The sequence below is a fragment of the Marmota flaviventris genome, chromosome 2 (genome assembly GCF_047511675.1).
Source record: "Marmota flaviventris isolate mMarFla1 chromosome 2, mMarFla1.hap1, whole genome shotgun sequence".
Classification (NCBI taxonomy): Eukaryota; Metazoa; Chordata; class Mammalia; order Rodentia; family Sciuridae; genus Marmota; species Marmota flaviventris.
The window spans coordinates 164,734,040-164,805,491 of record NC_092499.1 but is presented as its reverse complement, the minus strand read 5'-3'; the positions used below and the strand labels follow the sequence as shown (position 1 = coordinate 164,805,491).

The following is a 71,452-nucleotide window of genomic DNA, read 5'->3' as shown; positions in this document are numbered from 1 at the left end:
GGCATGTAGAAAATAAACATTTCTTAATAACCCCACAATTATTATCATAAATTCAAGTTGTATTTTATTGTTTTTTCCCAAACTGTCTGGCCCTAATAATGATTTGGTTTGTTTTGTGTCTCTGTTCCATACACTTCTTATTTGTTGTCAGTTTTCAGTCGTAACAGTTTAACAAAAATGAACTTAACTGAATCAGGTTTTGCCCCTTCTGATCTGCTTTAAGATTAGAATTCAGGCTGGGCAGGTGACGCACACCTGTAATCGCTGAGGCAGGAGGATCACAAGTTCAAGACCAGCCTGGGCAACTTAGCAAGACACTTTCCCCCCAGCTTTTTTTTTTTTTTTTTTTTAATTTTAAGGGATGGGGGTATAGTTTGGTGGTAGAGCACCCCTAGGGTTCAATCCCCAGTACCACAAAAAGAAGAAAAAAATATAATTCAGATTGGAATGTTTCTAGGACTTGTGTTTATGGTTGTCAGTCTAGTATAGGACTGCAGTGTGTGCTCACTGTGGTATCTGTTGGATGCTGGGAAACTTTCTGGATTGTTTCCTGGTTCTTAACGATGTTTTAAGTTGTTGGCCTAGAGAATTCCAAAGGCAGCAGTATATATGAAAGTTAGATTCATAAAACAAAGATTGTTTGCTTTACAGAAAGAATATAGTAATTGTTCAGATTGAAGCTACCCTTGTACGTCAAGTATGTGACATGATTATAAGAAGTTATAAATGTGTAATTCATAAAGCATCTGTGAAGTAAGTTTGGTTGTTTTTCAAACCCTTTTAGTACCATTTTTATCCACTAGGTGGAAACAACTACAGAATGGACTACATTAAAGACCTTGTATTACAGTTTTTATACTGATTTATGCAGGACTAGAATGAAAGTATTTTACCATGAATTGGTTTCTGTCTAGGAAAGAAATTAATATTTATACATATTTGTAAAATAGAAAGATATTTTAAGCAGGATTATTATTTTATTCCTTTGTGTACTATTAGTAGCCTCTCTTGCCTAATAAATGTTTGAACTCAGGAGAGGGCAAGGAAGAATTTTCTTGCTGTTGTTAATTAGGTTTAGTTTTAGGAAACTAAAACTAATCATAAATGAACCTGTACTTCCAAAAATTGTATTTTAATTTTCCTCCTAGATACTTTATAAATAATCTTAGTGGTTAAAAAAAAAAAAAAAAACATTAAATTAAAAATAGAATAAGGTACACTGGGCCCTGGTAAGTTTTATTAACAAATAATAAAATAATGCTTTGCTGTCTCTGGTGGTTTTAAAATCTATCCACAAATTTTTTTATATGCTTCTCTTTAAAAAATGGAGCTTTGTTCCAATCCCTTTGAGTATGGGGATCTAGTGACTTCCTCCCAACAAATAGAATATGGAAGTAAGAGTGTATCACTTCTAAGACTCAGTAATAAAAGGCATTGCTTCCTCCTTACTCTCTCTTGGATCATTCACTCTGAGAAAAGCCAGCTGCCATATTATAGGTCAGTCAAGCAGCTCTCTGGAGAGATCCAGAGGGTAAGAAGCAGAGGCCTCCTGTCAAAAGCCGTGTGAGGGAGCTGTCGTCAAAACATCCTCCAGTTTGAGGGAAACTTCAGAGGATTGTGATCAGAATTGATGTTTTGAATACAACCTCGTGAAAAGACCCTGATCCAGAACCACCCAAGCGAATCTGTCCCCAAATTTCTTACCCAAGAAACTGAGATAAGTGGTGTGTGTGTGTGTGTGTGTGTGTGTGTGTGTGTGTGTGTGTATGTTAAGCCATTATTTTTTAGAGTAATTTGTAACATAGTGGTGGATAACTAATACACTCTCTTTGATTGGGTGTGAGGGTATGCTGAATTGTAACTTTAAATATAAAATACCCTACTTATTTAAAATTAAGTAAAATTAATATAAACTACCTTATTACATTTGTTCTCAGAGAAGACAGGCTTAAGATAGTCTTGCCTAGAGGTTTGATTCCATGGTATCTTGAAATAGAACTATCCTAACCAATGTATGTGTAGTAAGCCTCAAATTTCATTTACTAGGACCAGTAGGATCAATTTTCTTGAAGTATAATTGAAGCAATTTTCAAAATAAAAACAGAATTTGGAAATATTCTGACCTTAAGAATACAATAAGCTACATAGCTGTACCTGGATTGCTCAGTCTGTTTTCCTTTTTCCTTAGCTGTTGAGTTGCTGACAGCTTATTATCAGGACGATCTGTTGACACTGCACACTTATTAGGCTCTCAAACAAAACCGTGCTACAGAACTAGTATGGACTTCATTACTGAAACCAGGCAAAGGTTAACTGCCTGTACTTTCAAAGTGATGATCAGTCTCTAGGCTGTTTCTACTTGCACATATGTTCAGTATGCCCACTGCTAGTCTGGGAGAGCCAGCCTGGCAGAATAACTATCAGGAGCAATTACCAGGTCTGATTATGAGGAGGAAAATTCCACAGGAGGATTTGTCAACCTTTGGCATAAAACACTGTAAAAGTAGAAGAAAGGGTAGTTGCCTGGGAGTTGGGTGGCCTGGGTTCAGTCCTGGCCCTGCTTCTTAATAAAATTCAGATCTCTTTGACTCATCTCTCAGACCTTAGTATTTTCATCTGTAAAATTACAGTTTGGGTACTCAATCCAACAAAAGGCTACCAACCTTCTTCCAAGTTCCTGTGTGATTTTTTCAAACAAAACTTGTAGCTTCCTTTCCTTGGTTGAGAATCATGATTTCAGGTAGCTCTCATCACTGAGGTGGGAAAATGCTTGTGAGCATTGGACAGGATGATCTGAGAGAAGCTGTCAGCCTGACCCCAAGACAAAATGGGCAGCATTATCCTCCCATCTTTTTTTGTTTTATATTTTTTTAGTTGCCAATGGATTTTTTACTTTGTTTATTTTTATGTGGTGCTGAGGAGCGAACCCAGGGCCTCACACATGCCAGGCAAGCACTCTTTCACTGAGCCACAACCCCAGTCTCTATCCTCCCATCTTTTCAATTTCTCAAACTCCCAGTCAAATTGAGGACTTCTTTTCCCTTTGAAGTTAACTTTGATTTCATCCAAAAACAAGGTTTGAGAAAGATGTATGATTTACCTTGGATTCTCTAATCTTAAAAGTGGCCAGCATGCATTTTTATTTTAATTTTATGAGCCACAAAGGAGGGCTCCAGATTCTTACATATTCAGCATGGATGGTACATTTTCTAAAGAAAATAACATTTTCTCACAGTCATCAAGCTTTAAGTGGGGCCAAATGGAAGTTAGATCATTGAGGCCATGACCTTGAAAAGAATATTGAGACTCCAGCCTCTTCTTTTTTTTCCTCTTTATGTTTTCTGGCCCCCATGAGTTAAATATCTTTCTCTGCCACTCACTCCCTGCCATGTGGTCCTGCCTTGTCACAGGCCCAAAGGCAATGAAGCCATGTGACTATAGACTGAAACACTTGAAACTGAGCTAAAGTGAACCTTTCCTCCTTATAAGTTGATTCTCTCAGGTACTTTGTCACAGCAACAAAGCAAACACACCACCATATTAGCAACATGTTAGAATCATTAAAATGATTCTATCCACTGTCTCCAACATATGTTTTGTCTTGTCCCTGAATCTTTGTCCCTGCGTAACTGCCTGTCCTCAAAATTCTTTGCCTTGCATTGTAAGCTCAGGCATCTTTCAAATCCAGCTCAGATTCATTTCACTTGTTCCAGGTCATCTTGGACTTTTGTTTGTTCTATCTCATTTAGCACTTTATACAGTTATTTCCTACCCATAAGTTCTGCTTCTTTAGCTAAAGCTCTTTGAGCATTCACTCTCCTATAACCAGGACTCCAGTAGCTACCAAAAAAGTCCAGGTGGAGTCACAGTGATCCCTGCGAGTGCAGCAAACAGTACCCTGGCAGAAGAGGCTACAGTAGCACATTCAACTGCAAATTCTCAGAATCAGTCACTCCACTGGAATTCAAGAGTCTTTTATCTCAGGAATCTGGGTACTGACTTGGACAATTAGGCAGAAATATAATTGCTGGGCCTGGGAGACATGGCAGGGCCTGGTCCTAGAGAACCACAATGTGAGGTCAAAGCAGGGCTAACTGGACATGATACTATGGCACAGGCAAATTCCCAGCTCCAGACAAGGTATCTAGCTATCATTAGATACTACAGTGGCCTGAGTTCTGAAATCATGCTTCACCATCAAATCCCATTTCTATCACTAAGTGGCCTATCTTTAATAAGTTTTTCAACTGCTGTGAAATGGGTCTTTCTTTTTTTATTATTTTTTAAATACATGACAGCGGAAGGCATTACAATTCTTATTACACATATAGAGCACAGTTTTTAATATCTCTGTATATTATGTTCACACCAATCCATATCTTCATACATGTACTTTGGATAATGATGTCCATCACATTCCACCATGCTTGCTAATCCCCTGCCCCCTCTCTTCCCCTCCCACCCCTCTGCCTATCTAGAGTTCATCTATTTCTCCTATACTCCCCCTCCCTACCCCACTATGAATCAGCCTCCTTATATCAAAGAAAACATTTGCCATTTGTTTTGGGATTGGCTAACTTCATTTAGCATTATCTTCTCCAACTGCATCCATTTACCTGCAAATGCCATTATTTTATTCTCTTTTATTGCTGAGTAATATTCCATTGTGTATATATGCCACATTTTTTAATCCATTCATCTACTGAAGGGCATCTAGGTTGGTTCCATAGTTTAGCTGTTGTGAATTGTGCTGCTATAAACATTGATGTGGCTGTGACCCTGTAGTATGCTGTTTTTAAGTCCTTTGAGTATAGATTGAGGAGAGAGATAGCTAAGTGAAATGGTGGTTCCATTCCAAGTTTTCCAAGGAATCTCCATACTGCTTTCCATGTTGGCTGCACCAATTTGCAGTCCCACCAGCAATGTATGAGTGTGCCTTTTTCCCCACATCCTTGCCAACACTTATTGTTGATTGTCTTCATAATAGCTGCCATCTGACTGGAGTGAGACGGTATCTTAGAGTGGTTTTGATTTGTATTTCTCTAACTGCTAGAGATGATGAACATTTTTTCATATATTTGTTGATTGATTGAATATCCTCTTCTGAGCAGTGCCTATTCATGTCCTTGGCCCATTTATTGACTGGGTTATTTGGTTTTTTGGTGCTTAACTTTTTGAGTTCTTTATATACCCTAGAGATTAGTGCTCTATCTGATGTATGAGGGGTGAAAATTTACTTCCAAGATGTAGGCTCTCTTATTCACCCCACAGATTGTTTCTTTTGCTGAGAAGAAACTTTTTAATTTGAGTCCATCCAAATGGGAGTCTTTCTTAGAAGTAATGTACAACACTTGACAGAAAATAAGCATCAGTCATTATTTCTCAGATCTAGAAAGCCAAGCTCATTAGACACTTTATATATCTGATGCAATACCTTAACAGGATGTTCATACATGTTAAAAATAAGATGGGGGCTGGAGCTTTGGAGAGAGAAAGTTTCCAGAGGTAATATGGTTGGAAAAGCTGAATTAAAATTAAGTGGGTCTCTCTCCTGTAAAACTTCTAAGAACCTACAAATCTCCCAAAAGAACCTATTTTTTTATGGCATCTTCCAGACTTAAATGACCCAGTAACCCTTTTATCAAGGAACATCTTGTAAGACCTTGAACCTGTTTTGGGAAGTATTAGCCTAGCACAATGCTACGAATTGTAGAGACTTATTAAATAGTTTGAATAATTCTGTAAAAACTTGACATGACAGCTGCAAAATTGTTCATGAACTTTCTCAAGGCAGTCAACACAGTATTTAAATCTTGGCCATGGGCCTTGGACAAGTTATTTGACCCTAGTTTCATCTTCTGTAGGAGAGGTGATGGTACAAATATTCTCCCAAAAAGGTAGTTGTAAAGATCAAATGAGTTAATAATGTTACTTGGTTAGAACAGTACCTGGCACATAATAAGCATGATAATGTTGGCTATTACTTTAAATAGAATGAATTTTAGAGTAGCTTTCAAGAATAAATTATTGACTGCTGTTATGCTAGCTTACCATTTGTCCTTACCTTTTGCTCACACTGGATGACTGATTAATAAAAAAAATATATTTTGCTTCTATGGCAAACTCCGAATAGAACTCAAATGTGAGATGTAATGCTCTGTAAGGTGAAGGTTGAACATTTCTTATTTTAGAGGCACTTTATCTTCACTTAGAAATTATTTTCTGATTAATGAAATACAAGTTAGGATGACTCACTTCACACAGGCACACCAAAAAAAAAAAATAGGAAATGATTATTTTTGTATCAAAACAGGTACAAAATGCCAGATGAAATTCATTTGGGGCAGGGCAAGATTTCAAATAAGATAGCCTGAAAAATAATTCTGTTCTTGGCACACTTGGGAAGATTTTGAACCATTGTTTTTGTTATAGACCTTATTTCTCACCTGAGAGGCTAGACTGAAATTTTTTAAGTTATAAGACAATAGAGCAGTCTGGCTTGCAGTTGAAGAAACTAAATCCCATAGAGAGGGACTGATTTGCCTGCCACAACAAGCTTATAGTAGACACAACTAGAATATAGGTGTTCCACAGGCTTGGACAGCAACTTATGGCAGGCTTGGCATCACTGATGCAACTCCAGCAGAGCTATAGGCCCAACTGGTGCATTTGCCCTGCCCAGGAGATAGAATGGAGAAAGGTGTGGCAAGTGAACATTATAGGTCCCCAGGGGAGCTGTCCATTCCAAAGGGCTTTAGGATGAAGTCCTTCACAGATTCACCCCTCATGTTGCATTGTTTCAGAGCTCATTTCTATGTCGCAGGTTGCAATAGACCTCAACCTGGCTTGCATGTTGAGAACTGGAAAAAAATTAATTTGCTTGGTTCTTGTTCCCAGAGATTCTGGTTAACTTTGGAATCAGGGGTTTTAAAAGCTGTACATACTGCTCCAGAGCAAGAGTTTTCTGAGGAAAGTAAGTCACAAATAAACCCCATCTTACCGTATCTTCTGTAACAGTTGGGAATCTTGAAGGATGTCTGTTGTTGTGTTGGTTGTAAAAACACATGTGTCTGGGGCTGGAGTTGTAGCTCATTGGTGGAGCACTTGCCTCACATGTGTGAGGCACTGGGTTGATCCTCAGCACCACATAAAAATAAATAAATAAAAGTATTGTGTCCATCGACAATTAAAATATATATATATATATATATATATATATATATATATATATATATATATATATATTTTAAGTGTCATGAACTTCCTGATGAGGTTGTATTAGGAAGAGTGTTTCAGGCTAGGTCAGGAGTAATGAAGGTGGGTATGTACAAGTTATCATTGTTCAGTACCTGCTGTAGTTTGAATCTTGAATGTCTTCCAAAGGCCCAAGAGGGCCTGGTTCCCAGCCTGTGATATTACTGGGAGATAGAGCCTAATGCAAGGAAGTTAGATCATAGAGGGATGCCCTTGAAAGGGCATGACAGACTTAAAGGCAATAGGGCCAAGCAGCCATCAACAAAAGTAAATTTTTCCTTTTTATAAGTTGATTATCTTAGGTATTTTGTTACAGTAACAGAAAGCTAAGAATACTTATTGAGCACCTACCAGGCCCTGAACACCTAAATATGTGAAGGACCTAATTACTGCCTTCAAAGAGCCCAGAGCCCTGCTGTCTAGAGATCATGGTAAAGTTGATGTGCATTTTTTTTAATAACCAACCGTACTTTGATTGAGGCACCTATGTGGAAGGCACTATGCAAAACAGTGCATGACAAATCTCAGATAAATAAAATAAGATCCTGTCTCCATTCATTGTACAGGGCAGCACAAGCATCCAACTGTAGTTAAGGTAGAGTATGAGAAATGCCAGAAGAGAGGCCTGATAAAGCACCTTGAAAATTCAGAGAGAGAGTATGTGCAGTGTGTGGGGTGGAAGGGTGGTATCAGGGAAAGCTTTGTCCTTTTTTTGTATGTTCTGTGCAATCCACTCAGCATTGCTATACCTCAGGCACTGTGCCAGGTACTAGGGCATAATGAACCCAACCATTAAGGGTCCTCCAGTCAAGTGGAATAGAACAACAATAAACAGTACAATATTTATTTAATTTTAAGTACCTTTGATTATGAGTTGTATCCTCATATTGTAGATGTCAAAATTTGGAAAAGATGTATTTTAGGATTAATGAAATAAAGTAGTAATAATCCAGAGTGGTAATAGAAAATCACTGTCCTAAAAGCTTGCATGCACCAAGTTTTGCATATTTAATAAAAAGGCAATGATATGCAGTGAAAGTAGCTTGCACTAAGTAGGCTTTTAGAAAATATGATGAATAAATAAGAAAATGGATGAATCCTAACCCTCCGTCTTCTACCATTAGACCATCTGGAGAAGACAGTTCCTTATCTAAAAACTTAGATCCTTACAAATGGTAACTTCAAAACTTTAGTGTTGTCTAGGAAGCCATCAGAGACTATATCTCTGTAAAGGACTCATTATGTATTTCTAACAAGTCCAAAAGAAGTAGGATTTTAAAAGAGATATATGTGGGGTGGGGGTGAGGGGAGGGGAGAGAGAGGATACAAAGTGTTTTTTTTTTTTTTAATATTTTTTAGTTGTCAATAGATCTTTATTTTTATTTATTTATATGTGGTGCTGAGAATTGAACCCAGTGCTTCACACATGCCAGGCAAGCGCTCTTCCACTGAGCTACAACCCCAGCCCCATATACAAAGGTTTTTGTGTTGAAAGTTTGGTCCCAGATGATGACACTGGGGGATGGTGGAACTTTTAGGAAGTATAGCCTAGTGGGAGGAAGTTATTGGAGATGTGCCCTTCAATGGGATACTGAGACCCTATCCCACTCCTGTCTCACTCTGCTTTCTGGCCACCATGAAGTGAGCAGCTTTGTTCCAAACACAAATGATGTCTGCCTTGCTTCAGGCCTCAAACATTGGAGCCAACCAACCATGGACCGAAACTTTGAAACTGTGAGCCAAAATAAATCTTTTCACCTCATAAGTTGTTTATTTCAGGTATTTTGACACAAAACTACTGTCAACAACTGCTGAACATTCAGAACTTGTGAATAAATGAAGAGCAAATGAATGAATGAATGACCATACCCTTACTATACTGATTGTAATTGTTTATTAGATCTTTATTGTTATATCATTGCTCTTTTTTTAAAATTTCCTTTTATTATTAAGAATGAGTTCACATGTTTTTCTGTGGAAACTTTGACATTAGATTAAGAACCAAGTTCAAATACACATACTAGTTGTATTATTTTGAGTCTTACATAGTACTTCACTAAGACTTAATTACCTTTTTCTAAAATGAACATGAAAATAGTATCTTCCTTAAAGAACTACTGTGCAGATGATGATATAACAACACAGTACTAATCACAGTGCCTATAAATAGTAGCACAAATAAATGTTGTTTTACATTGATTATTTAGATGTTCAAATACTTTGTGCCATTTTTCTATGTTGTTGTTTATTTTTAAATATTATAGACTGTAACACATCACACACTACAGATATTTCCCCTCATTTCTCTTATTTTATATATAGTGGCTTTCTTAAATTACCATAATTTTATTTCATTCTAGTTTTATCTGTACAGCTTTTTCTTTGTTATGAATCTCATTGCTTTTATGCTTAAAAATTATTTCCCCATTCTGGGATGTCAAACATTATTTTTAGGTTGCTTTTATTTTTCTTGGCTGTCTCTTCTTCCTCTTCCTCCTCCCCCCCTCCTCCTTCTCCTCCTCCTCCAATATTGAACCCAGGGGCACTCTACCACTAAGCTGCATTCCCACCCTTTTATTTTTTATTTTGAGACAGGGTCTTTTTAAGTTGCTGAGACTGGCCTCTAACTTGAGATCCTTCTGCCTCAGCCTCCTGAGTCACTGGATTTACAGATATTGCTACTGCACTTGACTTTTAGGCTATTTTTAATAACTATACAAAATGGTTTAATCTATCTAATCAAGGTAATTAGCATTATTTACTTTTGTTTGTGGTGCCACAGTTACAAATAAACTGGCAGCAGTTACAAATAAACTGAAATATCAGTGGCTTAGTGCAACAAAAGTTTTTGTTTATTTTTTCCTCATTCAGGTGTCTGTACATTGGGGAGGTGGCCACTATCTAGATAGTAAGGGATCCATACTCCCTCTATCTGGTACCTGAGCCATCTCATCCTGTGGTTTCTAAGGTTGACAGAAAAAAAAAAAAGGAGGATGGAGAAAGCATAGCTTTTGAATTGTCTTGGCTTTCTAGAATTGACAGATATCACTTTTACTCACAGTGCATTGGCTAGACCTAGTCATACGGGACCATCATAGCCCTCGGGGAGACTGGGAAATTTAGAGGAGCATGTGGAACATTTTGATAGCACCAATTGTCTATACTAAAGGGAGTGAAGAAATAACCTGTATTTTTTCTGTCTCAGCATCCCTTGTCTTCTAATGTAATTTAAAAGTTATAGTAAAGTTTAAAGAATAAAATGACGATCACATTCCCCCACGCCCTAACTAAACAAGTGTTAAGATTTTGTCATATTTGTCTCCATTTGTTTATTTGTATAATGGCTATCATGAAGCTATAATCCATGTAATATAAAGTTTCCCCTTTTAAAGGCAATGAGTCGATGGATTTTGGTATAGACACAGGTTGTGCAGATATAGAATGTTAGATCATTTTTATGATCTCCAAGAGAAACACCATACTTGTTAACAGTCATTCACTGCTCCCCACTGATACCCAAGACCTGAAAACAACAAATCTACTTTCTGTCTCTGTACATTTGCCTTTTCTGAATATTTCACATAAATGGAATCATACTATATAAGGCCATTTGTGACTGGCTTTATTCACATAGCATTATGTCTATAATTTTCATCGATGTTGTTGTGTATATCAGGACTTTTTCTCTTTTATTGATGAGTAATATTCCATTGTATGGATATATACCATATTTTGTGTCTTCATTCATCTGTTGATGGACATTTGGATGTTTCTACTTTTTGGCTCTCATGGATAAAGCTGCTATGACCATTTGTGTACAGATATTTGTATAAACATGTTTTCAATTTTTGTGGTTATACACTAAGCTGTAGAATTTCTGGGTCATATGGTAACTCTAGGCTCAACACACTCAAGCCTCAGCACAATCTTCTTTATAGTTTTAGCCTTTTTCCTGAAAATTGGCTTGGTCTGCCCACCATAGCCACTCTGTTTCCTGTCATACCGCCGCTTTCCCTGTGCATACAGAGAATCCTTGCCATTCTTGTACTGTGTCACTTTATGGGGTTGGTGTTTGCCACATTTCTTACAGAACGTCCGGCGGGTCTTAGGAACATTCACCATGTTTGCGACAGTGTTATCGGCAAGGAAAAAAAGGAGTGAGGGCTCCTTGACAGATTCCATCACAATGATAGGAGGGCATGCAAGAGCAATCATATGGCAAGATATGAAGCCAGAAAGATTCAGGGGCCAGACTTGCTGTTTTTGTAACAATCCACTCTTAGGAACCGACTAGGGTCAAGGGAGCTACATTAATCTCTTCCAAGAGTGATACCCTCACCATCTAATTCCCTTCCACGAGGCCCCACCTCTTAAAAATTCCACCATCAATTAATACTGCCACATTGGGAACCAAGTTTCCAACACATTTACCCTGCAGAACAAACCACATGCAAACTATAGCAAATGTACATATAATTTAGAAAAAAAATAACCTCTCTATATTTTGGCATTTTCCTTTTCAAACTCAAAAGATATGTTTCCATTTATTCAACTCTTACAGATGATGGTTTAAATTACTTCATTTTATGTGATATTGTTGTGTAATAAGAAATACATATTTGGTTTTCATTCCCAGTTCCTGGCACAGGGCTTCTAAGACCTTTGTAATCTCCTAAGTGATAGAGGTGCTAGAAGTACTTTTTGTTCTACTATTTGGTCTGGTTCCTGATATGGGTCTTCTAAACCCCTTGGAATTTCCTGGGTGATAGGAGTGTATTTTTTCCAATGAGGTGGCTCTTAAAGGGCTGCTTGGATAGCTTTAGGATGGGTGCTGGTTGCCAGAAAGACCCAGTCATGAGTAGAATCTGGAAACTTTTAAGTGTCACCCCCATCTTCCAGGAAGAGCAGAGGGGCTAGCAATTATGTTAATAATCACACCTCTGTGGTAAAGCTTCCATATAAATCCCTAAAAGATGGAGTTTAGAGATCTTTTGGATTGTGAACACATCCACATCCTGGAAGGGTGGTGACAAACAAGAAAACTTCAAGGGTACAGAAGCTCTTGCATTAAGAACCCTACCAGATCTTGCCCTATACCCCTTCTCTGACTAATCCTTTAATAATATCCTTTTTTTAGAGAGAGATAATTTTTTAATATTTATTTTTTAGTTTTCAGCGGACATAACATCTTTGCTTGTATGTGGTGCTGAGGGTCGAACCTAGGCCGCACGCATGCCAGGCGAGCGCGCTACCGCTTCAGCCACATCCCCAGCCCTAATAATAATATCCTTTTAAAATGAATGTTTCTCTGAGTTTTGTGAGCCTTTATAGTGGGTGGAGGGAAGTTTGTGCAAACCCCTGATTTCTGTCCACATTGGACAGAAGTGGATAACCTGAGGATCTCTACCTCTGATGGCTTCAGAAGTGGGGAGCAGTCTTTGGGACTGAGATATTCAACTTGTGAGATCTAAAGTTAACTAATTCCAAGCACTAGTGTCAGAACTGGACACCCAATTAGTGTCCAGAGAGTTGGAGAATTTGTTAATGTGGGAAAACCTTCCACACATTTGATATCAAGAGTGTTCTGTGAGAATAGAGGAAAGCAGTTTGTTTTCTTTGTTTCATTTCATATTTCTCTTTTATAATCCAGTCCCTTTCTTTGGCATTAATTAGGACAATTTGTCATCTTAATGTTAGGAGAGAACAATGAGCCCTTATCTATTAGTTCACTGTTTTATTCATTCATTTACCCATTTAAAAAGTGTTTGAGACCAGGGCTGAATGTAGCTTGGTGGTAAAGTGCTTGCTTTGCATGCTTGAAGCCCTGGGTTCAATCCCCGATTCCAGACCTGCCCCCTCAAAAAAAAAAAAAAAGTTTGAAGCCAATTATGTACAGGTACAGTGTTAGGTGCTGAAGATACAATGTTGAACAAATCAATCACCTAGTGTATAATCAAGAGTTCACATTTCATTCTGAGCTGTTAATGATTTACATGACAAAATTAATGATGACTTTCATGTTTTTGTATGTTAGTCAGGTTTTCTCTATGGTAGTTTGAAATGTGGGTTATAAGCTGTTACTCCCAACTTGGTCTGTGTCCTCTGTATGTTTAACATGATCTTTCCTTAAACTCTTCGTTTGAGTTCCCCCAAAACCACACCCTGAGATAAGGATTTGAGTGCAAGTTAGTTTATTTGGATAGGGAATTTATTTGGAATGCAAAACAGTGGGAAAGTGGGAGGGAAGAAAGCCATTAACTGTGTGTTAGTGAGCAGCTTTCTGCAGTGGACAACTGGGGCTCAATCTGCTGGGAACCTCCTGAGAAGCTTTACTGAATACATTCTGTCAATTAGCCCACCGAGGAGCAAGGAAATTGGGGAATCCCTGTCTCTCCCTGGTTGAGGGTTGCTCCCGGGAGTGTATACTCCATGGCACTTATGGTCTGCTTTTCTTGTGGCCAACAGTGATCCTGCAGCCAGAGGGCCTCCTCACCTGAAGGAAGGCAGGTACTGGAAGTAGGAAGCCAAAGATTGCAAGGGGACTCCCTCATGGAAGAAGTCAGTTATTTCAGAACTATGCTGAGGGCACAAGGGTAGAACATTGATAATAACTGCCACAGACACCATCCATCTGGAAAGAGAGCTGTATCTGAAAAGCACATTTACATAGAGTCGCAAGAAGGAAGAAAATGGGAGGAAAGTCTGTGTAGCTTACAGGACAATTTCAATAAATAGTATTAGTCAATAGTATTGATTGATCACAATATTTCACATTTCACTCTGCTCATTAATAAACTACATGACAAAATTAATGATATCTTTTATGTTTTGTATGTTAAGTTTTCTCTATCATGCTTTGAAATATTATTTAAAAAGATTTTCCAAAAGAAGGCTATAAATTCTAATTTTTGTCACTATAATACTTTTAATGGAAAAGTTAAAAGAAAGATATGACAATGACAGCTATTTTTGACAATAATAAGCTAATAGTTTGGGGGGAGGATAAAATGAAAGAAAGAGTACTAGTTTGGGGGTTGGTTCCAAGTTTGAATCCTAAATCTGCTAACTGGCAATGTGACCTTAGGTAAATTGCTGATCTGCAATCTGAACCAAGATGTCCTTAACTGGAAAATATAATACTCTTCAGTAGATTTCCCCAGAAGCAGAGCTTGAGAAGAAAAGCTGTTGGGGCTTAGGAATTGAGAAATTTTAAAACTTCAGGTATAGTGTATCTCTGGAAATGCATAATCAGCACATGACTATTGCTCTTAGAGGAATCACTATTTTTAGTTTTATGATTTTTTTCTTGTTAATATCAAACTATTGTTAGAACGGCACATTTATTTTTGCTGTGGATTGGTACCTTTTCTTATAAAAAGGCTGTGTCTTAGAGGAGGTGAATACTTTTTCTATTTTAATCATATAAAAACATAACACTATAGCATTCTGACTTTCCCCTTTTGAAGTGAAGGGAAGACAGAAGTGGGAAAAACTCTAACCCCTCATTGAGTAAAATTCATTGTGACATCCAAGGCTCTCCCTTTGTCCCTTCCTGTCTTCTTTCCTTCCTTCCATTTGCCTCTTCTTCCTTACCTCACTTTTTTGATAACCATTACCTCTAAATTAAAAAAAAAAAATTGAATTCCCTTTCTGGTGCCTCAGATTTTTCTGTGTGACTATAATATTTAGTTGGCAAAGACTATTTTTATGAACCCATTACAAACTAACACACAGGGTTTTAGCTGGTACACAAACATCAATTATTTAGGTTTAAGCAGATTTTTACTTCCAATCTACCACGAGTAGATAGTCCCTTCTTAGTTCTGAAGGTGCATATATGCGTGTTGTTTGTTTTATGGTGATGGAATTGTAAACTCATCCAATATTCTTATTTACCTAAGAAGAAAACTGGCAAGCTGGATATCTAAAATATGAAGGCCACAGCATTGTTCCTGGTATATCTAGGGTTGGAGCAATTCACTGCTTCTCAGCCCAGAAATCTGGGCAATAAACTAGAATTCTTTCAGCGTTGATTTGGACTGAAGCTCAAATAATTTTCAAATAATAATGAGTCCTGGAATCTCCTTTCAAATGAGCTATCAGTATTCAAATTCTTGCCTCAGCCTCTGCTTCTGGGAAATCCCAGAAGGTTCCCGGGAGGAAATCTCCAAGAACATCACAGAAGTGCTCCACAGGAGTGAACTTCCTTGCTCAGCAGGCCCCTTCACAGGATGACTTCTGTGCCAGTTTAGTAAAATCCTTCTTGTCGCTTAAACCTCCCACCACCCCTTCCCTTCAACCATGAAGGAGCCAGAGACATGTAGGGTGGGAAAGCGGGAGGAAGTAGAGCAGAACTGACCATTTCCCACACTCCCAACCACTCAGAGTTCCAGGCTGAAGCCAGCAAACTGCAGCCTTCTTACAGCAGTTAGTTCTTTTGATACATGGCTTACATTTGCCAACCCATTTACTACATTGGTATTTGCATTTTTTCCAAAGGCCAAAAACTGTTCATCAACTGGTTATCACAATACTATAATTCTGCTTTTAAATATCCTCTGCTAATGGTTAGACTATCTGAAGAAATATATCAGATCATTACACTACATGTCTATAAAACAGGAGGAAGAATCCCACCTCATTGTGTCTAGGAGGATAAAGCGAGGTAACCCTAGGGGGGGGAAAAAAGCCTGGCACATGTGATGCCATAATAATAGGGTATTCTTTCTTCTACACCACATATTGCAAACTTCCTGAGACAAGGATTGCACAGAGCTCATTTTTGTTTTCCAAATTCTTGGCGTAGCACTTAGAGTGAGTACTCTGTGGACTGTCAGTGAACTGTGAATAGGGTCCCAAAAAACGGTCCTAAAACACTGTAGCAGATGTTGATGGTGCCCTGCCCCAGTCCCTCAGCCCTTCCCATTGTTATTGGGAGGCAAAGCACTAACTGTGAGCACCTGCATCAGTTTGAGCAAGGAAACTCTCTGATGGTTCCACCTGTCTATATGGCAGGTTGGAAGAGATAATTAATCCCCACCCCCCAAAAGTACTTGTCAACCAAACACTTCTAGGAATTGTAAATAAATGCCTGTTTTATCCCTTGGGTGAGATAATTATGAGTCTCATTTTCTACCCAGACTACTCAGAGATCTCCAGTAAGGTAGAGCTCCAGTGACCTGCGGTGGTAACCTTCTTGATAATCACTCTGTTCTTCCTATGTGTATTTCTTGAGATCCTTCCTAAATAGACTGCTTACAATCAAATCTCCCAGGTCAGCTTCTAGGGGAACCTAAACTAAGGAAATCACATCACTTAGATTTGACATGTATGTGAAGCTATCTGAAGTGAGGCCCTTTCCTTCTCTCAGTATCCATCCCTCTTCCTTTTATCTATGTATAATCTGTCAATTACTTGGTCTAACTCACATGCCAAGTCACAGAAGCCTATGTGGGACTGAGGCAATAATCTACTTTGGTTGGTTGGTTTGTGGAACCAGGCCTGCAGTGGCCCCACAACTCTTGTAAGGAAACAAGTCTCCCTGTTCTCTGGACATGAAGGTAGCCTCAGCTTGCTCAGGAGTCATTGACTTAGTTTGATTTGCCTACTGTGGTGAAGACAGCAGCTGGATGTTGTTACTTTTCTCTGGAAACTCTACATTTGCTGTGGGTCAGTGTGCTGTCTCTGCTAAACCATGTGGGAAACAATACAAGGTGGTATTTTGCAATAACCAGGAAATATGACAGGAGATTCTTCTCCTGTGTCAGTCATCTTGAAACTTCCCCCATGGTGGTAGGAACAACTACCGTTGGTGGCACCAGAGAAGAGGCACAGAAATGGACCTTTTAATGAACTTAAATATCTTAATCCCTCCCTGCTTTCAAAGCCTGAACATTCCTCCAGGTTATTCCAGGTTCTCTCACCATCTTGTATTGTTCCTCACATCATTTTTTAAAAATTAACTTTTTGTTTCTAAGTTGGATTTTCAAGTAGTTAAGCAGAGTCTCTTCCTACCAAAGCACCCAGTATTTTGGCTGGAGGACTAATGGAAAAGTACAGAAGCTACACAGATTATCAGTTCAGCTCTTTTCTGAATTCTAACTGATTTGCCCTGAGTTTTTAAAGCATATTCAAAGCTACCACTTATGGAAGTTATTCTAGGTGCAAGGCCCTGTTTTGCTCACTTTGTATACATTAATTCATTTAACACTCATACTAGCTTTCTAAGGTATTATTCTTCCCATTTTGCAGATCAGAAAGTGGAGACATGGGAGGGCAAATAGCTAGAGAGGTGTGGAGCTGGAGTTCAATCCTGGCCCTGGACATAAGTCATGGGCCTCTTGTATTCTCTCTACTTACGCATGAACCACTCCCTAGCCCTGGGCCCCTGTTTTGCCTATTAGAAGAGCCAGAGAATCTAGACTTTCTAGTTTCTTTCCCAGGAGGCTGGTGTCATCTTCCTATGTGGGGGCTCCAGGAGGGTTTCTCCAGGGAGAACAGGGTTCCACTGAGGAGTGGGGAGGAGGTATGGTGCTATATAGACCACCAAGTGGCTTTGTTCATCACCCAACAACTAAGGTAACTTTGGTAGAAAGCCCCTTGGTGAGGGGTCAGGTCAGCCACACTCCTTTCTTTCCATGCACAACATGCCATGAGAAGTGCTGCTGCTTGTTAGGGCTGCAATTTGAAATCATCGTCCTTATTATCTTCTGGGTTACCTGTATTCCAGTCTTCCCTGAACTCCCCCTTCTCCTCACCTCAGTATGTCTGTAGGAGCCAAGAAATCCATCTTGAAAGGAGAGGATAACTTTGTGAGGAAACCACTTTTATTACAATCACCATGAAGATGGTGCTCTTTATTCCTAACTCAGGACTAGATCACCAAGATGTCAAGTTTGTAGCAAGGTCTTAGGCTGTGACCAGTCCCCAGCATTCCCCCACGTGGTCCCCTCAACTAAACAGGAAGTCTGAAGTTGTTTCTCTAGGATGGGTCTCAGGCCTTGTCCACTTTCCATCACAGGTCTGTGTGGGAAATCAGCAGGCTCTTGATTTGTATGATGAAATTCTTTATTTAGTGAGGATAGCTTGGCGTGAAACCATGAGCAGGTTTTCCTATGATCCAGATCCTACCTATGCCAGTTTTTAATCAAGAAGATCAGCATGACAACAATTAAACCAATCACAAATAAATCCCAGTATGGTCCAAGCACGTTGTCCAATTTCATCCATTTCCATCTCAAAGTAAACTGCTGGCAAGAAACATTTAGTCAAAACAAACCACAGCTCCCACTTCACTCAGAACCATCATGTCCTCCCAAACCTACCACCATCACCCTGCCCCCTGCATCTGTTCCCCTGCTTCCTTAAGTCTTGGAAGATATGATCTTTGCTGGCTATGACTCTCACATGGGACTTAACTAACACCTTTGAATAATCTCTAAGATTTATAAAATTTCATTTCTACTTTTTGCAATTATAGTTCTTTGTGGTACCACTTGCCACCTGCCATCTGCTTACCAGTCTCAGATTTTGATGGCAAGAGCTATGTTTTGAACAAGTATATATAGCACATGTTACTTTGCTTAAGGCTTTGAACATAGTATATGCTGGAAAGAATATCTGCCAAGTGAATACATTGGTTGTACTATGCAGTGTCAACACATATTCAATATAACAGCAGAATTGCTTGGCAGGGTAAGTATAAGACTTTGAATTCTACTTATCAAAGAAATTCTAGTCCAAAAAAATACTCTTTCCATGAGCCTTAGCACTTTGTCCCTAAGAGTTGCTCACTGGAGTTTGCATTTAGAAATTCAGGACCTATTTGAGACAAACTTACATTAAAAAACAGGATATCTCGGAGCAAATGCATAGTTTCCAGTTTCATGAGGGCAAAGAACACAGGTATGTGAGCATCTGGACTTGTCTGAGCAGCCATGTCATATAATCTCCTGGCCAAGTGAATGTCCTAGAAACAGAAGAACAGCCCATCCTCATTAGGTACAGATTCTTAAACAATGAATAGACAGAAACCATTCTTAGAAATATAATTTATATTTGGTAGGCAGATTGCACCCACAAAGATATCCATGATCTCATCCCTAAAGCCTGTGAATAAATCATGTTATTCAATATGACTAAGTGGAATTTGCAAATGCAATTAAGGTTACAGACCCTAAAATAGAGTATCCTGGATTACTTAGGTGGACCCTATGTCATTGTATAAATCTTTTTAATTTATTTATTTATTTTATTTTTGGTATCAGGGATTGAACCCAGGGGTAATTAACCACTGAGCCACATCCCTAGTCCTTTTTTTATATATATATTTTATTTTGAGACAGGGTCTCGCCAAGTTGCTTAAGGCCTCACTAAATTGCTAAGGCTGTCCTTGAACTTGTGATCCTCCTGTTCCAGCCTCCTGAGCCACTGGGATTACAGGAGTGTAATCCTGTAATACTGGTTCATTGCATAAACCTTTAAACAGAGTTATAGAAGTACTGATAGTAGAAGAAATTCAGAGATGTGGCACAAGAAATAAGGTCTCAACTTGCCATTTCTAGAAAAGGCCACATTGAGCAGAATGAGAAGGAATTCAAGCAGCCAGCAAGGACGTTGGGACTTCTGTCATACAACTTCAAGGAGACTAGATCAGCCAACTACCTGAATGAACTTGAAGGCAAATTCTTCCCCACAGCCTCCAGGAAAAAACATAGCCTTTGATTTTAGTCACATGAGACCATAAGTAGAGGACCCAATCAAGCTGCCTGGACTTTTGACCTATAAAATCCATGAGATAATAAATGTGTGTTGTGTTAAACCATTAAATTAGTGATAATTTGTTACAGCAGCTGTAGAAAACTTGCACAATCTCCAAATGCTTTCTTGGATACCCCTACGTGTGATTCCAATGAGAGGGACAGAGAACACTAGATACTAAGAGTACATTTCCCTAAAACAAATACAAATATAGATAATAAGTAATAATCATTAATTATATGTAATTATTGTCATAGTACTTATTATACCTGAAATTATAGAATTTATTTATTTATTTGTCTATTTCCAGGTCCTTGAAAGACCTGTTCATCCCTAATTCCCAGTGCTTAATAAAGTATCTACTACATAGCAGGGCTTCAATAATACTTACTGAATAAATGAGTAAATACTTTTGGCCTTCAAGTTGGCATTTGATTCCTCACATGATATACTACTGTATTTTCAGGGACTTTTTTTTCATTAAATTATGGCATAGCGGATACATATTTTTTTAAATTTTCTAACTACTGTGGTTTATTTTGTTTGCTTTGTTTGCTCAAACAGTAATGAAAAGGTAAGAAGCGTTTCTTTTAAAGGTTGAAGTATCCTGGCTGTGTCCCAGAATTGTGTTGTGCTTGGGTGCCCATGGATTATTTTCAAAAGAAAGGGAAGAAGAGGAAAGCTTCTTCAGAAATTGCCATTCAAATGTCTTTTTTTATCTTTCCTGCTCCATCACCTAGGCTTCAATAGTCATGTACCTATGGACCTTTGCTAAACCTGTTTCTTGAGCAGTGTCTCCTCTTTGCTGTGTTCTGCTTATCACTTCTTAAAATTTTCCAAAGCTTTGAGGTCTGGTAAATAGATTTGTTAGAGAAAGAGGAATGTTCTTGTTTAAAATACTTAAAATTCAGGAGATTGTTTAGAGCAAATCTTCCTGGCAACAGAGAAAATAGATGTCGTAAAAACTCTTAATATGTGTGTGTCTAATTCCAGCATCTTTGGTGAGTGTTCATATGACAGAAGCCTGCAGATTAAAACAGCTGTGGCAGTCCCACATGTGAAAGGCATATTGACTCAAATCAAGGTTCAGGGAAAGGCAGCTTTTGTCAAAATATCATGCATTCATTTTTAAATTAATGATTATTAAATTATTTCTTGAGGCACAAACATCACCATTCACTCACTCACTTCATAATATAAAAAAGCAAGAAGTGGGCTGAGGTTGTAGCTCAGTGGCAGAGTACTTGCCTGGCATGTGTGAGGCACTGGGTTCAATCCTCAGCACCACATAAATATAAATAAATAAAATAAAGGTATTGTGTCCATCTGCAACTTAAAAAAATAAAAATTTTAAAAAGCAAGAAGTATCCTTAAGGTGGGATGAACTTACTCCTTACTGAGGACCCCAATGTTTGCAGCATGTTAGAGTAGGATGTGAACATCTTTCTTTAAAATTCCCAAAGAAAGAAATTCCTGTTTGTTTCAGGATAATCTAGAACTTTGACAAAATAATTTTTTATTGCTAAACTGCAGGAAAGACTTCTCATTCTTTCACCCTGTTTATTAAAAATCCAAGTTATTGAAACAAAAAAAAATCTTCTCTTAATTTGTGTTTTGAAGGTGGCCAGCATCTAGTAAATGGGAAGTCCACAGCATATCAGATCCACTTAGATTTAACCTGTCTGTGATATATTTGAATCTATTTTGCTTTACATTTAGCTATTTAAGAGGTTATGTAAACCAATCTTCAGACTCTTCTTAAATAACCTGTTTCTAACTAAAATGTCAAGTGTGCATCAGTATGCTTAATGTTCAAATGTTCAAAATAACTTCTTAAAATTCAAAGATAGAGAATTCTCCAGCAATAAAGAAGCTGGTTTATGAAAATTGTTCATTTTCACTATGGAGGGGTTCTCTAGGCCCAACTTTTTGTATGTTATCAAAAATTGATGATTATGAATATACCATAACAGTTTCCTGTATATATATATATAGGTATATATATATACATACACACACACACACACACATATATATGTGTGTGTGTATATATATATATATATATATATATATATATATATATATATATACACATACATACATATTCATATATACATCTTTTAATTTCAGGATTATTTTTTTACTCTGCATAAATTTTGGGGGCAGGTACTAGAGATTGAACTCAGTGGCACTCAACCACTGAGCCACATCCCCAGCCCTATTTTGTCTTTTATTTAGAGACAGGGTCTCACTGAGTTGCTTAGTGCCTTGCTCTTGCTGAGACTGGCTTTGAACTTGTGATCCTCCTGCCTCAGCTTCCCAAGTTGCTGGGATTACAAGGGTATGCCACCATGCCCTGCTAATACTTTGTCTTCTGCTTTTGTAGCCCAACAATATTGTAAACACTATACCATGTTTTAAAATTTTTTATAAAATAATTTTCAGTAATTGCATACAATACTATAATAATGACTAATATTTAATACTGAGTGCTGGTCTTCACTGTCATTTAATCATCATGGTGATTTTATAGGGTAGGTGGCAATTTTCTTTTCCTTTTCTTTCTTTATTCTTTTGGGTACTAGAGATTGAACTGGGTACAATGATAGAGCTAGGGACACTTCTAACACTGAGCTACATCCAAACTCTTATTTATTTATTTTTTAGATATTTATTTTTTAGTTGTAGGTGGACAAGATATCTTTATTTCATTTTTATGTGGTGCTAAGGTTTGAATCCAGTGCCTCACGTGTGCTAGGCGAGCACTCTACTATTGAGCCACAACCCCAGCCCCCGCCCCCAACTCTTATTTTGAGTCATGGTCTTGCTAAATTGCTAAGGCTGATCTTTTTTTTTTTTTTAATTTTTTATTGTTGGCTGTTCAAAACATTACATAGTTCTTGATATATCATATTTCACAATTTGATTCAAGTGGGTTATGAGCTCCCATTTTTACCCCATATACAGATTGCAGAATCACATCAGTTACACATCCATTGATTTACATATTGCCATACTAGTGTCTGTTGTATTCTGCTGCCTTTCCTATCCTCTACTATCCCCCCTCCCCTCCCCTCCCCTCCCCTCTTCTCTCTCTGCCCCCTCTACTGACATTCGTTTGTCCCCCTTGTATTATTTTTCCCCTTCCCCTCACTTCCTCTTGTATGTACTTTTGTATAACTCTGAGGGTCTCCTTCCATTTCCATGCATTTTCCCTTCTCTCTCCCTTTCCCTCCCACCTCTCATCCCTGTTTAATATTAATCTTCTTCTCATGCTCTTCAACCCTACTCTGTTCTTAGTTACTCTCCTTATATCAAAGAAGACATTTGGCATTTGTTTTTTAGGGATTGGCTAGCTTCACTTAGCATAATCTGCTCTAATGCCATCCATTTCCCTGTAAATTCTATGATTTTGTCATTTTTTAATGCAGAGTAATACTCCATTGTGTATAAATGCCACATTTTTTTTATCCATTCATCCATTGAAGGGCATCTAGGTTGGTTCCACAGTCTAGCTATTGTGAATTGTGCTGCTATGAACATCGATGTAGCAGTGTCCCTGTAGCATGCTCTATTTAGGTCTTTAGGGAATAGACCGAGAAGGGGAATAGCTGGGTCAAATGGTGGCTCCATTCCCAGCTTTCCAAGAAATCTCCATACTGCTTTCCAAATTGGCTGCACCAATTTGCAGTCCCACCAGCAATGTACAAGTGTACCGCTAAGGCTGATCTTGATCTTGCAATTCTCCTGCCTCAACCTCATGAGTAGCTGGGATTATAGGTATGCACACCTACAACCAGTTGAACAGGTAACATTTTGAAGATGAAGATATTGAGGCACAGAGAGGTCAAGAGATTAAGGAATTTGCCCAAATTCCTCTGACTTTTAAGTAGTGGGTCTAGGATTGAAATACCAATAGTCAGTTTCTTGCCTGCTCACTTAAGCACCAGGTATAGAAGACATAACACTGTACAATAATTTATGTAACATGTCATCTACTTCAGAGCATTTTGGGTTTTTTGTAAGTTTTTTCCTATAATAAATAAAGCTACACACCAAACTTTTTGCATATTTCTGGTTATTTTATTAGCTAATAGACATTTACTTCATGAATGGTTAAGACTTTTTTTTTTTTTTTTTGATGGTACTGGGGATTAAACCCAGGGGTACTCTACCACTGAGCTATGTCTCCAGCCCTTTTTAATTCTGAGAAGAATTACTTACTATTCTCTACCTAGTGCTTAAATGAGTAGGCGAGAAACAGACTATTAAGATTTGAATCCTAGATCCACCACTTAGAAGTCAAAGGAATTTGGCTAAATGATTTAACCTTTCTTGCCAAAGTTGGTCTCAAACTTGGGATCCCCCTGCTTCAGCCTCCCCAGTCCCTGGGATTACAGTCATGTACCACTGTGCCAAGAGGTTGTGACCATTTCACTTTTTTTTTTTTTTAACCAGGGATTGAACCCAGGAGTTCTCAACCACTGAGTCACATTGCCAGCCCTTTTTAAAATTTTTGTTTGTTTTGAGACAGAGTCTCACTAAGTTGTTAGAGCCTCACCAAGTTGCAGAGGCCAGCTTTGAACTGAGATCCTCCTGCCTCAGCCTCCTGAACTGCTAGAATTACAGGCATGCACCGCTGTGCCCAGCTGTCCTACCATATTTCTGGAAGGAACATTTAACTACCTAACTTTCTAGGTGATAATTTTATTCTGGTATCTAAGAATTCAGCTGTAATGCTCCATAGGTGGTCAGAGCAGACAAATGAGAAATTAAAATGTTTTATGCCATAATTACTTTTATTTTTGACAGACCTATTTATAATTTATTCAGTAGATGTGGTTTTGTTTTCTCTGCAGGACTCCTTAAATATGTTATCTAGTAAATCTCAGTGTATATGTATATGTATGTGTGTGTGTGTGTGTGTGTATATATATATATATATATATATATATATATATATATATATATATATTTGAAATTCATCTCCAAATGAAAATTTCCCTTCAACTTTTGTCTTACTTTAAGATAGCTTTCCTAGTCATTTTTTTTTTTTTTTTTTTTGCACTGGGGATTAAACTCAGGGGTGCTTAACCACTGAGCCACATCCCCAGTCCCTTTTAATATTTTATTTAGAGTCAGGGTCTTGCTGAATTGCTCAGGGCCCCGCTATGTTGCTGAAGCTGACTTGGAACTCAGGATCCTCCTGTGTCAGTCTCCCCAGCTTCTGGGATTTCAGGCATCAGTCACCATGCCTGCCCTAGTCATTGTCTTTAAGCGTATATGCTTTCCTCCCTTTAGAAAAGTTCATCGTGTGTTTCTCATACATACTCCATGTTACAAAACATTTTAGAACGGGACTTGAGAGTACTAATTCCCTCCTCCCATGAAATGAATTGCCCTCTCCTTAACATGTTTATGATACTTTACTTCTAATTCTTTTCAGGTGAACCCACACTCATATACACAAACACACACACCATTTTGGTCTTTACCTATAGCTATGGCCATATCCTTATTCTGCTCCTGTCCCCAGAACCAAGCACAGTGCTTCCTAACACAAAACAAGCACTTCATAAATATTCTAGTGAATAAATGAATGAATTAAAAGCAGAACACAATTCCATTGCAGTTTAGAAGTAGGTATCTTTTAAATTGGGGGGATCACTGGAGGCTTCATAGAGATAATGACATCGAACTATTCTTTGAAAAGTGTGCTGATCTTTAATGGTCCCCCAGTCCCACATAAAGTGTACTATGATCAAGAGTCAGAAGAGTTCAGTTTAAAGTCTTTGGGGGAAAAGAATAAGTAGCTTACAATTTAGGGGGAAAGGTGACATATCAACCCATTATTATCAAGGTAGTTTAGGTCAAGGAAGGTTATGAATTTAGGGTAAGAAGTCTAGACTTCATTAGGCAAAAGAAAGCCAATAAGATTCTTTTGTATGTTTGCATTTTTTTTGGGGGGGGGCTGTTTTACAATACCAGAGTTATATTTTATCAAGAAAATCATGGTAGTGCTCTGTTAGATGAATTATGTGTTAATTAAGGTGATGCTAACATCTATAACAGACCCTGAATTTCAATGGCCTAATACCACAGAAATTTGTTAATTTGTTTCTTTCGTTCAGTATTCCAATATGGGATGTTCCTAGGTGCTGCTGAATTTTCATCACACGGTAACTGGGGACTCAATCTCTGTCCATCATGTTGTTCTGCAACTCCCAGGAGCCTTTGTACCTTCTGCTTCATTCAGTCAATGGAAGAGGAAAGAGTCTAGGAAGAAGCTCCACATTGTTCTTAGTTCCCTTAGTCCGCTAATGGCATCCTTCTTTTTTACTTCCATACCACTTCTAAGAACTAGTCATGTGGATGCAACGAGTGCTGGGAGAGGTAGCCTCTGACTAGGCAGTCAATCCCTAACAACTATGCTAAGTAAGGATCGGTGATTCTAAACAAGTCTTTGGTGGGCAGAGCCATCTCTATTTAAAAGAAAAACATTAGAATGGGAGACCTCAAATACCTTTGCAACAAACCCACCTGAGCAGAATTCAGACCCTAACCAGAGTAAAGATAGAAGGAATGGTCAGGAGGGATAGACAACAGGTTTCATTCATGATTCAATTTCTGAAGTAACTCCAAATCAAATATAATTTGATTAGTCCTTGTCCTCATTTAGGTCAAGCAGCTCACTGAGCTGATGGTTCTCTCTGAAGCTATTAGGATAACTCACCTGCATTACCTAGTCCCACCTTCTTTTCCTAAAGAATGATGAGAACAACAGTGATCCATATTTTTAAAAATTTTTTTGTAGTTGTAGATGGACAGCATGCCTTTATTTTATTTGTTTATTTTTATGTGGTGCTAAGGATTGAACCTAGTGCCTCACATGTGCTAGGCAAGCACTCTACCACTAAGCTATAGCCCCAGCGACCCATATTTTTACACTGATTTACTGAGTGTTGATTTATTTCTCATTTCTTCCTCAGAGATCTTAAATACTGAGTTTACAAGAACATGATTCCACCAACCTTCTTTGATTCTCAGAGAAACTCTGGTAATATTATATTCATCTTTCTCACTGATTTACAAGAGGATTAACTAATAAGGATTTTTAGGCATTTTGCTTAATTTCACAATCACAAATAATAAGGACTATTCTCCTAACCACTTTGCTTTCATTGGTAAAGTTTGAGGCTTTTAATTTTCGCAATATTTATTTTAAGAATTATAATTTTCTTGTTAATTTGACTGTGAGATGGCAAGATTAATAAACTTTGTCCCTGGGTACTCGGTGATTATTTTTCTAATTGCTAAACAAAAGAAAACAATGAAGATAAAGAGCAATGGTTCCTCATTAGCTAACTCTAAAGTTCCTTATTCAAATATGAGGCTAAGTTTTTTTCCCTTTAATGTAGACACTTTCTATAGGAATAAACAGATCTCAACTCAGTGATCCTGATCAAAATGAACTACCCACAATTTAACAGGAACTCTGGCAGAAAAGAATAGAGAAGGGACCAGAAGGAAACTTCAAAGATTTTTTCCTGAATGTATGAAATGGCTGTCTCAATAGCTGCTATTTGACATTGGGAAGAAAGTGCTTAGCAGAGAGGTCCTTGGTGACTCCAAGGAGGAAAACCAAAGTCTCCACTGTGGTCAGCCAGCTGGGCCCCAGCAAATGGCATGTCCTCTCCTGTACCATTGGTCCTGTGTCCTGATAGGATGCCCCATCTCAGCTCCAGGAACTCAGGGCAGAAATGGCTTCACTGTGGTGGGGTAGTGGCTTTCAGGGAAACAAAGTCCTTTTTGAAGCATAAGGGGTGGGAGAGCTAACTTGAACTTAACACATGGAGTGGAGTCATTCATATCCTTTCTATAAACAATGCTTCTCTCAGGTTATTATAATTTGAATGGGAAATGATGAATAAAAGCTTTAATCTTATTGAAGACTTACTTAGCAATTGCTTAAATTCCCTCCTGATCTAAATAACAGTCATTCCACACACTGTTTAACTACAAAGCCCTTTCACAAAGGCTTATTTGTTTTATTCTCAAAGCCAGGGGCAGGCCAGGTATTATTAGTTCTGTTTTACAGACGTGGATGGCAGAAGGTGGGGGGTGGAGGGTGGCTAAATAACATCTAAAGAATCATCTAATTTGGGTATTGGGTCCAGTCCATTCTCTCCAAAAATTTCCACAGGTAGCTCAAATCTGCTAGGTAAAGGGGAAATAGGCTGGATTTGGATTTGACATTTTTCTATTGCTTTGGATCCTGAAACCAATGAAAAATGATCAGGCAAAAGGTAGGCTGCAGGGGAGAACAGACAGCAGGAATCTGTTCTGCTGGATAATCAGTACCTGCATCAGAAGCTTTGGCTGCAGTGTGCACTGTCTTAGTAGTTCTCAGATAGGAAATTCCCTACTATTCAATTATTAGCACAATTGGAAGAAAGAAGAGCATTTAAAAAGCCAATAATCTCCACATTGTATGATTCTAGAAAAGCATCCAGGAGTATAAATCCTGAAGAGAAATGTATACTTGAACGCTAAGAATGATTCAGTATAGGGCCCAAAAAACTTGGGATTATACAGGCCTATTTGGTTGAAATTCTGGCTCCACCACTGATGAACTCTGCTAGGTTGGCCAAATGATCTAACCACTGTACTGTGGTTTCCTGATTCATATAGTGAGGACAGTTATAGGGCTTACCTCATCAAGTGGCTGTGTGATTTAAAAGGCAGTGTACATAACACATCTAACCCAGTACCTGACTATTATTATCATTATTGACATTTAACACACCTTTCTCACCCTGTCAACCTCAGTGCCATCTTCTGAGTAATTATACTTGCTGACTAAAGGATTTGTCCAATAACACCATGTAATGTTAGCTCCCTTTCCTTATGAATATACTTCAAGTCAAATGTAGTCTTTCCTTAGAAGATGGAAAGCCATTCTCTTGGGACTTTTTATACTGCCCAGTGCTGTATCATGGAACTGTGGGTGCTTCAAAAGACATTTCTGGATTAATGCCACCTCAGTCTTCAGCTCTTATCTCATTCTGCTTTGTCTTTGTTACTGAAAGTTTGAGTGTTGGTGGAAATTTCAGTGGAAAATGGCCTGAAAGTGGAAAGAAATAGAGGCAGGGGTCCCACTAGAAAAAGTATGTGCTGGAAAAAGTAGAAACCTATGAATCAAATTGGCCTAGACTATACTTCTCCTATTCATTCATTATGTCCTTAGCATAAATGGAGAAAATAATATAATTTTCACAGAGTTCATAGTAGAGTAAGTAATATGTGTTGGCACATGGGAGAAACTCAGCAAATGCTAAGTCTTTGCCTTTCTTCCTCTAAACTGAAGACATGAATGAAATTCAAAACATTTTTAAATATTTCCTTCCCACACAGCTGTCTTTACTAGGCTCAAATCAATGCAATTACCTTTGCAATACCTAAGCCATGTTCATACATATAGGCCAGATTGAACATGGCTTGTGCACTCTGATATTTGTCAGCTGCAATGCTGTAATGTGTGGCTGCTGTTTCATAATCTTTCTTAGTCCCGTAGCCATAGTAATGGTAATCTCCAATTTTTATTCTAGCGAATGCGTTGCCTAGTGGAAACATAAGAAAGATAACAATCATAACTCAAATGGTTCATGTGTAATTCCCAGTAAGTTAACCTAATGATCCTTGAAAATAACACACACACACACCCATACACTCACACACACACACACACACACACACACATACACACATTCAGAACCCCAGAATCAGTATTAGATATAGTTTATAAAATAAAAAATATATCACTTGATGCTAGTTGTCTTCATTGTAGGAAAAGATTCATGGTATAGTATAAGTGTTCTTAAAAAACAATATATTACAAATTTTACCTTTTAAATTCATTTTTTTTGTAGGTAGCTCAACTCTCAACCCCACCCCTTCCATTCCTAGTCTCCATTCCTGAAGACCTACTTTTCTATATCACTGGTTTCTTCCTCTGTACCATATCAACCGCATTGGCCATTTGAACATGCTCTGGTATCTTCTAGAAATAAAAATAAATATGCTCTTTAACCCATGGTATCTCCTAGCTACTGCCACATTTTTCTGCTCCTCTTTATGATCAACATTTTCAAAAGTGTGTTCTATACCCACTATCTCCAGACCTTCACCTCCCATGTACTCTTCAACACATTTCAATCTGACCTTTGCCCCTTACACAATGGAAGGGCTATTTTCAAGATGGTTGGTGACTTCCATGCAACTAAATCTCTGACTTCATCTTACTGGACCTCCAAGCAGCATTGGAGCCACAGAACACAACTGCCCAAGAGCTTTCCTTTCTTGGCATCAATGATATGGCCTTCATTTGATTTCTCTCCACCTCATAGATCTTCCCTTTTCAAACTCTTGCCCAACTCCTTCTTCCCAGTTTCTAGATATTAGCATGTCAAGAACTTGCTCCTATTTCTCTCTCTTCTTTTCTCTCCCCCACCCGCTCTCCTTTATCTCAATTCTTTCTCTAAGAGACCTTATCTAGTCCCCTGGTCATCTATATATTAGCTATTTCTGAATTTTTATCTATGTCTTTCCGGGGCCCAGACTCTTATATGTAATTCCTTCTGATTGCTTGGATCTTAAACTTAAGATGTCTGCAGAGATTTCCTAAAATTTTTCTTCCCGTAATACTAGCATCATCATTGTTCACACTATAAAATCTAGGGAAATCATTCATACTTTCTCTTTTTACCTCAACTCCATCATCCAATTTGCAAGTCCTGTTGGTTCTACCTCTACAACACACATCTCTTGACATCTCCTCACCATCTAGTTTAAGACTGGAATACTAGAATAGACTTCAAACATTTTTATGTCTCCATATTTCAATCCATTCTCCATACAGAGTGATCTTTTTAAAATGCAAAATTAAGTCACATTATTTTTCTGTTTAAAATCCCCAGTGGCTTCATTTTCTTCTTGGAATAATATCCAGCTCTTTACCTGACCTATGAATCATACCTAACATGTCTCTTACCTCCCTGACTCACCTCACTGCAATGTCACTAGGAGTCTAGAAAGTTCTAGACTTCTGGCCTTAATAGTCATTCAAACACAACAAAACTCCTCCGCCTCAGGGTCCCTCAAGTCCCTCTGCCTAGTGTGTCTGAAATTCTTCCAATTCTTCACATGGCTGCGTTTTTGTCATTTGATTCTCAGCACAAGGCCACTTCCCTACCTAGTGGCTTTCTCTGACTACCTTCCTAATACAACCCCTCAGCCCCCACCCCAATAGTAACCTATCCCATCTCCATGCTTTTATATCCTTCACAATACATATCTTTGTTATCATATTTGTTTCCTAGTTTATTTTCTTTCTCCCTCATGAGGGCAGTAACTCTATGAAGGCAAAACTAAAGTTATCTCAGAACCTGGAATGGTATAAATTTTCATGGAACGAATGAGTAGAAATGGTAGAAAATGTTTTAGAAAATGCTTTCCTCAGGGGTTAAGTAATTTAGGATATTGCTCTCCAACAAACACGAATATGTCAAGGAGAAAAGAGCCACATTTTCAGAAATGCTCTCAGTCTTTTGAAGACCACGGTAGGAATGACTCCTAAATGGGGTGGGGTCCTTATTTCTATTCTCCAGAAGAACATTAACTAAAAAGATGAGGGAAAACGCACCTTTGACATTCATCTCAGCTGCAGCAATCCTTTGCATAGTCAGTCTAGGCTTACTCAGAAAAAAGAGGAAGTCGCCTTTATGGTATAGTCTGAGGTGTTTCATTAAGTGATCCAGGAGTCCTTTCAAAATTTCTCCCCATTTTCCTTTGGGGGTATAAATTTCGTTTAATCTTGTATAATCCCATTAAAATGTAAATATCTTTAAGAGAGCCAACTTTAGTTCTCTCAGAGTCCAGCTAATGTTATAAAATTTCTTAAAAGTGACAAAGACATGAGTTATCAGGGTTTGCTCGCCATATGCTTCAAAATGTATAGGCAACTGGGAGTAAGTCCTTTTGGGAATGGTACCAGGAAAGAATCCTAGAAAGGCCTGGAGAGGTAGGAGGTCCATAGAAGCCTAAAGAGAAATGCACTCCATCTCTAATTTTGTCCCAAACTGCCCTTCTTTGTTATAACCACAAAGGGTGCAGACTCTCCTGTGCATTTTCAAGCTCCAAGCAGGATCCCAGAAGTCTGAGATTGCAAGGCAGTGAACAAACTGATTCTCAGAGGATTCAGCTCCACCTTAATGAGCAGGACCTACCAGGGGCATGTGGTGATTCTGACAGGCTCCTGGGGGGATCTGTTGACAGTAGAGGGATTTCTATTTTGGTTTCACAGTTACAAGGTGGTGACTGAGTCCTGATGGCTCAGTGCCCTCTTCACATGAAACAACTGCTAAAAGAAGCACCACTAGTGACTAATTGGAAAATTTCATTATTAGATTTCCTAACCCCCAAGTGAGACACTCACAGCCACATCTTCAGGGACATTTAATGCCTGACCTCTCTGTGACACATAATTCATTTTAGAGGCCTGACTTTTTTATACTGGGGAATTTGTTTAATATTAATGTCCCCTCATTTTCAGTATCTCTCTTCCTTGGTCCAATTCACACCATTTCCTATCTTGGAATAAACCTGCATTTGTTGCAACTGAACTGATTTGCCATGGCTGAGAGGTTGCTAGTGTTGTTTTCCCACTCTAAATAAGGTCTTTATTGCATTTTAGAAAGCAAAGGCTTTTTAAGAAAGGGAATTTCTCTCTAAAATTGCACTGATGGCTTGCTGCTGTGCTACTGGCTCAACTAGATCTGAAAAGGCACAACTGTGACTTTTTCCTCTGCCTCATATTAGCATCAGCTGAGAATCATTTTTTATCCTATTCATTTCCTGTTAAAAGGGATGATTTGGTCTTAGCATGATAGGATTTTAAGAAATTTAATTGGAAGCAAAATTGCTCTCTATTGTAAGAGTTCTCCCCATATCTAAATGCCAATTGTGACAGCTTTATAATATTGCTCTAGTTTTAATAGTATAATTTTAGGAAAAAAATGCCACAGTGATGCAAATGCCTCCTGTCAAGGCTTTTCCCACCAATAGTATTTTATATTCTTTACTACATGGAAAACCAATAAGTGGGAGGGACATGAGAATTCCAGATAAGGGAAAAGGATTTTCCCACTCGTTTCTGCTTTTTTTGTTTGCTTGTTTGGTTTTTGGTTCAAATGTGTTAATGGTTATAGTAAATATCTGAGTTTTATCGTAATCATCAATGTGATATTTTAGAAGAGAAATCAAATGAGTCTCAGATACATGACTAATTTTGCCTACAAACTCACAAAGGCATAGGTCACATCCCTGATTAGTCCAGTAAACAACTCGGCAAATGAGTGACTGAAGCCAGACTAAGAAAAATGTTTTCTTGAGTAAAATTATCATGTTTCAAACAACTGCTCTGGTGCCATGGAGACAGAGCTATAAAAAAAAATAATTCCTAGGGTTTGCAAAACCAAGGGACTTTGAGAATAATGAAGAAAATAAATTCCTGAAAATGACCTCTAACATCAGTATAGTTCAAATGTCACCTACTTGATAGTCTGCATGCCCAAAAACATTGCTGAAGCAAATCAGATGAATAATAGTGGACAGGGAGAAGGTATTTTCTTATTTTTATCTAGGTTTTATACCTTGAATGGCAGCTCGATTCCATAGAAGAAGTGCCATTGGATACATCTTCTCTTTTTCAAGAATTTTAGCCTTTTCTAGAAAAAAAAAAAAAGACATTCCATTAAGAAGGCTTAAAATGCCTCTGTAGTAAAGTCATACATGCATATGTATGATTAGAGAATTTTAACTTATCTTTCTTACTAGATTCCAAAATGAATGCTGAGTTGCTTTGAGCTACTTCATACCCCATTTCTGCAAGCAGTGCATACTGAACAAGAGAAGAATCTATATCACCATCCTTATAGGCAAAGTAAGCTGTCAGGAATTTCTCAGCCCAGTGGCCTAGTTCACAGACACCTTTATAAAGCTGTATGTGGGAAAAGAAATCAAGCAGACTAGTTAGCCAGTATATTTCATCCCAGGAAAATGATAATGAAATTTGTGTTCAGCTTCCACTGGCTGATCAGGCAAGAATTTTAAGCCTGATGCATGGTTTTTGCAAATTATTTAGAGTGAAGAGTTAATACTTTTTACAGGCACAAAAAATTACAAGTGTGTGTGTGTGTGTGTGTGTGTTGGTTTTTTGTTTTTGTTTTTTTGTCTTGAGAGAAACTTCCTCAAGCTTACTTTAAATTTGCATAATAAACTTTCCTGGCAGGAGGCTATTTGGCAGGACAAGAATGTACTGAGTTCAGGGTTGTTTGTTTGTTTGTTCTTTAAAGGGCCTTTGTGGGTACTGCTGCTCTGCTTGGGCAAGTTACAAGGCCACAGCTGAAGTGAAAAGGAGAGAATGAAGGGAATACAGTGCCTCAGGGTATAGGTGACATAACTGCGAGGGAGGTGTGCAAAGCTCTACAGGGACAAATGTCAATGTAGCTGAATAGCCCTTATGTAACCAAAAGAGGTTAGCCATACATAATTCATTAGGAAGTTGGCAAAGGAGCAAATCTAAAGATAGATTATTAGCTGGCAGCTTTTGAAATGAGTTTCAGAGGGACCAGATTGCAACATGGAGGTATTTATACTGTTGCAGCAGACATATTTAATAAATCAATGAAGGGCAATAGGTCCTAAAAGCATTCTTTTGAAAAGTCCATTACTGGCTCAGGCTTAAATAATCCACTTTCTCAATTGTCATCCAAATCATCAAACACCTAAGGACCTGGCTTTCTGGGAAAAAATGGGCTACATTTTCTAGGATAAATCAAGCCTTTCGTTTCCCAAGTAGCAATTCCCAATCCCACTAGAAGTGCCAAATTACCCTGGTGATTTGATTGAAGGCTGAAACAGAACTCCTTAACTAAATTCTGAGGCGAGCTCTGAACGTGATGAAAAGCCAAATGCAAAAGAGGAGAGATCATTTCTCTTTCTCCCTTTCCCAATCCAAGTTACATCACTGTTTTTTCTCTCTGGCAAATGTCAGTGTTCACAATGTCAATGCGAAGAAAAGAGGTAATTCCCATAAAAATAAAAAGCGCCCACAATTTAAGGACAGTATCCCCTCTCCAGTATCCCTGTGTGCGAAATGATAAGAACTTGAAAAACAGACCAGTATTTACCTCCACGGCAGTTCTGCAGGATCTTAATACTCCTGTTCCTGTTGCATACATCTCAGCAAGATAATAAATGGCAAGGGGCTGCCCGCTCTGGGATGCCAAGTAAAAATATTTGAAGGCAAGTTTGTAATCCTTCCATACTCCAGAGCCAGCTGAAAATTAAAACTGTTTTGAGATATTCCCTATTTGTTTTTTTTTTTTTTTTTTTACATTATAATCTATGACTATAATAGTCATAGTGATACCTGCTAGCTTAAATAGGCTGGGAAAAGCCAATCAAAAGTCAAATCCACTCTTGGGGGGTGGGGAGCTGATTTAAGATGCAAGAATTTAGAAATGAGTGAACTTGACTTATCAGAAAACTAAGAAAAAGAAGTTTAATCTCATTAAAATATTTCCTCAATATGGTATAACTCATTAATGAGAAGGAGACCAAGTGGTGGTCTCTAAGGAACGGGAGTTTCACCATGATCTACTCACCATCCCTGTCATCTTTCCATGCCAGGATACCATGGTAGCTTACCCAGCCACAATCATGGAGCATAGAGAAGGAAATCCCCAGCTCCAGGAAACCCATCTCTGACCCAACTCATGGTTGGAGCAAGGAGAGGCATTTGGTACTGAAGCAAATGAATCAGAAGATTCCCAGCATTAGAAAATCTTGTCCAGACTCTCCTATTACTCCTCTTTTTGAGTTAGACACACCTGGCATTTTACTTGCAAAAGCTTTCCCTAAATGGTCCTTAAACTTCCTCCCAGCTCTAACATTTCTTGGCCTTTAGAGGCAATGCCATGTAGTGATTAAAAGTAAAAGCTTTGGAGGCACATTGCTTGAATCCTAGCTCCACTAACTGTGTGGTCCTGGACAACATGTCCAACTCAGTTTGTTCATCTATAAACAATGTGCTATGCCCCCCACACCACTACCTGGTGTGTTGAGAGGATTAAACGAGTGAAAGCATAAAAAGATTTAATATACATTAGGATTACTATTACTCTTTCCCTGGGAGCTTTAGGAATGACAGATCCTGACCTGAGGACTTCGAATGAACTACAAGAAAAGTCCTCAATGCTCTCCCCAATATAGTGCAACAAAAAGAGCCTTTCTGTGAGCTACTTTGGAAAATGTCAGCTGACCTCTTGACCATATTTGACATTTATGATATGGTCAGCTGCATTCTGGTACACCTCTGATATGAAGGACTTGGTGGGGATATGTTCAATTCTCTTAGTATATGTCCTGACCACTCTTTCAGCCTCCAGAGAGATTATTACAAACACTCTACCCCAACCTCTCTACCTCTTTTTTCAGAAGACAATTTTTTACCTAGGAAATTATTGAGGAAAACTTCATATTGTCCTTCCTCACTTGCCTCTCTCCCCATCCTCCTGCCCCATATTTACATTGCACCATCCTTTCCTCCCTCCTTCCAGTCTTCAAGGATGAGAAATCCTACTTCTCTATCAAGGTTAATGAGGTGTCCACTGACATGGGCCCAATCAGATCCTAATATCATTAACTTTTCCAGAAACTTTTTTCATCAATTATAATTATGTTTAGGTCTCTCATGCAAAAACAACTTGCTCTTGGTTCTCGTTCCCTTTGTTCTGTAATTCCATTTCTCTTTTACTTTAAAGATGCACTTTTGATAAGAACATTTTAATTCATGTATTTCCTCACCTTCCATTCACACTCTAACCCATTGTCATCTGGCTTCCACCCCAAACAGTCTAATATTCTCACCAAGATTCTCCATATTGCCGCTCATTCATTTACTCTCTATGGAAAGCTCTGCCTCTTTGGCTTTTTTTTAGATCATTTTTCCCCCTGTCCCTCTGACCATACTGTTTTATTCTTCCTGATGATCTCTCTTCCTCTGCCTAGCCTTTAAAAATGACTTGGAGGATCACCGGATTTCTGACCAGACCTCACTGTGCTTTTCTCCATACTCTCTTTTCCCTTTGTGGTCTCAGATACTTTTAACTCACACCTATTTTGTTGATGCCTCCTAAATCTTTCTCTTCAATTTCAACTTTTCTCGTGAGTTTCATACTTTTGGATATGTGCATTGGCTAACACAAGAACCTCAAATTGATGCCTTTTCTTCAGTCTTCCTCAAATCCCTCTTCAAATTGCTGCCTGACTGTTCCTTCTAAACCACTCACACCAACCATTTGGTTTTTGTTGTAAAAGAAGCAGACTTGCTAATGCATATGTCATTCTAAATAAAGCAGCTGTATTTGTAGTACCTACAGTAGTACATGAAGCCTAACTGGAACTGTGCATTGGGCCATCCTTTTTCTGCAGCTTTCTGAAAGTATTTAAGTGCTTCGGCATAATTCTGCAAGATAATTACACTCTATTACTCAAAGCTATATGTATAACTCCATGGTAACAATTGCCTTCCACTTTTTAAAAGAGTGCCATATGGGCTAATTAAAATAGCATCAGAAATGTAATACATTTTATTTTATTATTACATTAGATTCTATTAGGAAATAATTATCTCATTTTCAGTGTAAATTACGTATTTTTCTACATTGTCAGTAGGTTTCCTTAGATGTCAGGAGAAGGTCACTCAAAAGACATGTTAAACTAAGATGACAAATTTCTCTATCAATAAAATCCTCAGGAGACAGATATTTCTAAGGCTATTTAGAATCTATGATTCTAAGATATAATTAAAGTTGCTATTTTTGTCACAAGCTTATTCTCCTACGTCTTTTTGGCAAAGATTCTACTGAATTATTTTTTTTCTCTATTATCAAATATAATAATTTGATGAACCAGGTAATAGAGACTAATTCCCATAAATTAATGAATTACCATGAATTTTACCTTATAAATTGCTAGAAATATGTTGAAAATATAATGAAATTATTTAACTTACCACAGGAACTCCTTTTCCATAAAAGTAAAGGAGACCAAGTCCATGAAGACCAATTGCATTGCCCTAGAAGAGTTACAAAAATCTAAGTAAAATCCCAGAAGAATTCATGATAAGGAAAATTACTGCAAAGTCATTTAAAATGTTTGAAATGTACCCAGTAAGAGATTAATCAAGGCAGGTTAATCAGGCAGCTGGCAACGTATTCTGACCCTCTCTAGTTTGTCTTTTATACCTTCATAACCCCCTCTGACAAGAAAATAAGAGGGAAAAGAATGTCAAATCCTCACTCCATTCTTTCATCCAATGCTCATTTAGTATTTGTTATGTGTGTGATTCCATAATAGGCATTGAGCAGAAGAAGTAAGAGGTTAAAAATGAATGAACTGTGATCCCTGCCTTGAGGACTTACAGACTTGTGGATTCTGAGCCATATCAGAGGGACGGGTCAGATTTCTAAAAGTCATGTCAAATGTGCTAACTTCTAAAGTGAAATCAATTGAGAGAGTTGTGCTCACCTAGAAGAAGGACATTCAAATGCCTGGAGAGGCTAGGAATTGAAGAGGATTGAATTGTCAGGGTGAAGACATTTGAGTTGGATCTTGAAGGACATACAGGAGCTTTCCAAAAAGGGAAAGTGTATCCAGACAGTTCTTTCCTACTTTGGTCAAAGGAGGTTGCCATAAATAGCCAAATAACATTTTAGAGACTCTGTGGATTTAAATCCAGCCACTACAGATAGTGAAGCATTGTTGGTATATGTTCCTTCATTCAAATTTGACAGCTCATAGTGTCAAACAATGTTTTCTTTTCCACTTGATGCTAAATTAATTACCATTTATTTTCTGATTAATGTCTCTGAGTACATTTAGCACATTTAGTACTAGAAGACAGTGTTCCACAAGCAAGTGTTCAAATATATTGGTATTTAGCATATCAATCCCAGGGGAAGAGTAAACCTTGAAAGTGACTTCCTCAACTAGAAAACTCGCATTTTCTTTCTATCTCCCCTCATGTGCTTCACTCTCAGGTAACTGTGTAAGGAGCCATGGCTTTGCCCCCTGGCTTGCTTTCAGCATATCTATATGTTTGTTTGGCAGGTTTATGATATTTCCTCAGGAACTTAAGTTCTAATAGAAAGCTTTCTGAATTTATTCTTACCATCTAAATTTGGTTATTATGGATCCAAACAGAGTGTTCTTTCCATTTCAAAACTGTTTCAAGAATCCAAACTTTGGGCCTATGCATGTAATCAAAGGACCCAGTATTATAAGAGTTCTTAAGGATAATCCATCTGTATTTAAAATAAATGGCATCTCCGTTCTCTTCTTCCCTTTTCTCTCCTGACCATGTCTACCTGTGACTTATCTCTAGGAATCATGGGTTATGCTATTTAAGGAGTATTAAGACTTTATATGATGGGTTTGGCAAAGTCTAGTGAGCCTATCTTCTTCTAATTAACTTCATTTAGATGTTGAGAAAAATGGAAGGGAAGGGGATGAAAATGAGAGAAGGTTAAAAAAAAGGGAAAGAAGAAGAAGAAAGTTAGAATAGCTGGAACAAATATTTTTCTTCTTTAGGAGAGTCCCTGGGAAACTGAGGCTCTTTGGACTACTCATCACCTGTTTAATGCCCAGAGTGCTTGTTTAGAATATTCAGGTCAAGGGTAGCCAATTTAGGTATCTGCAGGAGCCATTCTGGTAATGTAAGAAGTATATTAAGCCAGGAGAGAATGGTGGAGTCCAATGCAAACCAGAGTGTGCCTCCCCTGTCCAAAAACAACAGCAGCTACTCGACCACTCTGATCCAGCCAGTCACACAAAATGGCACTCCTATACAGTCACTCTTGCCATTTTCCAAGAAAATCTGAATGTCCAAATCAATTCTTTTCTCACATCTGATGAGTAATATGCTGGCATCATAACAAATTTTGAGGAAGGCCCATCTCACACAGTAGTGTGAACACTCAATCATCATGCTTATGAATCACAAAAGAATCTCAGTGTTCAAATTTCAATGTGAAATTTATTTGTTTTTCAAACTCCTTCTGGGCCAAATAAAACATATGTGCAGCTAAGCCACCAGAATATACAACTTCCACATTAGCGCTTAGGTTAACTGACAGGAACCTAGGGAGAAGATAGTTCTTTATTAGACAGATATTTAATGAACCCTGGCTATGTCCTTGTTGAGTTGAGGAGATATGGCCTTCGGACAGGAGGACAGAAGCCAGAAGATAGAAAGCTGCAGAATCCCAGCAGTAGAGAATGATTGTGGGGTGAATTAAGAAGGGAAAGATGATGTGAGTCAGCAGGGGTGAGGAGGCTTTCTAAAGAGAAAGAGGATTGAGCTCTATAGGATCTGGAATGGGGGAATCTGGCAAGGGAGTAGGTATGACAAAAGTATGGATATGGGGTTGGGCTGGATATGTTCAGAAGTGTAAGAAGAGTCTAAGGCATATGATCCCATACAGGCTTACTGTCCTATAATTTTTAGATTTTAAATTGTTTTCTACATACATTGTTTTTGTTTTTTAACATTAGTGTTTAAAGTAAATTAGACCAAAGTGGGTATAAAGTCTGTAACTTTGTGTCCTGGTACTGATATTACTTTCAAAACAAAATTAAGTAGTAGTATGTTTTTTTAAAGTAGTAAAAGGAAAATATGCATGAGAAATCTAACAGATTGTTCACACAGTGACCAAGGAGTATGTGTCTGTATCCACCCAGTGTCATTAAGAATAATTACCTTAAGTACAATTTTATATTTCTTTCATAAAAAAGGAAGCTCAGGTTTTGAATGGGGTGGCACAAATCACTGCTAGTTACAAAGCCCTGAATAATTAGGGAACTGACTTAATCTACATACCCAGCTTCCCAGCATTATTCCTTTGGACTGACAAATCAGCATTATTTGCCAGTTTATAGGAGATCTTCCTCAGTTACCTTTTTTTTCTGTCTGCTGTCCCTTGTCCTTCTAATGTAATGGTACTCCAGATGACTGTCTTGCTGAGCAACAATTTCATATAAATTACAAGGGAGAGGAGCAGAGTACTAGCTTTCCCAGTAATTTACACTACAAGAGCAGCAGCTAGAGGTGCTAGTCATGTATAAATAGGCTCCTAAGCAGCGTGTAGGCTTTTAAAAACTGAGAACGGTTGAAAATACTCCTCAATTTGAAGACATCTTTATTGCCAGTGTTGCACTACAAAATTCTAAGACAAATAAATGATTCCTACTGTGTGGTGGATAGAAAGTTTATAAAGGCCATTTGCCAAAATTAGGTTGATGGTTGTTGGGATGAGGACATTCTTTAGGTATTAAAGGGTCAGAATCATTAACTAATTTTTTACTTGACCAATAACAGCTTCCTGGTGCTAAGTACCAGGACAAAGGTTTTGATAGCAAGCGATGTATATCACAGTCATCACTCAGTATGAAGCAGTTTGGTTCCAGGACCCCCAGAAATACCAAGATCCACAGGTGCTCAAGTCCATTATGTAAAATGACATAGTAATTGTGTATAACCTATGTACCTTCTCCTCTATACTTTAAATCACCTCTAAATTATTTTTAATATATTTCTTTTAGTTGTTGATGGAACTTTACTTTTATTTATGTATATGTGGTGCTGATAATCGAACCCAGTGTCTCACACACGCCAGGCAAGCGCTCTTCCACTGAGCTACAACTCCAGCCCTTTAAATTATTTTTAATATCATGCTATATAAATAGGTGCTGCACTGTATTATTTAAGGAATGACAAGAAAAAATAAGTCTGTACAAGTTCATTCAATATAAATGCAATTTGTTATGGTTCGGGCATAAGGTGTCCCCCAAAAACTCCTGTTAATGCAGGAATATTCAGAAGTGAAGTGATTAGATTATGCGAGCTGTAAACTAATCAATAAGTCCATACTAATTTGAATGGACTGACTGGGTGGTAACTGTAGGCAGGTAGGGCTAGGCTGGAGTAGGTGGGTTACTGGGGGAGTGCCCTGGAAGGGTTCATTTCCCTTATGGCCTCTTCCCCTCTTTCTGCTTTCTGACCCCCATCATGAGCTGAGCAGTTTTCCTCCACTGGGCCCTTCCCCCATGTTGGGCTGCCTCACCTTGGGCCCAGAGCAATGCAGTCAGCCATCTATGAGCTGAGACCTCTGATCTGTGAGCCCCAAATTTTCCACCTCTAAGTTGTTCTTGTTAGATATTTTGGTCATAGGAATGTAAAAGCTAACTAAAACACAGTTTTGTTTTGTTTTGATACATGGTTGTTGGAATCCATGGGTATACAACCTGGTATACACAGGGCCAACTGTTACATCATTTCTGTATTCCCTCATAGTTCCAATCCATTCTACCTTGGTTATATTTCTAAGTTCAGTCTACCTAACTGGTCTCAAACCTCAAAAGATAATAACTGATTCACAGCACTTACTATGTGCCAAGAGCACTGCTTTAAGTATTTTGATACGAGGTGTGTGTGTACGCATGCGCTCACGTGTACGCGCACGCAAGTCTTAAATTCTGATGACAATGTTATCCAGAAAATTTTTTTATTTGCTATTTTTGGCATAGTGAGGCACAAAAAGTTTAAATAGGTTAGTCACAGTCACAAAGTAGGTTGCAGGGCTGACATTCAAGTCAGGAATTCTGTCTCCATTACCATATTCTTGATCTCCTTGCCCTGACCACCTTCCTGACAACCTTCTTCCTGGGCCAGGAAGAGCTCTGGCTATTGGGTGAGATATGACAGGAGAAAACTGGATATTCCCTGGTTTTCTTCATCCTGAACTTACTGCAGTTATTGACTGAGCTACCCCTTCCTCTCTCTCCATCTTTTTCATTTCCTGTTCTTGAGCTAGAAAGCATCACCTACTACAGAGAGGAAAAGAAAGCAGAACTTTTGTTTGGGTTTTTGCTAGCCCCAAGGAGGGCAGCACAAGTCACTCTCCTTTTTGTTTACCAATAAGACAAATGGTGTCTTCCCCACACAACCCATCTTTTATTATCAAACCCACTCATTTCTCTAAGACACAAAGCTTCCAGGCCCATTATCTGGGCTTGGGACTTCAAAGTCACCTCTTGGGCATCAGTCTATATACTAACAAAAGCCAATTAAATTTTATGTGTTCATAGCAGTAATTTGAGGACCTACCTTACTGGCTGCCATGGAAAAGTATTTAAAGGCAGTAGCATTATTTTGAGGTGCAGCAGCATTCCCCTCTAAGTACATCTAGGAAAAAAGTAGAAGAGGGTGTAAAAAACAAAAGAATTTCAGGGTGATATAAATATTTTTGAACTAAATAAAGTTAATGATTGCACAACATTGTGAATATAGTAAATACTACTGAATTGTACACTTTGAAAGTTAATTTTAAGCTAATTGAATTTTGCCTTAATTTAAAACATAAAACAAAAAAGACTAAAGATACCATCTACTACATATATTCCAAAGTGACCTTGCCCAAGGGCAAAAAAAATGGACCTTATTTGTGTTTTCTCATGTTTCTTGCATCTTAATTACTGTAAGTAGCCTTTCTGGAAACAGGGCACTTATCCCCTTGGTTACTAATGCAAATTGGCTGCAGGGAGCCAAGGGCATCACTGGGGAGGTGGGAGGGAGTGGTCTTTGAAGAGGGAGAACACTTCTCTCTAGAAAAATCCTCTACAAAGCCTGCTCGGCAGTCATAGGGGACTCCCAGCAGAGGTGGCATAAGGATAGACTTTGGTTAGTGCAGAACTGGGTCTCATTTCAAGGGTGGGAGAAACCTGATAGGGCTGAGGCTGGGAATGTTCCTAGTCTCAGAGGAACCCCAAGCCAGCTTCATTTTCAAGGCTATTCCTGCTGCCTCAGATAAAGGTGGATGGAGCTTCCTCCCAACCTGTCAACTCAAGAAAACCACCCTCACGTTGCATCTGAATAGCCCTCAGCTGCTTCCATGAAAGAGGTGGCAGTTCTGTCACCCTACACTAAGTTCATTTAACTGGTACCATTCATTTCTTAGGCTGCTTGCTTGTTTGTTTTTTCAGTGCTCCGGATCAAATCCAGGGCTTATGAATGCTGGGTAAGCTCTCTATCACTGAGCTACACCTTGAAGTCTCTTTTAAATTTTTTCTTGAGACAAGTTCTCCCAAGTTGCTCAGTCTGGTCTCGAACTTGTGATTCTCCTGCCTCAGTTTCCCAAGTAGCTGGAATCACTGGTGGGTGCCACCAGACCTGGCCATTTCTTAGATTTTTAAGAAATGAAAAATATCGACCAACTTGAAACATGTACCTTTCCTATAAATGCCATGGCATTTGCACTCCCGGCCTTTGCTGCCTTTAAGAAGTAGTATAATGCTTTCTGGAGAGAAAAGGAACAGTATTATTTCCAGTCACAAATAAATCTTACGCAGTGTCCTTTTGAACCATGCTTTATTTATTCAATATGCATTCAAAAATATCTAAAATGGCCACTTTTTTTCAGGGCACGATTCCAAGTGCTATTTCAGGCATAAACAGGAGAGGGAGAATATATATCTCAGAATATATATATGAGAATATTTATATACATACATATATATATATATATTCTGAAGAGTGGGAGATATATCACATATATATGTATGATTATATATATTTATCTCACATATATAATTTTAGAAGCTGAAGATTCATTTCTCACATTTGGGAAGGCATGATAGGCATGTGGCTTGTAAGGAAGAGATAAATCCCAGTTATAGAGCTAAATAGTTCATTATTTTTAAAAATATAGGCGTTTATGTTAACACTGTGTACTTATTTTATAAGACAGTTTGTACTACAGTTAGCAGAATCCTAATGTTTTTAAGATAAAATAAAACCAGACATACCTGGCTGCCTGCTGAGACTAGGTCTTTCTGCAGAGATAAGCTTCAAGGCAATCTCTTCTAAATCAAATTAAAGGGGGCGAGCAAAGCCTCTGATTTTTGTCTAGGTCATGACATTCAATGAAACACTCAGTCTAGAACACACAGGGCTGCACTTGTCCCTTGCTACCACATTCTCTAGGCCTCGTCCTGACCTCCTAGAAAATCCTTTCAGAAGAAACCACATGAAGTAATAAAAGAGATCAGCCCTAGGAATGAGACATAAAAACACTTTCCAAAGTGACTTATTAGGACACAATTCTTCTGTTCTTTGACAGGTCTTGACTGGGTTGATGTGTAAGAATGTTCCTTCCCAAAAAGAAGAAAATGTTTGAGGAAGAAATGCAGGCAATTTTTTTTTTTTTTTTTTTTGGTACTGGGGATTGAACTCAAGGGTACTCAACCACTGAACCACATCCCCAGCCCTATTTTGTATTTTATTAAGAGACAGGGTCTCAGTGAGTTGCTTAGTGCCTCGAAGTTGCTGAGGCTGAGCCTCCCAAGCCGCTGGGATTACAGTCGTGTGCCAGTGCGCCTAGCCAGGCAGAACTTTATACAAAAACTTGCTCTAGACACGTTGCCAACTTATTTGAGAGCCACACCCTTGTTACTAAAATCAGTCTGCTTTGTGGACATACATACAAATGCCACTTTTGCTGAATCTCATTGTATCATGGATCCATTCATCCATCCATTTCCATTTATACATCTTCATTTATACTTTTTCAAAAACTTGATTGAAATCTGATATATGCATGGTGGTATGTTATGGATTATAGGTGATTCATATATCAATGTAAGGACCATGTTTTCTCCCTGACAATGATGCTGAGAAGAAAAAAAATATGTTAATAGCAATACAGGTGTAGGTGATAGATGAGATCAAAGGAATGCCATAAAGAATTAGAAGGGTGTAGAGTAACAGATAATAGAAATTATACCTAATTTTCTAATATGGGTTTACAAACCATTTCTTTCCTGATCTTTACAATATGAAGCAGGTTATTAATATCTGATACTATTTTATGGCACCTAGAATCATGTGGCTAGTACTGGAGTCCCATAACCTGCCTGAATAAAATTCCCATTATTTGGCACCCTGCCTCTATGGTATAAAGCAATAAAGCAAAAATGATTAAGTTGGAGATGAGTCACCAATACAGAGGTCATTACAGGCTAGGGAAATGTCAGGGGCCAGGGAATGGTGATAGGAACCAAGCTGTGTCCGTAAAATAGAATAGTAGGAAAATGGAAAGAGTAGGGAAATTTTTAAAAGTAGGAAATAAAAATAGCATAGCTGAAATAGAACATCCAAATCTAAAAGTTGTAAAAGTTAGAAGGGGCCATATTTAGCCTTGAATACCAGGCTTTTATTTTATTTGGCAAAATGCAGAAGTTATTGGAAATTTGTGAGCATTAGGGAATTGTAAAGCTAAAACATTTGTTATAATCCAAGTGTCAATTGGATGGGAGAAAGTTATAGTAATGTATGATTTGCCAAATTAGAGAATATTAATATAAAAAAGATACTTCTTATGACTATCTCTATGGGCCAGACCTGAATATGTCCCCAGATAAGTGCATAATTTATTCAAGTCCCATTATCTCCATGTTTTGGTTTCCTCATTTAGATTCTGCTCCTCTGTACTCTCAGGGCACCCTGCCCTGTCTCTACCATGACATTCATCTACTGATTTAATGTCTTTGTCTCACTGAATGTTGGATCCTCCATACTTAGCATAGTGTCTGCAATATGTTAAGCACTCAGAAAATATTTTAAGAGTGAGTGAATGAATAAATGTTTATGAATCTCTAAAACGAAGGAGCTGGACTTTAATCTTGATGGGTCCTTCCAGCTCAAGTATTATGAGGCAGTGAAATTGTTTTCAAAGTCCATTTTAGTAATTTGGCTCTCAATTGTCTCAATTGAACTCTCAATAGAGAGTTCTAAAAAAAGTTTCATTCTGGGAAAACAGATTTGAACTTCTAAAAGAAAATACTATAGTCCCCAGAAGCAAATAAAACTGGGATTTCCTCCACCCTTCAATATTGTGTTCCTAGAAAGATCAAAAGTTGAATTTTTCTCATATACTGCTCCACTGTCATGGCTTTCTTGGAATTTCAATTATCTGTTCTTTTAAAATTTACTTGCCCTTAAAGGTGTTACTTCCATTATGTAAAAATGTACTAGATACCATGTCAAAGTTCCATGCAAGCAATTTTGATGGGTATATATGTGCCAATATGAGTTCTTGATCTTAAAAGAGTTTAGATCAGGTATTTTGTATCCATCCATCCATCCATCCATCCATCCATCCTTCACAAATTTACTGAACACCTATCATCATGTTTTAGTAATTCTAAGTTATACCTCTCCCCCTATCTCATTTTAATCAGGACACTTCTACCAATAGCATATTATAATTTATTTTGGCAGTTTTTTCTTTCTCAGTAGAACATAAAATAATGGTGTGTCTTACAATTGATGGTATCTTAGATTGAAAGATAATAAATTCTTAGGTGGGCTGGGGATGTGGCTCAAGCGGTAGTGCGCTCGCCTGGCATGCACCGGGCGCTGGGTTCGATCCTCAGCACCACATACAAATAAAATAAAGATGTTGTGTCCACCGAAAACTAAAAAATAAATATTAAAAATTCTCTCTCTTTAAAATAAATAAATAAATAAATAATTTGGTTGAAAGATAATTATGTTAAGTGATGTTTTAGTATTTGAACTCATGTCTTGATGTATTTATTTTATTGGTGCATTATAATTATACATAAGATTTATTATATCATAGTTGTACATGCACATAATATAATTAGATTAATCTCATTCTTCAGCATCTTCCTTTTCCCTTTCCTCCTTCCTCCCCTGATTCACTTGCTCTATTCCACTGATCTCCCATCTATTATTTTTACGGTTTTGTTTTGTTTTTTTGGAGTTTTTTTTTTTTTTTGTAGTGGGGATTGAAATCAGGGCACTCGACCACTAAGCCACATCCCCAGCCCTATTTTATATTTTATTTAGAGACAAGGTCTCACTGAGTTGCTTAGCACCTCGCTTTCGCTAAAGCTGGCTTTGAATTCTTGATCCTTCCACCTCCTGAGCTGTTGGGATTACAGGCATGTGCCATTGCACCTGGCTTTTTATTGTTATTTTAATTGATGTGTTATAATTAAGTCAGTCTATCTATCTATCTATCTATGATTCATTGTAGTATATTCATATAGAGACATTGTATAATTTGGTACTTTTCATATCCCAGTACTTCCCAATGCATTCCCTTCTTCCCTTTAAGACTCATGTCTTTAAAAAAAATGAGTATGATTTTTCATTTGCTCTAAGAAAATCCATAGTTTAATCAGTTTATAACATTTCCCCTAGAAAGAAGTGACAAGAAAATGTATTTTTCTAAAAACATTTTGAACACTTCTTTTATCCCAACCTCTGTAAATCATCCTGAAATGGGATGATATTAGCTTTTTTTTTTTTTTAAGTGAATGGCAGGGTAAATAAAACATTTGTCCTTAAATATTTGATATTATTCCTTTGCCAGGTTTAATTTAATTATGCTTTATCTTCTTTAATAATATGCAATCAAAAACCCTGATTTTCTAATCCAATTCATCTGAACTTGTGGATCCATTTGCATTTAGGAATGCAAATGACATTAAAATTTATGTGTAGAAAAATTAAAGATAATGTAATCAAGAATTTCATATACAATACTTTCCAATAACTAAGAATTTGGTCAGGAGAAGGGTAAAAATGTTGCCTATGTTGACCACTCATAAGAGAGGTTTATTTAACCAAAGTGAGAAAAGTCGGGGAAAGGCAAGGTAATTATTTCCAGGTATTTTGATACTGACTAAGCAGTAAACTTGGGCTTTGCACTTACAAAGAGCCTTTAACTAATAATTTCTTTGGTGTACTAAAACAGCATACTGACTCAAATGGTGGTTTGCAGGTGAAAAGGAACATATAATGTTTAGCATTTAAGCATCTTAAGTGCAGCAGGCACTATTCTAAGGACATAGTAAAAAAGACAAGAACGTTTATTGCATTGTGGGGACATAGATAATAATAAAAATCAGTACAACTCAAGGAGTTATTTGTGTTATCAGGAAAATTAACAACTGTGGTAAGATAAGTGATAGAAAAATAGGTCAATCAAAATTTTCTCTGAGGAGATAAAACTTGAGAATGAGAATCCTGGCATAGTTAAAAGCTGCCTTTCAGAAATGAGGTTTATACTTTTATCTTCCCTCTCCCTTATGATTCTCCCCTGCCCCTCCAAGTTGATTCTGGTGCCACTAAATTATGGGAACTTTGAAAACTGACAACAATACTTTGCTACTCTGCCCTCTAAGAGAAGTCCACTTCCCTGTCCCTTCAATCTTGCTCAGATGAGTTCTCATCTGAGGTGTCAGGAGACTTTTGCTCTTGGTTTTTTAGAAATTTTGACTGCCATGTAAAAAGCTAGGATCAGAGGGCTGGAGAAAGAAACCACTTGAAGAGAGGCTCTAGCCAATCTAGGTATAACAGATAAAACCAATATAAACCAGGTACCTCCGGCTAATACTCTAGCTAACTACAGATACATGAGCAAGTTCAGCTAAGATTAGCCAAGCCTGGCCCAGACCAGTATTGTTAAACCAAGCATAGCCAAAATCATTGGCCTCTCCAGATCATGAATTAAGTAAATGACTGTTGTTTTAAGCCACCTAATTTTGGAGTGGTTTTTTTTTTTTTTCATGCAGATTAAGATAACTGATACATAAACCTCTCAGTCTTAAGGTTTGAGATTTTAACTGGAGCCTCCTATCAAGTTCAGATTTATTAGGTTGAGGAAAGAAGAAAAGACCAGCCTGAGTTGACCCAGAGAGTGACAGCCTGAGCCACTAGAATAGTTCTTGAATATAATTTGCCTTCTTGGGATGTCTGAATTGGAAGCAAGAAGCCCAACCCAAGATAAAGGAATCTTTGAGATCATGTTATTCCTTCTTGCTTTGTAAACAGAGAAACAGATGATAGAGGATTCCTTTTGGGGGGCTTAGGTCATAAGGATATAAAGTTTAACAGGAAGAGCATAGGTTTGGAATGCTTAAGGTCTGAGTTCAAATTCTGCATAAACAACCTTACATTCCAGCTGTGAGCCTTGAAGCAATTGTCTCTACAGCTTCAGGTCCTCATTTGTAAAACATATAAGACATCCTCTGTGAAAAAGCCTTACTAAGTGCCTGGTGATGACCAGCTGCTGGGCTGTTGCCACTACAGCCCTGGAATCCTTCAGTGCTGGCCCTGGGCTTATACTTCACTCTCACCTGAGGTGGCTTCAGCTCGCATCTGGATGTTCATGGTGGGTTAGGGTTGACTGGAAGTACATAACTTTATAGGGTTTATTGTGCTGTATAAAATTGGTGTGGCATCCTTATGGTTGAGGTATGGGTGACTTGACACCCACAATTCATGTTTTTGGAAAATGAGAAACTCTTCCCAGTTATGCATCCTGTGATTAACATGAGAAACTCATTGCAGGTTGGAATCTGATATTGGAGTAATATTATGAATTCAGAACTTTCCATCTAAGAAGCTAAAAGCTTATTTATGATTAGAATTTTAGAAATCTGAAAACCTTCAATTGAACTATCTTGGAATTTAAATGCTAATTTAAATTGCTATGTATTGTATCACATTTTATGAAATTAAATTTGATATTTACCTGATGCTTATTGTACCTTATATAAAATACAAAATATAGTATCAAAGACATTCATAAAATACCAATATAAAGTGAAATGGAAAATAATAACAGATCCTTTTTATGTAACAGCCTTATAAAGGAGTAATTTTCATCACTTAGCCATTGAGATTATGTTGAATAGTTTGTGTTCCTTTGAGACAATGAGTGCATAGCTCCCATAAAAATGACAAGGGCTACAAAATCATCTTTTCAAAAGAATTCCAATTATTTTCCTAGATCTTTGATATGATTAGGGCTTTGAAACCGCAATCATAATACAGACAAAAACTTCTCCTGTACTCTGGCATCTTACTGAGGATGATCCTGTGCAGGTCAAGTTTATTTGCTTTTCTTTTTCTTCCTCTACTCTAAATTTGAGTGGTTAATTAATCCTCTAACCTCATTAGGATAAGGTAAGTTTATGCAAAATGATTTAAAGGAGTTTTGCAAATTTACAGATGTTTAACATATTTTTAATTATATTAAAAGCAGTGAGTCCTCGGATTAAACCAAAGAGGGATGAGTGTGGTCCTCAGGCTTTTCAGCAGGAACTTCCCTGGTGGACTTTCTGCAGAATTGCTAACCATAGTCCAACAGTTCTGTTGTAGCATGGATACCTCCCCAAATGCTCCTCAGAAGTTCCTACCCCTTTGTACTTCAAAGCAGCTAGGAAAACACTCCCTGTGGTGAACTTTGTTCTTCCACAGAAGCTAGCAAGCAGATCTGACTAAGGAAAGAGCAGGGGTGCTTTCCTTAGCAATTCTTCCACCTTTCTTTCTTCCCCTTTGACTGTTGCACCAGCCTCCTTCATCACTATCCTCCCCACCCCATATGACTGAATTTTGAGATTGACTTACATAGTAATCCTGATCTAGACCTTTCCTCCCAATTAGATGTAATTGTCCAAGAGATACCTAGGAATAATGAATTTTAAAAATGATTTAGCAGTAATATTAATTTAGATAAAAGAAAACATTGGTGATTTTACTACAGCATGTTGATTCAGTTTGATGCAGTAGACATGTTTTGAAAGAAGCAGGGAAACATTCCAGACTCTATCTTATACTGGGTAATTGGTTGCTCTTGGGCATATGGCTTCCTCAGTGGCAGGAAGCCTGGTAGCTGGTGTACATCAATGCCCAGACACATGAACCTAGGTTCCTTTATTCTTGGCTCGCAAAGGTCACACAAATGCTGTTCCATTCCCAGAGACAGAATGCTCCTGGATCCTTGTAGGAATTCATTTGTATTAAAACCAACATTGGATGGTGCTTTTTTTTTTCTTCTATAATTAAAATCTAGGGTTTTTTAAAAAAGAATTTTTTCAGAAAGAAATGAAAAAATTTTTTGCTATTACTATGGCAACTAGCTCTTCAATAGACCAAAAGAACTTCAAATGACAGGAGACAAAATAGGAGTAGGGCAAAGAGGGGAGGGTGTCTCTTTCCATTCCCATTCAGGATGGGGCACTGTTAACCCCCCTAGCACTCAGAGGAAACCAAGTCCCTCTCATTTGCATGTTCTAAGAATTCAGTCTCATCTGTATACATTACTTGTATCTGAACATCTCCTCTTTCTGCCAAAAATTTATAGTATTGGTATATGTCCCAATCCAATATCTCACTGTTAGAACTCAGATTTTCAGGTCTCTCAGTTAGTCTCACTTTTTCCACTGGAATACCTTCACTTTTTTCCAAATTGTCAGCAACTGTGAATAGAAACAAGCCAGAGAACAGCTAGAAAACTCAGGCTGCAAGAGATAACAGTCAACTTAGAAGAAACAGTGTTAGGTTTATACTGCTTAAATTGTACAGAAATCTGATCTTTTGACAGAAAGGAAAGATTCATGGGAAACAAAAATTTGCTGAATTTTATTTGGTTCAGAGAAATGTGAAAGAAACCTAGTTTTTCTTTGCAACCCTGTAAATATTGTTAACATATATCAGATGCTCCTGAATATGTTGGCCAAGGGTGAGTGATCAAGCAAGAGATTTTAGAAGCAAACAACTGACCCCATCTATAACTCTGATATTTCTAGGACTGAAATATAGAAATAATAACTTCTCCTTAATTATTTCTTACAGATAGTCTGAAAATAATATAAATGTGTTTGAATACACCTAACAAATTGTGCAGTTCAAAATATATACACGAGATTCCCATTTTATTAAGCATATGAAATGATCTTGTTATACACAGCATCTTGAATTTAAAAAGAGTTTTTTTCTCTTTCTTTTCTCAGATCCCAATATTGCCAAAGGTATATATTTAGATGTCATTCTGATTACAGAAATCAACCAAATGGACTTCACATTATTCACTTCTTGGAAGACTTATATTTAAAAAACTCTATTATGTAAGCAACTTCAGTGATGTTGCAAGATGAAATGTCCCAAACAACTTTCAAAGTGATTCTAGAAACACAGCCTCATGTTCTATATTTTTTTCTTTTTGTAGACAAAAGGGCAATAGAATAATGAGTACCTGAATTGTTCTCAAGTGCAGTGATAGATATCTCTAATGTATGCATCTTACATTCATTTCATTAAGAACTTTTAACAAGCCATTTCATATTTTACATGTTAGATTTAGGGGAACTGCTTAATATTTATTAGTGCTACACTCAAATTCTTGGTTTAAGAAATGAATATCACAAGAACAAGACAAAAATATTTGGGGATTTATGTACTAACAAAAATAAAAGAGAAGCACAATCATTTAAACTTTTTGAAAAATATTAAGGGAACAGAAACTCCATACTGTATTACATGAATTGCATTATAGCAGATGTTAAAAGCATAGGTCTTTAATATTTTCATATGTTTATGTCAACTGGTATTTATTTATTAATTTAACTTTAATTCCTTGGCAAGTATGATTTGGTTTGTCGTTCGTTTTTTTGTAGTGTTGGATACTGAACACAGGCTTTTGCACAAGCTAGGCAAACACTCTATGAACCACTGAGCTACACCCCCCAGTCCCAAGTCTGTTTATCTTAAAATAAATTATTAAAATTACTCACTATAATCTGCCACTTTCTTGTAATGATTTAGGGCAACTTCACAATTCTGTAGAACATTGATTCCTGACAAATATCTGTACCCCTAAAACACAAGCATGTATATTCTTAATTAATGCTATTTTTATAATATACCTACTTTGGCCCGAGAATATTTCATTTACAAACCAAAATCATCTGGGACATCATGCTTCCTCCAGCACTTCCAAAAGTATAATATATAAGAGCCTAAAAATAAATAAATTAAATAAAGTAAAAAATAAATAAATAAAATAAAAATATATTAGTTTTCTAAATTTGAAATTCAAACAAACCATTGCTTTTTTACTTCTACCCATAATGAACCTTGAGCCATTTCAAAATAAATTCCAATTTTTCACTCTGTTTTATTGAGATGGTTACCATCTTTGGGGAGTTATCAGGCTGAGGAGTCTGTGAAAAGGGCAGTACATATGATATTTCATCACCCCCAAATCCCTATAAAGTAGATATTACCTACCTACATGGAAGAACCAAAAATATAAGACTTTAAGAAATTTATGGTAGAAGAATGCTTAATTTCTGTTGAGTGGTGCTTCCAACCATCACAGTAGAGTGAGCCCCTTTATTTAAAGAATAGATTCTATTCAATGCCTCTTTTAAAGAAATCAGTTTTGCTTTAGAAAAAAAATAACTTTACCTTGGCTTGATCATATTCCATTCCTATTCCATAAGAAGACAAAAATCCTAATGCCTAAAGTGAAAAAGGAAAAAAATGAAATTCAACGAATCAATTTATTTCACAATTCCATCTATATTGATAAGGCACACTTAAAACACCTGCTCCATAAGAGCATAAGTTGTAATATTTTTTTTCTTATGCCATAACAAAGTGTAAGACTGTAAGATTTTGGAAAAGGTCACAGTAGTGAGAGGATTGTAAAATATATGTGAATATAAGTTAATTCTTACTGTACTTTAGAAAAGATCATGATAATCAAACCAGTGGTCTTGCCCTGTGCAGTAGCACATACCTATAATCCAGCAGCTTGGGCAGCTGAAGCAGGAGGATCACAGGTTCAGAGCCAACCTCAGCAACTTGGCAAGACTCTGAGCAACTTAGCAAGACCCTGCCTCAAAATAAAATATAAAAGCCGGCACAGTGGCACACGCTTGTAATCCCAGCAGTTCAGTTCAGGAGGCTGAGACAGGAGAATCATGAGTTCAAAGCCAGCCTCTGCAAAGGTGAGGAACTAAGTAACTCAGTGAGACCCTGTCTCTATTAAATAAAGACAAAATAGAGTTGGGGATGTGGGTCAGTGGTCAAGTGCCCCTGAGTTCAATCTCCAGTACCAAAAAATAAAATAAAATATAAAAAAGGGCTGGTGAGGGGCTGGAGCTGGGGCTCAGCAGTAGCGCACTTGCCTGGTGTGAGTGAGGCACTGGCTTTGATTCCCAGCACTACTTGTAAATAAATAAAATAAAAGTCTATCAGCAACTAAAAAAATACATATTTTTTCAAATATTTTTTATAGATATATGGACCTTATTTTACTCATCTATTTATATGTGGTGCTGAGAATTGAACCCAGTGCCTCACACATGCTACAAGTGCTCTACACTGAGCCACAGCCTCAGCCCCTAAAAAAAATATTTTAAAAAAAGGGGCTGGGATGTGGCTCAGTGGTTAAGTGCCCCTGGGTTCAATCTCTGGTACTGTGGGAAAATAAAACCACAGCAGTGGTCTTTATGTGTTTTTCTTTCCTGGAAATAAGGTTTTTTTTTCTTTCAGTATTTTAAAAATTGAATTTGGATATTTATAATTCATATTTTTAAAATAAAATGTGATTGATATAAAATATTAAAACAGTAAGAAGCATATTGATTAAAAAGTGAAAGTCCAATCACAGAGCAAAATGGAAGAATAGGAAGCCCCAGATTGCGTCCCACAAGAGACACATAATATATGATTCAAAAGCCTTTCTGAGAACTTCAGAACCCAGTTAAGAAGTCATCAGGATGGAGCACTAAACTGAGCAGGGATCTGTAAGTCTAGGATAGATGGTTTCCAACTTATGATGATCTAGCCTATGTATGATTTTTCAGCTTTACACTGGTATAAAGCAATATACATTCAATAAAAGCTATACTTCAAATTTTGAATTTTGGCCCTTTCCTTGGCTAGTAATATAGGACATAATACTTCTCTTGGTATGCTGGACTGAACAGTAGCAGTGAGCTACACCTCCCAGTCGGTCATGTGATCATGGAGGTAAACAACCAATCTTCTATGAATACTGTGTTTCTGACCTATGATGTTGGCAGGTGATGTGTATTAAATGCGTTTTCAACTTACGGTGGATTTATTGGGATGTACTATCTCTCAAATTCATTTCTTCCAGTACCTTTCTGCTGTGAGCTACCTGGACTAGTACAAATCTCCAGGCTTGTTCTCCTATCCATTCTTCAACTATCACTTACTATAACCACTTTCCATCTACCATTATCAAGCCCACATTTATATTTTTTCATCCAAGTTCTTGAGAATGTCATGTAAGACTTTGTTAAATGTCTAAAATCAAGATGCATCAAGGTCTAATAAATCAATCAAGTAAAAAAATGAGCAATTTCTTAAACTTTTTACTGCAATTTCTAGGATAAAGAAATTTGTTACTTTTTAAATTAGGAAATTGACTGAGAGTTCACTTTCCAAAAGGATAATAGCTCTAATATGTATGAATCATTTATATAAATATGCTGAAAATTAAAAATATCTTCTATGATTTTGCAAATTCCTCTTTAGTCTTAAAAATTCTCTTTTTAGGAAAGTTAATCATAAAGGCTATTACAAATGGCAAGCATCTGAAATCCTTTTACTCCTTTAACCCTTGCAATATATGTTTTAAAATGGCTAAATTGGTTCTTTTTAAGGACATCTCTAGCCAATATTAGATTTTTAAAATTTTCTTGCAACTCTTTTTTATTTTGTTCAATTTAGAATCTCATTCAGTTATTCAGAAACTTTGACAGTAAACAAATATTCTGACCTTTATATAAGAAAATGAAGGTACAGTTCTATTCAGTAAGCTTGTATTTTAAGATACTTTCACCAATAGTGTATCTTTTTGTGCATAGCCTATCACACAATTTGGTCTGATCCCCCTGGGAAAATATGTGACCTCATGAAGTTGTAAAGAGGGATTGTGTGGAGTTACAATTCCACTGTGACTGGGGAGGGGAGTGTTCCTCTGTATAAAGCTCACTCTAAAAAATAGGGTTTAAAACCATAATAACCAAACCTTGGTTATACTTACTCTTCAATAGAAAAATAACACTGAATGATTTTGAACTAATTCTATGAAGGACTCAACTTTCATTTCATTTTATTTTTTTATGTTGCTTAAAGCATGCCAGAGAACTAGAGGAAATCAAAAGATGTGAACTGTAAAGTAGTAAAATATACTGCTCATTGTCAGCATTATCCTAGTTCTCTACACTTGGGGATTGTTACCTCACAACTTCACAATCACCAGTTTTTAGTATTCAGTAATTCAGAGATAAGGGTGAGATGAAATAAGATGGATTGTTGAATGATTAAATCTTAATCCAGTAGAGAGAAAGGTCTGAGTCGAAAGGGAAGTTACAAAATAGTGATGACAGCAAGGACACTTGCAGTGGTTTTAAAAGGTCAAGCTCTGCAAATTGGATTGTTCATAAGACTTGACTCTGAACTTGACCATTGTGGCATGGTTTCTAAGGAACTGTTTCAGTAGTTGGGATTTAAATGTAGAGTTGCGTGTAAAGGATATTTTATTGTACTTCAAAACAAATTACTCAGGTTCCATAATAATAATTTAAAAATTAAATATTCCTTCTTTTACCTTTTTATAGAAGAAATTACTAAAGGAGAAAAAAACTTAGACAATGTTCCTTTAATTACTGTATGAGGCTTGAAAGCACCTGTGATCATTAGTTTTTGCTCAAATCGCATACCAAAGAAAAGCATGAATAAACCCTAATGAGAAACTCAGATACTGTCTGTACTCTTAATAGAAAAGGAACATAAACATCCAGGAGGAATGTCCTATACAGGTAATCCTAGAATTATCAAACTGATCACTAGATTGATACTAAAGTGACTCTTTTTCATTAGTAGCATAGTGCTACTAACTGTAGTCCTTCCACGAAACACTTCAAGAAGTGCCAGGCTCAGAAAAGTATTTTTTTAAATAAGAAAATAATAGTCATGCATAATACTACCACTTAGAGATCATCATCATGAACTTAAATGTTAAGAGTAATAAAATGTGAATTATCCATTTCTTGATTCCTAAAGCAAAAGAGGTTTAATTTTAGTTTTCTGTTTGGAAAATTAACGAACTTTCTGTTGAGCACAGTTCATCAATATGAAGGGACAAGAGAGTTTCTATTCTGGAGTAAAAAAATAAATAACTTATCTACCTCTAGCCTTATAAGACACAATATCTTAGGACATCCACTAGGATCTGACTGAAAAATCCTCAATTTCCATCATTTTCATGAAGATTATTAATTACTAGTTCTCATTGTTATAGATCCTTTGAAAACCAATATAAGGACTATCTTTATAACTTTAATTACTTTTGTTGCTCTTATCAGGATTTCCTTCAGTTTATTTGGATTTTTACTAGGTGAATGAAAAGAAATAAGAATGCCTCTTTTCCTCATTTAGCTTCCCTTTGTACAATAGCCTGAAATTGCATTGTCCCTATCCCCTCAATGCCACTTTCCAATATGAATTCTTATCTTTTTTTGGTTTTGTTTTTCTTCATTAATTTGTGTCTGTACTAGATCTCTGACACTCCAGGCTCCTCTCGTTATTATATTTCATTATTACTGATTACTCTTTACCTTCTTTCCATTTCCCATGAGAGTTGGTAGTTTTTCTCTCTCCCTACCTCTGCCATTCCCTTCCTCCCTCTCTATCCCTCCCCCCTCCATTCTTTTTCATTATCATTCTGTCACATTCCAGTTTCTTTAGCCATGTTTTTGTTGCAACATGGTTCTCACAGTTCCCAGAAATACTTTCAGCAGTGCAGGCAAGATTCCTATATCAGATTGGCATAAATAGTAGAAGAAGTCCCATTTCAGAGTTGTAATCAATATGGATGGCCTGTATCCAGCTTGATCGAGCCATCAGTCATCAAATTAAGCATTGTTTGTGGCACAAAATCTCTTTAAGTAGTTGTTCTTTGTACAAAAATAAATAAAGTGCAAGAGGACTTGCTATTGGAAACAGATTTTCCTATAGTGATGAAGAAATGGTAGTCAAAATATGGACTCAAAGCCACATTAGAATTAGAATTGAATACAACTGTTGTGCTGAAGCAGGGTCCTGGAATCTTCCTGTTCATGGAGAGTTTTGGATGAAGAGTATCTGAGTGAGGAATAAAAGGGTGTCCACATCAGGGAGGGCAGAAGAGGGACTTGGTAGAGGCTTCTTACAATATTGTATTTCAGCATTTCAGCAAACAGTGTGGCTGAATTTTGCACATGGGATCTTTTGGATCATAAACTTTTTCTTCTGACCCTATCCTCCTTGAGACCATACACACATATATTAGACAAATATCCCCATTTTACAGATGAGGAAATTGAGACTCAGAAAAGACAAGTCATGAGGAGCCAGTGTTGGAACTGAGATGCAAAGAAGGACTGACTAACCCCAAAGATGAAACTATTGAGACTAAAATTGTTTTATAACAGTATTCATTAATATTTAGTTCTTACAGCAACCTTGTGAAATATTATGGATATTATTATCAATCCCTTTTTTTAGGCTTGGGAAATTTGAGATTTGGGGAAGTAATTCTTCAGGGATACCAAAAGAATAAACAAAAGATGTTAGAAATGCTAGGTTTTAGAATCTGGTGTCATCAACAATCAAACCTACTGGCTTGGGAATACCTGCTCTGCTTACTACACCATGACACCCTGAAGCCTGTAACTGTACATTTCCTGGAACACTGTCCCTATAATGCCTGTTTCTCTCTTTAAAAAAAAAATGACTGTGATAATACATGGCTAGTTGTCTTATATGTAGAGCTGTTCCCTCTGGCATTAAGTTAGCACTCAGCCAGTATTCTCCCATTGGATTCTCCTTAAAGCCAATGGCAAGCAATTGGATTAGAGAGTGGTGTGTGAATGTACAATAAGCACTCTAACTAGGGTAACAATAACGAGGTATAACTGACTAAGGGTAATCACATTAACTGAAGGAATTAACTAGATGCAATAACCAGATGGGCTAGAGTGAAACTGTAGTTGCTCAGGATTGCTTTGGCTATTCTGGATCTCTTTATTTATTCCGAGTGAATTTCATAACTGCTTTTTTCTAGTTCTGTGAAGAATGTCTTGGGTTTTGATGGGGACTGCACTGAATCTGTATACTGCTTTTGGAAGTAGGGACATTTAAACAACATTAAATCTGCCTATGCAAGAACATGGAAGGCCTTCCCATCTTGTGTCTTCTTGCTTTTTTTTTTTTTTTTTTTTTTTTTTGCTGTTTTCTTTGTAGAGGTCCTTCATATTAATTAGATTAATTCCCAAGTTTTATTTATTAGGTTATTGTGAATGGGATAGTGTTCTGATTTATTTTTCAGCAGTTTCATTATTGAAGTATAGGAGAGGGATTGATTTGTGTATGTTGGTCTGGTATCCTGCTACTTTACCACATTTGTTTATCAACTCTAGAAGTCTTCTGATGGAGTTCTTTGGGACTTCTAAATAAAAGATTGTGTCATCAGCAGAGATAATTTGAACCCTTCTATTTGTATTCCTTTAATTTTCTTCTCCAAATCCATATCTTTTATGTATAATTTATCTTAATGTAGAATTTTGTGGGGGGTAGTCCTATTTTGACCTTGTATCAAAAGCTTTTTAAAAATATAGACAAGTAATATCTTTGATATTGCTTTGAGCCCATTTTCTAAACTCAAGGCAAATATTACTTCCTTTACCTGCTCCAGGCAGAACTAGTCTGAATCTCTTCTATCCCTAAAGCACTTTATGTATATGAATTAACTGTGGTCCACCTAAATTGTGCTAAAATTATTTGTTTTTATTTTAGATTGACCCAGAAAAACGTTAATCTATTTACCTTTTTCTCTCCATCAACTGGATTATGTTAGGCACATAGTGGGTATCCAAGAAGTAATTGTTGACTTAATTAATGTGTTTATATACCCTCTAAAAAACAAAATACATGTTCTCTACTTTGAAAAGGAATTAGGTGACATAATTTTTAGTGGTGAAAATGGTGGTAATATAATTTGTTTTGTCTTGGAAATTTATAGTTTTGGTTAACCAAATATGGAAAATGAAGATTTAATAATTTTTCACATTTTATTATGACCATTACAAGTCTGTTTATGGAATTATTTTACATCTATGTGCAAGAAAAATGCCCTCATTAAAAACAGTATTCAATAACATAAATTAATTAAGATTGTGTGAATCGCTAAAATGATAATGCTGATCTATTTGTATTATATGTAAAGACATCAATAATATATTAAGTGAATAAAGAGCAGATTATGAAAAAAAATATAACTTTTAGTTTCAAAAAGCATATTATGGGAGCAGTGAATAAATATGATCTCACTTCTGTAAAATAGTAATTCTGTATAGTCATAGGGAAAATTCTAGAATAATAATAGTGGGAACAATCATATTTATATCATCCTCTCTGACTGAAATTTTGTATGATTTCACATTATCCCCATTTTTTTTTTTTTTTTTTGGCCATGCTGGGGATTAAACCAAGACTTCATGCTCATGCTCAAGCAAGCACTCTACTACTGAGCTACACCTCAGTCATTTAAAACTTTGATTATAAGACAGAGCCTTACTAAGTTGCTGAGGCTGTCCTCCCAACTTGTGATCCTTCTGCATCAGTCTCTGAAGTTGCTGGGATTACAGGCATGCACCACCTCACCTGTCTAATCTCCTTTTAAAATCCTGAATAATTACAGTGTTCCTGGTATAGAACTGAATGCCTTCACACATTATTTTAATTCTCATAATAACTTCATTAAGTCATTCATCATTGATTAATAACTCACTTAACTTATATTTCTTGTCCCAGACACTGTGCCAAATGTTAGAGATATACCAGTGAAATAGACATGGCACCCAAATTTTTATCATTAGCTTAACTTTACAGATGAAGATTAGAGAGGTTGCCCCACCCCACAGGAGTCTTCTGGTCCAACTTTTTTTGGTTCAACTAAACACGGACTCACAGGAATCCCATAGGCTACCTTTGCTGCCACTTATTCAGGTGGATAAGGTACAGGCACCACAGTGTGCCAGCAGGGCAGTCATACCTTGTTTTCTGTGGAAGTCCAGGTGCAATTCACACAACCCTCCAGCAGCCATCATCTTTGATCCCTCAGAAGATGACTCCCATGCAAGGAGGTGAAACCCACACTGGGTGACTATGAAAGCCACCCTGATGTAAAAGCCTCCTTCTCCACAAGGCATAGTACACAAGGTCCCCACAGGAATTACTACAACTATCAGGTTTAATGATTCATTACAGTTTCTCCTAAGCCCAAGGCAGTTTGCCAATCAGAAACCATTTCCATCATAAGAAATGCTAGCTAAAAATAGCATTTTATTTCTATCAGATTACCTGGGAAACAGAATGAGAGAGTGAACCAAAGGTCAAATTCTTATGCAGGAAAGGGGAAAGGGTTTTGTTAAGTAGATTATCCAATAAGCAAGTGTCACAGTGGATTCAAATTTAGGTCAGTTTGACTCCAAAGCTTAATTCTGGATCTTCCTGGATGATTACAAATAATAATAATAATAAAACAAAATAAAAAAGCTCTGGGTGGGGGCTTTTAGATTACTTTCTTCTTTCTGAAGTCTGGTTCAGAAAAAAAGAAAAAAGACTATAGCAATATGAAAATGTGCTTTTCCTACAACATTAAGTGAAAGTAGCCAGAAATAAAATGATATATGCACTTGCATTGTAATTAGGATGATGTAAAAAGAGAGATGCACAGAGAAAGAAGCCAAGTGAAAGTATAAAGCAGTTCTAACAGTAGTTGATTCAGGATGGTTGATTTGTGAAGGGCTTACTCATTTTTTTTTTAAATTTGTTTTCTGGATCTTCTATCAAATGGCTATGTTATTCTTGGAATAAAACGAAATACATTTATTAAAATAGAAGAAGAAACATATTTAGCTTGTAAAATATTTGAAAAGTAAAAATCAGGCAAACATATCACCCTAAGATAATAAATTCAGTTTCATATTTCTTCATGTAAATGAACACATTTTATATAAAATGTTAACTATGTTAGGGGTTTGGAGGTCTTAAGTGATGTCAAAACACACACATGGATGTGAAAGATAGGAAGGTGGATTAAAGAGCAGTTCTGTTTGGTTGCTGAAAGTCACCCATGGAGCTAGAAAAATTTACCCCAGGTTCCTGCAGTCTTCCTGCCTAGATAGGACTTTTTCAGTGCATTCTGGTGGTAACCTTTGTAGGTCTGGGTTTATGCATTTGAGTGGGAATATGTTGCTCAGCTCCTTTTATATGTGGCTTGTCTGTAGTTATTTCAGGATATGGCTATTTAAGGTTTTATTTTCTTTCAAAACTCACGTTTTGGGCTTTGTATGATCCTTCTTTAGCCAAGGACTCATATAATTGGATCGCTGCTGTTATGTTTTGCATGCCAAAATTTCCAAATAGCAAAGCATCGGCCATTTTCTCCATAGCTTTCAAATTTCCCATGTCAGCTGCTTTGGCAAAAAGCATGTAGGCTCTGGTTCGAGAATATAAAGTCAGAAGGTTGATTTACAAAAATGAAATTTTCTGTCCTTCCATTATATGATTTCTCCCTAACAAGTAAGACCCAGTTGTCGTGATACTAATAATGCAGTTTAGCTGAAGTCCATTACATCTCTAGTTAGACCAGTAGGTTTCTTTTGTCTCTAGATAAATATAGGATTATAATTTCAAATATATCTTACAAATAATAAAGCCACTAAAAAGAAAAATATATAGACCATTTCATGCTCAAGCTTATATACCAAATAAAGTGAAAAATTTAGTTATTTAGTCTAAGAATGTGAACTTCCCCATAGCCACCCCCACTATTTATAAATATTTGTTTTTTTAAAAAATGAAATATAAGAATAATATTACAAAATTGCCATGTCACATCTAAGAAATTTATGAAAATGGTGATTTATTTATGTTTAAAAATAATTTTCTGAAACAAAACTAATTTTCAATATAACAAAGCCAGGCTGTTTGGAAAAACAACAGCCAAACAAAACTGTAATGGCCAGGGCTCTATAGAATCTGATTTCCTGGGTTTGAAACCTGGCTCTACCACTTATTAGTTGGACTTGAGTCAAGTTATTTAATCTCCTTCAGCTTCTCCTTACTTCATAGGGTTACTGTGAAGATTAAATGAGATAATCCATGCATAGTGCCTGGTTCAGAGTTATCACTCAATACATTTAGCTATTACCATTAGGACAATTGCACTGATCCTAACATTTTATGGCACAATAATTGTTCTGTAATTAGGTGGTAAATGGTATGAAAAATTAGTGATTAAAAATATAGATGTCATAGCATTACCTTACACAGCATTCTTAGTCCTAATCAAAAGTCACCTGGACTTTATGTGTATAACAAGTAGTGATGGAGAATATCACAAGGTCAAAACGTGTCAGAGACAAAGAGTACTTTGGGAATTTATTTTTACTTTTCTAACTTCTATTTTTTGGTAGTTGCAAAACCAGAAAGCATTAACCTCTATCCATGACCTTGACTCAAATATAGGAAAATACACACACAAACACACATACACACACACTCCCTACCATTCCTTCCACTTCAGAATGATCAGGAGACTCAATTTTGTGTACAGCCTCTCCACACTGATGCTAAAAATGGGCTGCCCCTCGGCAAAGGCTGGAGTATAATAGGCCAGGCAAGAAGCCCCTCAGACAGAGAGACATTCAGTTAGACATCAGAGTCCTAGATGTTAAAATAGTTAATACTCTAGTGGAATGAAAATAGGTAGAAAACCAGAATCTAGGAGATCAAGAAAGAAATTAACCATGGTTAAAACAAGCTGAGATTCCGGAGGCTGAAAGACAAACAAGGAAGAAGGTAAATGTCTGACACCCTGCTTCTGTATCAGGAAAAGAGCCTGATATAAGGATACAGACCCCCTTGTGCCCTTCTGTCACATGGCTTGCTGATGCAACTACATAACTTACTGGAACAAAAAGAGTACCAACAGACACCAGGGCACAGAAACTGGAGATGGGCTGTGGGTGGATCCCATAGTGTATCCAATGTAGTACCAGGAGGCAACAACAGGCTATAAAACAAGTCCTTGTTAGATGCCTTTGATTCAGTGGTCAGAGGGGGCACTGGCCTCCCTGTCAGAAAAATACCAGAAACAGAAGACAAGTCCAGGGAAAGATGCTTCTGGTTAGATAACATTAAAATCTGCGCTGAAATCCCCAAGAAGGAAAAAGTGGGCAGCCTGAAAATATTTCAACAATAAAATTCAGTTAGCTGTCTTTATCATCTATAAACAATCTGGCATTGGATACTAATGTGAGTGGGTTGGGGCGGGGGTAAGGCCAAATGCTTCATCAATGCACACCAATAAGGTGGTATGGAGTGGCATCTTTTCCCAGAACCTTCTTTGCTGATGGACAGTGATTATTAAGGAAGGACCAATTCTGGCAGTCACTAAGGTTTCCTGATTCCCTCAGACAAGTTTTTGTCTCTCTGATATTGCATAATATCTGTTTGTTTGTTTGGTACTGGGAATTGAACTCAGGGGCACTTAATCACTGAATCACATCCCCAGTCCTTTTTTTTTAAATGTTTTATTTAGAGACAGGGTCTTGTTACGTTTTTTAGGGGCTTGCTAAGTTGCTGAGGCTGGTGATGAACTTGCAATCTTCCTACCTCAGCTTCCTGAGCCACTGTGATTATAGGCATGCACCACCATGCCTGGCTAATATCTATATTTTTAACAGTGCTGACTTATTAGACAATGTTCCCCATTCATATATAAGAAGCTGGTCAAGTGCAGTGGCACATGCCTATTATCCCAGCTGCTCAGGAGACTGAGGCAGGAGATTGCAAGTTCAAAGCCAGCTTTAGCAAAAGCAAGGTGCTAAACAACTCAGTGAGACCCTGTCTCTAAATAAAATACAAAATAGGCCTGGGGATGTGGCTCAGTGGCCGAGTGCTCCTGAGTCCAATCCCTGGTACAAAATATATGTATTTTATAAATGAAGCTGAATGAATGAATAAATGCATTGGTCCAGAATGTGGATGTGAATGAGCCAAAAATACTAATATCATTTTTATCTGTGCCACTTCCATCTTGGGAAGTTACAAAACAAGGAAGAAGTAGGATACCTTTACAAAACAAGGAAGAAGTAGAATACTATATGGGAAGAAATGATTCCTCTTAAGTCAGTAGCGTATGCATTCATTTTTATTTCCCCCTTCCTGAATCTTAGACATGATTATACAGGTATGATTGATGTAAGGACAGAATGGGCTATCCTGATAACACAGGAGCTTTGCCTGGCTTTCTCACCAACTCCTGGAATCTCTTTTTATGAACAGATTTGATTTCAGTTCTCCATTGCTTCCAACTCAGAAGGGTCAGGAGAGTCAGCTTTAGATACCCTGTACCCATAGATGCATCTATCCTACTGTGAAAATATGCTGTTCTTCTATCATTTTGGGGAAAGGACTGAATCAAGACGGTCTAGATAAGAAGAGCTGGCATAAAGTGTCCCACATTGATGGATAGTTTACTAATAAAACTGTGTTTTCTCCTTATTGTTTAAGTCAAAGAGGAACACTCCCTTCAAGGCTAAGTGGATAGTTACTTGGGACATTCTAAGAATGATTTTGTCCCATCAGACAGAATCTAAGGTTTCCCTGGGGTTGAAAATTTGCCATTTTCACTCATTTACTCAGTGGATGCCTTAGTGAAATGACTTCCCTGTTAGGCTAGATTGTACTTTGGGGACCTGATTTTATCCTGTCCTCATCATGATAGCCCCCAGGGATGTTCAGCGTGATGCCCATTGTTGGAGGGTATTTCCCTTGCTCTTTTATAGGCTTCTAAGTCAATTTCCTCTAGAGAGAAGAAAACTCCTTCACTTCCTTCTTTTTGTCACTGGTGAAGAATTACAGAAGCTTTTGAACTCTTCATTTCCTGTACTATAATATGGAAATAATAATCTATGCCTCACAGTATCATTGTGAGCAATGGAAAACATTACACATGCAACAGTAACTAGCGCAAAGTAGGTGCTTGATAAATGGACATTGACGATGTTACAGCCAGGTTCATAGTTGACTGCCCCTCATCCTCTTTACTCTTACACTCTCCTCAGAGGCTGGGTTTTAAGAGAGAATTCATGGATTGTGCTCTTGCTGTGTCTAGGGCTGGCTACCACAGCTCTAGGATTCTTCTCCAGGACTAATGTGCCTAATCTGTGTGAAAACTAGAAGTCTTGTTAGAGGTTCAGGGTCTATTCTTTCTATCGTTGTTTCAAAATACTTGCTTTCTTTGCCTTCATGCCTTTCATTTACCAATTAGGGGGCCAGAAAAAAAAAATAGCACTTGTCTACTGATGACTATGTGTCAGGCACTGTTCAAAGAACTTGATTATATTATCCAGGGCACAAAAAGTTTAGTAACTTGCTCAGGACTACACAGCCAGTAAAATGATAGAGCTGGGATTTTATCTCAAAGTCTTAGTTAGAGCCTTGAAGGGTAACCTCAAGTTGTGCCCTTCCCCTGGGAGAGAAGAGAGAGAAGATATTTCTGTCTCCCTTTAGATAAGTAAAAAGAAAAAGAAAGGATATGAAGTAAGACCATGTAGCCATAGCCTGGTCACCTCTCAGCTGTGTATCTGTAGTTACCTCACTTTAAAATCGTTGAATCTCAGTTCCCAACTTTTTAAAGGGGAAAAATGAAGTGCTTCTTGCCTCCTAAGACTGATCTGAGGATAAAATAGAATCACATACATGGAAATTCTTTGAAACCATAATGTGCTGTGCAAATGCTCAGTTCGGCAGAATAAAACATGCTGCAACAGCAACTGCTCTAATTCAAATAACACATTTTATTTCATTTGAAATATCCAATGAATTAAAGCCAAAACAATGTTTTGCTTGAACATTCAGATCAGTGCCTAAATTCTGTGTTGCACTTAATGTAAAGGCACCCCAATCTCATACACAATTCTCCTATTTGTTTAGGGTGATAATGTGTAGATCCCTTTAGAAACGAAAGTTTATGAGCAAATAAATGTATTATCCTAATAAGTTTTAAATGATAAACTAGGTTTTGAACTTTTCCTCACTTAACCTAGAAATTGAACTTGGCTAAGGTAACTACATAAAGACTTACTCTGCTTTTTGTTTTTGGCTTTTAGACTCCTGGAGAATCTTGGTGCCCATATTAAATAGAACATCTCCTTCATCTGTGAAATTTTTCTTTTCTTGCTCTTTTACTGCATGTGGACAAACAAGGAAATGAAAATAGTATTATTTCTATGTTTTACATTTTTAAAATAATGTGCTGACATTGTGAAGGCACTGTTAGTTGAGCTTTGCTCTACTTGTTTGTTGTTTGTTTTTAACATCTGCATTTCTAAAAGATCATTTGGTACTATTCCCCAACTAAGGATGTTGGTAGGGCAGAAGGCAGAGGGGTGGGAGGGAAAGGGAGGAGGCAGGAGGTTAACAATGATGGTGGAATGTGATGGACATCATTATCCAAAGTACATGTATGACGACATGAATTGGTGTGAACATACTTTATATACAAACAGAGGTATGAAAAATTGTGCTCTATATGTGTAATAAATATTGTAATGCATTCTGCTGTCGTGTATTTAAAAAATAAAATCAATTTTTTTTTTAAAAAAAGGTAACTTCTCACTGTGTTTTGTATAAGGGTTTGGGAGGTTGGACAGATTCAGAAAAATACTTGATGGCAGGAAGGAGAGAATTGTTCCCAGCCTAGGAAAGGGGTTCACGGTTCTGCAAGCAGAAGGCAGGATTTGCCTAACATAATCTAGAAGCATGATCTTAGACACCAGCTTCTTAGCCCCAGCTATCAATGCTTCCTTTGATTATGGTCCATATGTCTCAGAGCCATAAGATTCCAAAGGAACCTGGGGACACCGGCATACGCATCTCCAAGATGACCAATATGTACCTAAAAGTAGAGGGGACACTCTTCTTGAAAATTTTGCTCTGTCCGGGGCTTTCTTCCTCCTCAGAACCTTCCTAAGAACTTAGGGAAGATACACAGGCTACCGGTAATAACTTGCCTTGCAGAGTGGGGATTCAGCATCAATTTTATGGGATTTAAGGAAAAAATTTAAGTGGATTTCTTTTCTTTCATTTTTTTTTTTTTTTTTTTGGTGGTAGTGGTACTGGGGATCACACTCTGGGGATGACACCCTGGGCCTCATATATGCTAGGCAAGCAGTCTACCAATGAGCTACATGCCCAGGCACAAAATTGGAATTTTACCTGCTATAATAATGGTATTTCTCAAACATTTATGTAACACTTTACAATTTTCAAAACATTGTCACCATGAGGAAAGCTGGAGGAAGAGTCAGATTTACAGTTCCTCCCCACCCTCTGACATACAAATACACACACACACACACACACACACACACACACAGAGCACACAGATCCTTTCAGAACATCACAATGCTTCTTGAAGTCCATTATAGCACTCAGAGGATTCTCTGATTAGGAGAACAGTGCCTAAAGCCATTTCAAAGGAAAGCAATCGGGATTCATGCTTCATTAAGGAATCCTCAAAGAACTTTAAGTGGCTCTTATTTTTCATCTTCCTGACAAGCCATCAGGGTTGTCCTTTTTCTTTTTTTAAATTAAAAATAAATTAACTTAAAAGCTAACTTAAAATTCTTTTTAATTCTAGGTTTTTCTATCAATTTAGAAACACCAAGATATTTTATCATCTAATTCTGCTTTGAGTTATATGTTATCTATATTCATGATTAAAAGGGGAAAAACAATGGAGAAACCTACTAATCTGTGTGTGAGCTAGTAATTACTACTATTAATATGTTTTCAAAGAGTGTGAATAAATTTTAAAAATTTGAATTGGAATATGAATTTGAGAAGTTATTTACATCACAAATTTCTACCAATGACTTTTACTTTTATTTGTAATTCTTTTTTGGTATCCCAACTGTATTGAACTAATTTTTTTCTTTATTACAAGAGGACTTAATTGTCAGATAAATTTATTTTGATATTGCTTTATTTTCTCCCTTTTTTGTTTGTTTTGTACTGGGGATTGAATCCAGGGGTGCTTTGTCACTAAGCTACAATTTCAGCCTTTTTAAATTTTTTATTTTGGGGTAGAGGCTTACTAAGTTGCCCAGGCTGATATTGAACTTGCAATCTTCCTGCTTCGAACTCTAAAGTAACTGGGATTACAGGACATGCACCACCATACCCAGCTAATTTCCTTCTATGGTTTTACAATTTCCAGATTTGGGGAAAGCACAATCAGAAAATGATTTGAGGACTTGATGTAAAGGGCCTCCCTGAGTCTGTAGTGCTTGAATAGCCAACTGGTAGATGCCCATTCTGCTCTGGCCAGGCACCAACTAGGTAAATCCAGTGATCCCTGGACCCAGATCACCTCTCTATGGGATAATAGGAGCATTGGGAATCTATGATTTCTCTTGCTGGCATTTCAATTTTAAGTTTTTCTAATCAAGTGTATTCCTTAATCATGCCACTATCACTGTGGAATTCAGGAAGAATCTTCGTGTTCAATAAAATCCAAAAACAAATCTTTGGAAAAAAGGGCTGGGGATATGGCTCAAGTGGTAGCACGCTCGCCTGGTATGCGTGCGGTTCGATCCTCAGCACCACATACAAACAAAGATGTTGTGTCCGCTGAAAAACTGAAAAATAAACATTAAAAATTCTCTCTCTCTCTCTCCCTCTCTCTCTCTCACTCTCTCTAAAAAAAAAAAAAAAAAAAAAAAAAAATCTTTGGGAAAAAAAAGGATCCAATTGCTTGTTTCAGATATTAATGAGAGAAAAGAAAGCTAGGGACAACTTGTTTTATGTCATTCATTCATTTATTAATTTTATCAGTCACAGGGTGGTGCTCTCCTGTAATCCCAGCCGCTTGGAAGGCTGAGGCAAAAGGATCCCAAGTTCAAAGCCAGCCTCAGCAAAAGTGAGGTGCTAAGCAACTCAGTGAGACCCTGTCTAAATAAAATACAAAATAGGCCTGGGGATGTGGCTCAGTGGTTGAGTGCTCTTGAGTTCAATCTACTGTACCAGAAGAAGAAGGAGAGAAGGAGGAGGAGGAGGAGGAGGAGGAGGAGGAGAACAACAACAACCAGTCCTATTTAAGAAAAGTGCTGGTGATAAGATTCAGGAAAGAAAGTGAGGAGTAGGTGTGCCAGATCTCTATTTAAGATAGCAGCAAGTAAGGAAAAGGTTCCAATTAGGTAAATCCACTGATCCCTGGGCCCAGATCACCTCTCTATGGGATAATAGGAGCATTGGGAATCTATGGTTTCTCTTGCTGGCATTTCA

General features: G+C 37.4%; 1 protein-coding gene and 1 non-coding gene across 2 annotated transcripts; both read right to left on the bottom strand.

The window, feature by feature from the left end:
• Positions 1–18,380: 18,380 nt before the first annotated feature.
• On the bottom strand, positions 18,381–68,314 carry Sel1l2 (SEL1L2 adaptor subunit of SYVN1 ubiquitin ligase). Its single transcript, XM_027921145.3, has 17 exons — positions 68,250–68,314; positions 63,431–63,593; positions 54,479–54,532; positions 53,968–54,027; positions 53,803–53,884; positions 52,334–52,488; positions 51,638–51,694; positions 44,421–44,489; positions 43,301–43,378; positions 38,150–38,212; positions 37,513–37,600; positions 35,262–35,410; positions 33,904–34,069; positions 33,723–33,797; positions 29,461–29,633; positions 19,094–19,222; positions 18,381–18,500 (listed from the first exon to the last, which is right to left on the bottom strand). Exons 1-17 carry the CDS (start codon positions 68,297–68,299, stop codon positions 18,381–18,383), a joined length of 1,731 nt encoding a protein of 576 aa, XP_027776946.2. The 5' UTR covers positions 68,300–68,314.
• LOC114081045 (small nucleolar RNA U13) lies at positions 40,041–40,144 on the bottom strand. Its single transcript, XR_003580704.2, has one exon. It is a non-coding gene; the product is annotated as a small nucleolar RNA U13 (small nucleolar RNA).
• Positions 68,315–71,452: the final 3,138 nt, after the last annotated feature.

Coding starts and splice junctions, on each gene's coding strand:
- Sel1l2 (XM_027921145.3), bottom strand. CDS start 68,299: ATGGGCACCAAGATTCTCCAGGAGTCTAAAAGCCAAAAACAAAAAGCA. Junction 53,885..53,967: donor TGATGTCCCAGATGATTTTG/GTTTGTAAATGA, acceptor CTTGTGTTTTAG/GGGTACAGATATTTGTCAGG. Junction 35,411..37,512: donor GTTAGGCTTCATGTACTACT/GTAGGTACTACA, acceptor TTTAATTTTCAG/CTGGCTCTGGAGTATGGAAG.